The sequence below is a fragment of the Procambarus clarkii genome, chromosome 38, assembly GCF_040958095.1.
Source record: "Procambarus clarkii isolate CNS0578487 chromosome 38, FALCON_Pclarkii_2.0, whole genome shotgun sequence".
NCBI lineage: Eukaryota > Metazoa > Arthropoda > Malacostraca > Decapoda > Cambaridae > Procambarus > Procambarus clarkii.
This window is the reverse complement of record NC_091187.1, coordinates 21,561,698-21,633,786: the sequence shown is the minus strand read 5'-3', so window position 1 is coordinate 21,633,786 and position 72,089 is coordinate 21,561,698. Positions and strand designations below refer to the sequence as shown.

The following is a 72,089-nucleotide window of genomic DNA, read 5'->3' as shown; positions in this document are numbered from 1 at the left end:
TGTCTCCTGTTTGCATGTGTGTCTCCTGTTGCATGTGTGTCTCCTGTTTGCATGTGTGTCTCCTGTTTGCGTGTGTGTCTCCTGTTTGCATGTGTGTCTCCTGTTGCATGTGTGTCTCCTGTTTGCATGTGTGTCTCCTGTTTGCATGTGTGTCTCCTGTTTGCATGTGTGTCTCCTGTTGCATGTGTGTCTCCTGTTTGCATGTGTGTCTCCTGTTTGCGTGTGTGTCTCCTGTTTGCATGTGTGTCTCCTGTTGCATGTGTGTCTCCTGTTTGCATGTGTGTCTCCTGTTTGCATGTGTGTCTCCTGTTGCATGTGTGTCTCCTGTTTGCATGTGTGTCTCCTGTTGCATGTGTGTCTCCTGTTTGCATGTGTGTCTCCTGTTTGCATGTGTGTCTCCTGTTGCATGTGTGTCTCCTGTTTGCATGTGTGTCTCCTGTTGCATGTGTGTCTCCTGTTGCATGTGTGTCTCCTGTTTGCATGTGTGTTTCCTTGTTGCATGTGTATCTCCTGTTTGCATGTGTGTCTCCTGTTTGCATGTGTGTCTCCTGTTTGCGTGTGTGTCTCCTGTTTGCATGTGTGTCTCCTGTTTGCATGTGTGTCTCCTGTTTGCATGTGTGTCTCCTGTTGCATGTGTGTCTCCTGTTTGCATGTGTGTCTCCTGTTTGCGTGTGTGTCTCCTGTTTGCATGTGTGTCTCCTGTTGCATGTGTGTCTCCTGTTTGCATGTGTGTCTCCTGTTTGCATGTGTGTCTCCTGTTGCATGTGTGTCTCCTGTTTGCATGTGTGTCTCCTGTTTGCATGTGTGTCTCCTGTTGCATGTGTGTCTCCTGTTTGCATGTGTGTCTCCTGTTGCATGTGTGTCTCCTGTTCGCATGTGTGTCTCCTGTTTGCATGTGTGTTTCCTGTTGCATGTGTGTCTTGTCGTTCCGTTGTTCTTTGTTTTGAACATGATTTTGTTGTTCATTTCACGCCTTCTTGTTAAAATCTTGTATTCCGCGATCATGTCTCAAATGGATTTCTTAGTGTCATATTCCAGTTGAGGGATCTCGGTCGGCGCTGCATACTCGAAAGTGAGTCTGACATTGGTTATCTACTGTATATAGGTCTTCCTCACCTTTGTCCCTAGCCTCGTAACTTTGCATTTGGCCGAGTTAAAATCAAACAGGCCTTTTTTTTTCAAGCCTGATCAAGCAAGGAAAACGTGATTGAAATTAAGCATCTTGTGACCGTTCTTGAACCCCATTGTTGATATATGGGCTAAACTGTAAGACTGTAACTTGCTAGAGGTTCAGTTCCTGAGGTCATTACAGGCCTCTAGTGGACTCTGTAACCTGTCCCTTGAGGGGCCTCTACCACCACCAGCCTCTCAAGGGGAAAATGGTGTGAGGGGACATGATCTTGCCCTGAATAATTCCCCTCACGCCAGTGTGGAAAATTAGCCTCACATCAGCCAGGTCCCCTCTGGTGCAAGGGAAGGGAACTATGAGGGGGGGGGGGGAAAGCGCCAAGCCATTACGACTATATAGCACTGGGAAGGGGTCAGGATAAGGATTTGGGATGGGACGGAGGTAAAGGAATGGTGCCGAATCACTTATGTACGGTCGGGGATTGAATACCGACCTGCATGAAGCCAGACCGTTCAGCCCAAGTGGTTGGGTGACTCGGGTTCAAGCCAGTGTGAAAATGCAGCTTTCTGCCGTAGACGAAGCTATCCTAGAAGTTTATATAGATATGTATATATATACATATTATATATATGTATTATATATATATGTATATATATACATGAAACTAGACCACTCGTTTACGGTATGTAAACCCTCATACTCCTCATAAGCGGTCTGTAAACCTATTATTTAAGGCTGTAAATATCAGTGAGAGTGAAGGAGTTAATATCGTTCATACAAGGCTTATCAGTAACTAAAAATCCCGTTTTCTTTACCTTAATATAATTTCAACATATTGCAGAAGATAAACCATGCAAGATTTACGTTAAACCAACGTCGATTCAATGCTAAGTTTACGTTGATGCTATGCAAACTCAACGTCGTTTGAGGGGGGAGGGGGGGGGGGGCAGGGGGAATATTGATCTGCTTCAAGCCTTCCTCTTTCAGCCTATTTCCCCTATCCACCATAATACCTTTCGGACACAAGAGGGAGAAATTGTAAATTTATGAAGAATAGGTCTTAGGGATGGTGATAGATAAGTAATCTATGGATGGTATAGACAACGAGGATGTATATCAATGTTTATAGACAAAAGAAAGAGGCGGGATGCTTGAGATGAAGAGAGATGACTGCAGCAGCATCCAGTGGCACTCTGGACCTTCCACTCACAGTAGACGGTGGCACTCTGGACCACCCACTCACAGTAGACAGTGGCACTCTGGACCTCTCACTCACAGTAGACGGTGGCACTCTGGACCACCCACTCACAGTAGACAGTGTCACTCTGGACCACCCACTCACAGTAGACGGTGGCACTCTGGCACCAGAACAAGGAGTGCACGAAAGAGAAAGACCTTGAAAACATAGACTATGACATGCCATTAGGAGCCAGCGACCACTGTGGTTAAATTTTTGACTGTATAGTAAGCATTAAGACCATAGAAAGATGTAACACAGGGTAGAATATAAGGTCAACATACAGGAGAGAAGAATACCAAAAGGTCAGAGCATTCCTGAGCCGGATAGAATGGGGAAGACCTCGGAGGAGAATCCACACAGGATATGATGGATTACGTAACCGACAAACTCTAAGAAGCTGAGGCAAGATTTATACCACCACTTAAGGGTTTTAAGGGAAGCAAGAGGAGCATAACCCCCCATGGTTCAACACGCCTTGTCTGGAAGCAATGAGCAGGGAAGATGTAGACAGAACACTGAACACAAGATGTAGAGAGAACAGTGAACAGAAGATGTAGAGAGAACACTGAACAGAAGATGTAGAGAGAACACTGAACAGAAGATGTAGAGAGAACACTGAACACAAGATGTAGAGAGAACACTGAACACAAGATGTAGAGAGAACACTGAACACAAGATGTAGAGAGAACACTGAACACAAGATGTAGAGAGAACACTGAACACAAGCTGTAGAGAGAACACTGAACACAAGATGTAGAGAGAACACTGAACACAAGATGTAGAGAGAACACTGAACAGAAGATACCACAACACGTACAAGGAGCACATATATGAGTACACATAACTCATGAGTGTGGGAGAGAAGTGGTACCAGGATGACACGACATAGAAGGCTGTGTCCCAGCCTCAACTGGTCCATAGTCATGCCGGGAGGACGATGACTGTGTATGATGACACAGTATCCCTCTAGTGCACCTGCTGTGTCTCACGCCCTCCTCTACAGTACTGTCTGGGCCTCAGGATACAATGTTCTATAGTCATGCCTGGAGGACGATGACTCTGTGATCACGTTATCACACTTGACCAGACCACACACTAGAAGGTGAAGGGACGACGACGTTTCGGTCCGTCCTGGACCATTCTCAATCGACTTGAGAATGGTTCAGGACTGACCGAAACGCCGTCGTCCCTTCACCTTCTAGTGTGTGGTCTGGTCAACATAATTTAGCTACGTTATTGTGACTCATCACCGGCACTTTATCACACTTGACAAAAGCGAGGGAGGACACACAGAAAACGATAACGAGGTATGTGAGGGGGACTTAACAAAGGCTTTCAGGAAGTATTCAAGCTGTACCCTGATTTGCCAGTAGAGCTTCGAGCCCAAACTGACCGGACGCTTCTACAGGAAAGCCTCACTGGAGTAACAGTGACACCAGGAGTAAAGAAGCAACTACAGTAACTGGATGTGACCAAAGCCGCTGGATCAGACAAAATATCCCCCTGGGTACTGAAAGAGGCAGCTGAAGCATTGTGCAGCCCACTTGCCATAATATATAACTCCTCCCTAGAAACGGGAGAACTTCCTGACAACTGGAAAATGACCAATGTGGTACCAATATACAAGATAGAAAACTACCGACCCGTATCACTGACATGTATCCTCCTTGTCAGTGACACATACTGCATTGGATAAGGGAGTACCTAAGCAGCAGAAGACAGGAAGTCACGGTGAGGGGTGAGGTCTCGGAGTGGCGAGGCGTCATTAGTGGAGTCCCGCAGGGGTCAGTCCTTGGACCTATACTGTTTCTGATATGTGTAAATGATCTCCCAGAAGATATAGACACATTCTTCTCATTGTTTGCCGATACAAAAATTATGAGAAGGATTGAGACGGAGGAAGAGTGTATGAGGCTACAAGATGACTTAGATAAAAAGAATGAGTGGTTCAAGAAATGGCTACTAAACTTCAACCCGAGTAAATGTGAGGTCATGAAACTAGGTGGGGGAAACAGAAGGCCAGACACAGGATACCGAATGGGAGATGATACCCAGCATGATAACATAACCCCCAGCATGATAACATAACCCCCCAGCATGATAACATAACCCCCAGCATGATAACATAACCCCCCCAGCATGATAACATAACCCCCCAAGCAGGATAACATAACCCCCAGCATGATAACATAACCCCCAGCATGATAACACAACCCCCAGCATGATAACATAACCCCCAGCATGATAACACAACCCCCCCAGCATGATAACATAACCCCCAGCATGATAACACAACATAACTCCCAGCATGATAACATAACCCCCAGCATGATAACATAATCCCCATCATGATAACACCACATAACCCCCCAGCATGATAACATAATCCCCCAGCATGATAACATTACCCCCCCATCATGATAACACCACATAACCCCCAGCATGAAAACATAAACCCCTGCATGATAACACCACATAACCCCCAGCATGATAACATAACCCCCAGCATGATAACATAACCCCCCGCTTGATAACATAATCCCCCAGCATGATAACACCACATAACCCCCCAGCATGATAACATAACCACCCTGCATGATAACATAACCCGCAGCATGATAACATAACCCCCAACATGGTAACACAACCCCCCAGCATGATAACACCACATAACCCCCAGCATGATAACATAACCCCACAGCATGATAACATAACCCCACAGCATGATAACATAACCCCACAGCATGATAACATAACCCCACAGCATGATAACATAACCCCCCCAGCATGATAACATAACCCGCAGCATGATAACATAACCCCCAGCATGATAACATCACGGCACCATATTAACCCATTTCGCTCTCGTAAAAATCCCATTTCGTAAACCATTCTCCTCGGGGCTGAAAAATCTTTCTCGCTCGCCCAAAATGCGGTCTTATTGAACCCTCGAATTTATGAGGAAGGAGGTCAATGGCTGTGTCATTATCACCTCATATTCACCAAACCGGTTTGAAAGTGATGAGGAGAAGGGAGGAATAGTGAGTAAGGTGGTTGGTGGTGGTAGTCATTCAATCACTGGCACTCATTGGTTTATTCAGCTACTGGTACTCATGGATTTATTTAATCACTAGGACTCATGGATTTATTTAATCACTAGGACTCATGGATTTATTTAAGCACTAGGACTCATGGATTTATTTAAGCACTAGGACTCATGGATTTATTTAATCACTAGGACTCATGGATTTATTTAAGCACTAGGACTCATGGATTTATTTAAGCACTAGGACTCATGGATTTATTTAAGCACTAGGACTCATGGATTTATTAATCACTAGGACTCATGGATTTAATCAATCACTAGGACCCATGGATTTATTCAACCACTAGCACTCATGGATGTGGTTGGTTATCGTGGCTATAAATGCTGCTATCGTGAGATTACAACTTATAAAGATGGAGAAAACCAGGTCTGAACATGTTCTGAACGTTCCTGATACATCTTAGGATCAGGGAATTGGGAGGAGACAGTGCTAAGCCACCAGGACCCTACAGCACACTGTAGGGATATGAGACAGACTAATTGCCTGGTTAATTAGCAGGAGAAAGCGCTAATTAAGTCAGGGGTGACTGAACATCTTAAGGGATATGAGGACAGGATATGGGAACTTGGATAGGAGGCCGGAGTGAAAGATCGATGCCCAACCGCTGAGGTTATCGGGGGATTGAGCACCGAGCCTGCATGAAGTGAAGCCGTCGTGAAAATTGAAGGAATTTGTCTTTGATGTTGTGGAGAGGACTGCGTAACGTGCGCTGTGCGTCGTCGTACGTCGTAATGCGTCGTGGTACGTCACAATGCGTCATGGTACGTCGTAATGCTTCATGGTCATCACAATGTGTCATGGTACGTCACAATGCGTCATGATACGCCATAATGCGTCATGGTACGTCACAGTGCGTCACGGTACGTCAAAATGCGTCACGATACGTCATAATGCATCATGATACGTCACAATGCGTCATAACACGTCACAATGCGTCACGGTGCCATCCTGTAATGCCACGGAGGCACGTGACGTGGCACCAGTGCCTCGGGCCTGCTATAATCCCGCCGACACAGGCACGGTCAGGGCCTCGTGGCACTCTGCAAGCGTTCACGCTCGTACGAAACCTCTACATCTTCCCTCCATCATGGCGGCTTTGTTTACATCTAGTAAACAGCTTACGAGCTGGGAAAACTTCTCACAACCCAAAAGTTGTTATGGTTGTAAACAGCCTCGTGGTGCTTAGGGCAGTTCATAGGCATCAAATTCCATTACGGGGCTATTCATGCCCGTGCCACCTCTTGGCTGGCTTAATCTTCAATCAATCAATCATCAATTTCAAATGTTTTATTCATAAAAGTTAGCACATTCATAGTTGGGTTTATTTACACACATTTACAGTCAATTGTTTACGTAAGAAAAATATTTATGTGAATTATTTAGCACAATGTATATAATGTGTCATTATTAAATGTGTACTGAAGACTTGGGTAGAGAGTGAGGTGAGAGGTGAGGAACAGGTGAGAGAATGAGGTGAGAGGTGAGGAACAGGTAAGAGAATGAGGTGAGAGGTGAGGAACAGGTAAGAGAATGAGGTGAGAGGTGAGGAACAGGTAAGAGAATGAGATGAGGGGTGAGGAACAGGTAAGAGAATGAGATGAGGGGTGAGGAACAGGTAAGATACAGTCAAGAACAAGGTAAGAACAAGTTAAGAACAGGATGAATGTAGAAGATGAGAGGAGGAACAAGAGAGGAATTCCTCCACAAGACAGTCTTCAAAAAACCTCAGTTGCTTCTTGAGACGTTTGCATGTAAGAAGGGAAGACTGACAGACACTTAAAGGATATTAAGCAGAGTAAGACGTTGATCTGTTTGATCAATATATACAGACGACGGGTCACAATAACATAGCTGGAGATGACCAAACAACACATTAGAAGAGTGAGAACAAATTCTTGTTTTAGTAGAAATAAAATTCTTTCTGAAAATACTGAAATGTTGTTTCTGATTGGTTAGATTCCATCTGTTTCTATCTTACCTGATTGGTGAGATCAGGGTAGAACAGCAGAAGGTTCTCTTGCTGTTCTTCAGCACCTCTGACACGGAAATAACAATATATGTTCAAAGATTCTGAACAAAATACTCAACCCTCCAGAATAAGGGTGAAGGGGGAATGGAATTATCAGGGGAAATAACCAAGCCATTACGACTATATAGCACTGGGAAGGGGTCAGGATAAGGATTTGGGATGGGACGGAGGAGGGAAGGAATGGTGCCCAACCACTTGTGGACGGTCGGGGATTGAACGCCGACCTGTATGACGCGAGACCGTCGCTCTACCGTCTACCGGTTGGGCTGAATGGGGAATGAACAACCTTAAATTCCAAGCGCCAAGAACATCTATTTGGTGATATTCACATAAATATATATAAATACAAAATAGGAAATGGAAGAACTGAAACCGTGATTGGACTGGTTGCAAGTGTTCGTTGTAAGAACCACACCTTCATACAGCCCGGCAATCTTACACATGTTTCTTGCTGTTCGAAATCTTATTCGTGTTTCCCACTGTTCGGAAGATTACTAATGGCTGTCGCTGTTTGAAATTGTCTTTGGTATTTTCCAGTGTTCGGAATCTTCATGTATGTCAGTGTTCGGATTTTTCCTCGTGTCTACCAGTGTTCGAAATCCTGGTCTCATCACGCATGCTCTGGCTGGCCTGTTCGGGCTAGTTTATCCAACTAAGAATAGTCAGTGGAAGACTGTGTGGGACAGTGTGCCTTCAGTGGTCACTCTTAATCTGCCTGTCTGTCTGTACTCCCCCTGTGCGTGTGTGTGCGTGTGCGTGTGCTTGTGTGTGCGCGTGTGCGTGTGCGGGGGGGGGGGCTAGAGAGCCACGACGCCACAGCACCGGAGGACAACATTCACCGTGGCCGGGAATGATCGTGATAGAAGAATGTCTCTCCTTCTCTTGCCACAAACGACAGAATATATTTCCTCGACGACAAAAATTCTTCAGTTCGTCCGCCCCGGTCACAAGGCCCCACAGTCACAGCTGTCAGGTGGCTGTGAGCAAAATGTACTGCATTGTCGTAAATATTTGTCTGTGTGTGTTTGATTAGCTGTGGGTACCATGCTGGAGCTGCATACCCCTGTGTTGGTCTCGCGTAGGTGTGGTATAATGACCTAAATATATCTTGATTTAGGAGTAATTTCATTTAATTAAGGTTTAAAAGCTACGTCCGGAATCTGGTGTGTGTAGGACGCCTTCTTCCTGATGTACGTTACAAAATGGCGTTTTTATATTTAATAGACTTGCAGATGCCGCTGATGTTGTTAAGTTTATGTATGTTGTGGTGTTTGATTTTATATGGTGTCCACCCACATGTTATTTTACGAGCCTGTCCTCCTAAGGTTCCCAACATCAAGAAACTATCACACTAAAGTGGCCTTATCCTAACCTACCAGAGGACCCAAAACAGAAAACGGGAGAGTACGTCATTTCCGCGAGCCGCTGCCATTTTCTAGTAGAACAATCTGTGGCCCTCAGGTAGAGTATACGTCAAAATGCGACGTGCTAATACGAAGACTTCTTGAATAATACGAGGTGATGTCTACCCTTCAGATTGTAATTGTTGATTTAATCATCAGTTTGAGTCCTTGTGGTCTGCGCCCTTGGTTCACAGTCGAGACACGCCAGTTAAGTCCATGTACAGCACTGAAGCGATTGGGCAACATTTCCTTTTCCCTTGAGGCGTGTGTGTTGACTTGGCGGTACATAGATAAGCGAGAGTTGTATAGTATTATTGTTGGTATGACTTCCTGAGGATGGTTAGTACATGACCTGCTGGGGTCAGGTGATTCGACCCCTTTACCCTCTTGTTTGTTCCATGTTCAGGTCACTTTCCTCTCTTGTATCATGTCCAGGTCACTTTCCTCTCTTGTATCATGTCAGATCACTTTCCTTTCTTGTATCATGTCCAGGTCACTTTCCTCTCTTGTATCATGTCAGATCACTTTCCTTTCTTGTATCATGTCCAGGTCACTTTCCTCTCTTGTATCATGTTCAGGTCACTTTCCTCTCTTGTATCATGTCCTGGTCACTTTCCTCTCCTGTACCATGTTCAGGTCACTTTCCTCTCCTGTTTGTACCATGTCCAGCTCACCTTCCTCTCCTGTTTGTACCATGTCCAGCTCACCTTCCTCTCCTGTTTGTACCATGTCCAGCTCACCTTCCTCTCCTGTTTGTACCATGTCCAGCTCACCTTCCTCTCCTGTTTGTACCATGTCCAGCTCACCTTCCTCTCCTGTTTGTACCATGTCCAGCTCACCTTCCTCTCCTGTTTGTACCATGTCCAGCTCACCTTCCTCTCCAGTTTGTACCATGTTCAGGTCACTTTCCTCTCCTGTTTGTACCATGTTCAGGTCACTTTCCTCTACTGTTTGTACCATGTTCAGGTCACTTTCCTCTCCTGTTTGTACCATGTTCAGGTCACTTTCCTCTACTGTTTGTACCATGTTCAGGTCACTTTCCTCTCCTGTTTGTACCATGTTCAGGTCACTTTCCTCTCCTGTTTGTACCATGTTCAGGTCACTTTCCTCTCCTGTTTGTACCATGTTCAGGTCACTTTCCTCTCCTGTTTGTACCATGTTCAGGTCACCTTCCTCTCCTGTTTGTACCATGTTCTGACATGTGGTCATCAGACTGAATATAATTCCGAAATTTATGCAGAGTTTAAAGTGACTATAATTTAGAGTTTAAAAATAATTTAAATTCAGTTAATTTGGCGTTAAAAAGCTTAACGGGCTTGAATGGAAGAAATGTTAACATCTTTGATGATGGAATAGTTTGTTGTCACGAGGAGAAACGTTTGGGCCTTCAAGAAACGTTTGGGCCTTCAAGAAACGTTTGGGCCTTCAAGAAACGTTTGGGCCTTCAAGAAACGTTTGGGCCTTCAAGAAACGTTTGGGCCTTCAAGAAACGTTTGGGCCTTCAAGGAACTGTGTTTCTTGAAGGGTGGTGGTATAGCCTTAATTCCAGGCCTACCCAGGCTGATTCGTCCCGGGTTCGATACCCCGGCCAGGGCGGGGGGTATGTTTGGGCACTTATCCTTGCATCTCATGCACCTGTTCACCTAGCTGCACCTGGGAGAAATACACCTGTTTATGTGTTGTATTTTTTTTTGTATGTGTGTATTAATACCTGTTTGTATGTTTATTTGTATGCATTTGTAGGTGTATTTTTGTGTTTTAAATAGGAAAGGTAATGAGAGATGCTCAACGTCTTCGTTGATCTCCCAGGAGTCCAGGGGCTCAACGTCTTCGTTGATCTTCCAGGAGTCCAGGGGCTCAACGTCTTCGTTGATCTTCCAGGAGTCCAGGGGCTCAACGTCTTCGTTGATCTCCCAGGAGTCCAGGGGCTCAACGTCTTCGTTGATCTTCCAGGAGTCCAGGGGCTCAACGTCTTCGTTGATCTTCCAGGAGTCCAGGGGCTCAACGTCTTCGTTGATCTTCCAGGAGTCCAGGGGCTCAACGTCTTCGTTGATCTTCCAGGAGTCCAGGGGCTCAACGTCTTCGTTGATCTTCCAGGAGTCCAGGGGCTCAACGTCTTCGTTGATCTTCCAGGAGTCCAGGGGCTCAACGTCTTCGTTGATCTTCCAGGAGTCCAGGGGCTCAACGTCTTCGTTGATCTTCCAGGAGTCCAGGGGCTCAACGTCTTCGTTGATCTTCCAGGAGTCCAGGGGCTCAACGTTTTCGTTGATCTTCCAAGAGTCCAGGGGCTTAACGTTTTCGTTGATCTTCCAAGAGTCCAGGGGCTTAACGTCTTCGTTGATCTTCCAAGAGTCCAGGGGCTCAAAGTCTTCGTTGATCTTCCAAGAGTCCAGGGGCTCAAAGTCTTCGTTGATCTTCCAAGAGTCCAGGGGCTCAAAGTCTTCGTTGATCTTCCTGGAGTCCAGGGGCTTAACGTTTTCGTTGATCTTCCAAGAGTCCAGGGGCTCAACGTCTACGTTAATCTTCCAGGAGTCTAGGGGCTTAACGTCTACGTTGATCTTCCAGGAGTCCAGGGGCTTAACGTCTTCGTTGATCTTCCAGGAGTCTAGGGGCTTAACGTCTACGTTGATCTTCCAGGAGTCTAGGGGCTTAACGTCTACGTTGATCTTCCAGGAGTCTAGGGGCTTAACGTCTACGTTGATCTTCCAGGAGTCTAGGGGCTTAACGTCTACGTTGATCTCCCAGGAGTCCGGGGGCTTAACGTCTACGTTGATCTTCCAAGAGTCCAGGGGCTTAACGTCTACGTTGATCTTCCAGGAGTCTAGGGGCTTAACGTCTACGTTGACCTCCCAAGAGTCCAGGTGCTTAACGTCTACGTTGATCTTCCAAAAGTCCAGGGGCTTAACGTCTTCGTTAATCTTCCAGGAGTCTTAATGACTGAGTGTAATGAGAGAGAGGTGGTAACGACCAAACTGGCTCAGGTTAACTGCTGACCTCTGACCTGACCTCTGACCCCAGAACACACACATTATCCCAACGTTTATTTCAACGTTCATTGAACGTCAAAAAACGTTGTGGTTTGGTTGTGCGTTTTTTTTTGTAAACGTTTTTGGACATTGTATGTCCAGAAATGTATGAGTATGTATGAGTATGATGATGTATGAACGTTAAAGATGAATGTGCTCAAGTTACCATGATAGAGAGATCTTTATATTAAAATTAATATATAATAAAAATTAATAAAATTAATAAAATTAACCAAATTTCACAAATAGGTTTAATCTTGTGGATATGTTTCTATGTGTTTTTTTTCACAAAAACTAGTTTTTTCACAATCCATGTTGCAGGGTTGTGATTGTAAATATCAAAACAACTTTCTGCCGACGACTGCAGTCAGTTTTGTGGAGGTGAGAGGCGTTCCTGTGAGGTGAGGTCACATGTGCTCTGTGTTGGCTTAGGGTCATGGGGCCAGATTCACGAAGCAGTTACGCAAGCACTTACGAACGTGTACATCTTTCCTCAATCTTTGACGGCTTTGGTTACATTTATTAAACAGTTTACAAGCATGAAAACTTCCCATTCAACTGTTGTTATTGTTATAAACAGCCTCCTGGTGCTTCGGAGCTCATTAACTGTTTAATAATTGTAAACAAAGCCGCCAAAGATTGACAAAAGATGTACAGGTTCGTAAGTGTTTGCGTAACTGCTTCGTGAATCTGGCCCCTGGAGGTCATTAGTGACTATCAGGCCTAAATATTGCCTTCAAAGAGCTTTTAAACTTTGGCTTAGAATTGTTCTGATAGGCCTAGTGAGGTGTGACAGTTCACGGAATGGGGGGGGGGGGAAGGATATTCTGTGTTTGATAGCTTGGTGGTCTACGTCCTCGACTCGCAACTGATGATCCCGTCTTCGATTTCCATACGGAACAGAGACGATTGTGCATCATTTCCTAGCAGTAAATAGATACCAAGGAGTTAGGTTAGGGTGATAATATTGACTTTGCTTCTGCCTAACTATACAAGAGCCCTATAACCATACCTGGATCTTACCTGAAGAGGATTTCGGGAGTTCTACTCCCTGAGCCCTTTTGGGGCCAGGTTCGATAAAGATAACAAAGTCTCAGAGAACACAGAGAACACACAGAAATCACAATAGCGTGATGCATCAAATGAACAAATCCACAAGGGCAGTGACGAGGATTCGAACCTGCGTCCGAGAGCATCCCAGACGCTGCCTAAATCGACTGAGCTACGACATGGTCAAAAGTAAGGGTCCAGTAAGTTCAGTAGAACTTCAGTTTCAACTCGTTTGACCATGTAGCTCAGTCGATTAAGACAGCGTCTGGGACGCTCTCGGACGCAGGTTCGAATCCTCGTCACGGCCCTTGTGGATTTGTTCAAAGTCTCAGAACTTACAACGAAATTCAGACCTTTCTTCTATTAACTGTGATCTTAGATCTATCATGCTAATTGCCATTAGAGGGGTGATTAGTCACGGATTAATCATCCGGTGTTACAGCTTACGGCTCGAGTCGTTTTCATAATCTCTCTCAGATTGGGGATTCCGGCGAGTTACGTGTTTGGTCTAGAATGATTATATGTGTTGGTTAGGCAGCTTTAAGATGCAGCCATGCTTCGTGCAGGGTTGGCGTTCGAATCCCTGGATAGTCAAAGTGGTTGGGCCCCGTGCCTACACCCATCTGTTTATATCTCAGGTCTTTGTCCTCATATCCCAGCTCCTTGTCCTCATATCCCAGCTCCTTGTCCTCATACCCCAGCTCCTTGTCCTCATATCCCAGCTCCTTGTCCTCATATCCCAGCTCCTTGTCCTCATATCCCAGCTCCTTGTCCTCATACCCCAGCTCCTTGTCCTCATATCCCAGCTCCTTGTCCTTATATCCCAGCTCCTTGTTCTCATATCCCAGCTCCTTGTCCTTATATCCCAGCTCCTTGTCCTCGTATCCCAGCTCCTTGTCCTCATATCCCAGCTCCTTGTCCTTATATCCTCACAGACCATACACTCCAGTGGTCTCAGCCCCAACATGTCTAAAGAGAAATATCTTTGCGGAAGTAAATTACTTTAAATATCTATAAATAACTTTAAATAACTTTAGCCAATAAATAAGCCGCAAAGGGCTTATTAATCCGCTAAAATAAGGTCACTTGACTCCTTGAAATAAGCTGATTTACCTGCTGATTTTTTTTAATTAACTTTTTGTTTTGTTTTAATCTACCTGTTTATATGTTATTAACTAGTTAGCAAAGGTTAATTAACATGCTCAAGAAGGTTAATTACCCAATCTGGTAAAGGTTAATTTTCCCCTACTGATAAAAAATTAATTAACCTGCTGAAATAGGGGGTAACTAACCTGCTGAAATTAGGTAATTAACCTGCCCAAAAGGTTAATTTGGAGTTGTACAGGATGTATGTTAATTATTCTGTCTATTACAGGGCTGTGAGGGGGAGCAGACGTTTGACAAGCCGACGGCCTTCTGTCCTCGCCGAGGCCACGCGAGTCTTAGTGGCCCCTCAGGTAAATTCAGGTATATTGTGATGAATAATTTTCACACACTGTATTTCATCTTTGAGTAAATGTTATCTGTGTCTTTAGACAAATTCTGAGGTGAGTGTCGGGAGTGTGAGGTGAGTATCATGAGTGTGAGGTGAGTGTCGTGAGTGTGAGGTGAGTGTCGTGAGTGTGAGGTGAGTGTCGTGAGTGTGAGGTGAGTATCATGAGTGTGAGGTGAGTGTCGTGAGTGTGAGGTGAGTGTCGTGAGTGTGAGGTGAGTGTCGTGAGTGTGAGGTGAGTATCATGAGTGTGAGGTGAGTGTCGGGAGTGTGAGGTGAGTATCATGAGTGTGAGGTGAGTGTCGTGAGTGTGAGGTGAGTGTCGTGAGTGTGAGGTGAGTGTCGTGAGTGTGAGGTGAGTATCATGAGTGTGAGGTGAGTGTCGTGAGTGTGAGGTGAGTGTCGTGAGTGTGAGGTGAGTGTCGTGAGTGTGAGGTGAGTATCATGAGTGTGAGGTGAGTGTCGGGAGTGTGAGGTGAGTATCATGAGTGTGAGGTGAGTGTGAGGTGAGTGTCGTGAGTGTGAGGTGAGTGTCGTGAGTGTGAGGTGAGTGTCGTGAGTGTGAGGTGAGTGTCGTGAGTGTGAGGTGAGTGTCGTGAGTGTGAGGTGAGTGTCGTGAGTGTGAGGTGAGTGTCGTGAGTGTGAGGTGAGTGTCGTGAGTGTGAGGTGAGTGTCGTGAGTGTGAGGTGAGTGTCGTGAGTGTGAGGTGAGTGTCGTGAGTGTGAGGTGAGTGTCGTGAGTGTCGTGAGTTTGAGGTGAGTGTCGTGAGTGTGAGGTGAGTGTCGTGAGTGTGAGGTGAGTGTCGTGAGTGTGAGGTGAGTATCATGAGTGTGAGGTGAGTGTCGGGAGTGTGAGGTGAGTATCATGAGTGTGAGGTGAGTGTCGTGAGTGTGAGGTGAGTGTCGTGAGTGTGAGGTGAGTGTCGTGAGTGTGAGGTGAGTATCATGAGTGTGAGGTGAGTGTCGTGAGTGTGAGGTGAGTGTCGTGAGTGTGAGGTGAGTGTCGTGAGTGTGAGGTGAGTATCATGAGTGTGAGGTGAGTGTCGGGAGTGTGAGGTGAGTATCATGAGTGTGAGGTGAGTGTCGTGAGTGTGAGGTGAGTGTCGTGAGTGTGAGGTGAGTGTCGTGAGTGTCGTGAGTGTGAGGTGAGTGTCGTGAGTGTGAGGTGAGTGTCGTGAGTGTGAGGTGAGTGTCGTGAGTGTGAGGTGAGTGTCGTGAGTGTGAGGTGAGTGTCGTGAGTGTGAGGTGAGTGTCGTGAGTGTGAGGTGAGTGTCGTGAGTGTGAGGTGAGTGTCGTGAGTGTGAGTTGAGTGTCGTGAGTGTGAGGTGAGTGTCGTGAGTGTCGTGAGTTTGAGGTGAGTGTCGTGAGTGTGAGGTGAGTACCGTGAGTGTGAGGTGAGTACCGTGAGTGTGAGGTGAGTACCGTGAGTGTGAGGTGAGTGTCGTGAGTGTGAGGTGAGTACCGTGAGTGTGAGGTGAGTATCGTGAGTGTGAGGTGAGTACCGTGAGTGTGAGGTGAGTATCGGGAGTGTGAGGTGAGTATCGTGAGTGTGAGGTGAGTACCGTGAGTGTGAGGTGAGTATCGGGAGTGTGAGGTGAGTACAATGAGTGTTATGTGAATATAATTAGTGAGGGGAGTACAATGAGTGAGGTAGCTGAATGAGTATAGTGAGTGAGCTGGATGGTGGAGTACAATGAGTGTGAGGTAGTGAGGGATTATAATGAGTGTAGCTTAAGATTATGGGATTATTGCAGTGAGTACAATGAGAGTGGACTGTGAGGACAATGAGTGAGAAGTATGAGGAGAGTACAATGAGTGAGGGGCCCCAGGGGGGGGGGAGTGCACACCACCAGCTGTGATGAGTATGCTGCCTCCACCCCCCCCCACCCCCCCCCCACCCACACTACTGTGGCTCAGGTATTGATTGTGGCCCCCCCCACCCTCACACCCTCTCCCCCACCACCCTCACACCCTCTCCCCCCCCACCCTCACACCCTCTCCCCCACCACCCTCACACCCTCTCCCCCACCACCCTCACACCCTCTCCCCCACCACCCTCACACCCTCTCCCCCACCACCCTCACACCCTCTCCCCCACCACCCTCACACCCTCTCCCCCACCACCCTCTTCCCCCCACCCTCACACCCTCTCCACCACCACCCTCACAACCTCTCCCCCACCACCCTCACACCCTCTCCCCCCCCCACCCTCACACCCTCTCCCCCCCCACCCTCACACCCTCTCCCTCTACCCTCACACTCTCTCCCCCACCACCCTCACACACTCTCTACCACCACCCTCACACCCTCTCCCCCACCACCCTCTCCCCCCACCCTCACACCCTCTCCCCCACCACCCTCACACCCTCTCCCCCCCCCACCCTCACACCCTCTCCCCCACCACCCTCACACCCTCTCCCCCACCACCCTCACACCCTCTCCCCCACCACCATCACACCCTCTCCCCCACCACCCTCACACCCTCTCCCCCACCACCCTCACACCCTCTCCCCCACCACCATCACACCCTCTCCCCCACCACCATCACACCCTCTCCCCCACCACCCTCACACCCTCTCCCCCACCACCATCACACCCTCTCCCCCACCACCCTCACACCCTCTCCCCCACCACCCTCACACACTCTCCCCCACCACCCTCACACCCTCTCCCCCACCACCCTCACACACTCTCCCCCACCACCCTCACACCCTCTCCCCCACCACCCTCACACCCTCTCCCCCACCACCCTCACACCCTCTCCCCCACCACCATCACACCCTCTCCCCCACCACCCTCACACCCTCTCCCCCACCACCCTCACACCCTCTCCCCCCACCACCATCACACCCTCTCCCCCACCACCATCACACCCTCTCCCCCACCACCCTCACACCCTCTCCCCCACCACCATCACACCCTCTCCCCCACCACCCTCACACCCTCTCCCCCACCACCCTCACACACTCTCCCCCACCACCCTCACACCCTCTCCCCCACCACCCTCACACACTCTCCCCCACCACCCTCACACCCTCTCCCCCACCACCCTCACACCCTCTCCCCCACCACCCTCACACCCTCTCCCCCACCACCATCACACCCTCTCCCCCACCACCCTCACACCCTCTCCCCCACCACCCTCACACCCTCTCCCCCACCACCATCACACCCTCTCCCCCACCACCCTCACACCCTCTCCCCCACCACCCTCACACCCTCTCCCCCACCACCCTCACACCCTCTCCCCCACCACCCTCACACCCTCTCCCCCACCACCCTCACACCCTCTCCACCACCACCCTCACACCCTCCCCCACCACCCTCACACCCTCTCCCCCACCACCCTCACACCCTCTCCCCCACCACCCTCACACCCTCTCCCCCACCACCCTCACACCCTCTCCCCCACCACCACCCTCACACCCTCTCCCCCACCACCACCCTCACACCCTCTCCCCCACCACCACCCTCACACCCTCTCCCCCACCACCCTCACACCCTCTCCACCACCACCCTCACACCCTCTCCCCCACCACCACCCTCACACCCTCTCCCCCACCACCCTCACACCCTCTCCCCCACCACCCTCACACCCTCTCCCCCACCACCCTCACACCCTCTCCCCCACCACCCTCACACCCTCTCCACCACCACCCTCACACCCTCCCCCACCACCCTCACACCCTCTCCCCCACCACCCTCACACCCTCTCCCCCACCACCCTCACACCCTCTCCCCCACCACCCTCACACCCTCTCCCCCACCACCACCCTCACACCCTCTCCCCCACCACCACCCTCACACCCTCTCCCCCACCACCACCCTCACACCCTCTCCCCCACCACCCTCACACCCTCTCCACCACCACCCTCACACCCTCTCCCCCACCACCACCCTCACACCCTCTCCCCCACCACCCTCACACCCTCTCCCCCACCACCCTCACACCCTCTCCCCCACCACCCTCACACCCTCTCCCCCACCACCCTCACACCCTCTCCACCACCACCCTCACACCCTCCCCCACCACCCTCACACCCTCTCCCCCACCACCCTCACACCCTCTCCCCCACCACCCTCACACCCTCTCCCCCACCACCCTCACACCCTCTCCCCCACCACCACCCTCACACCCTCTCCCCCACCACCACCCTCACACCCTCTCCACCACCACCTCTCCTCCACCACCCTCACACCCTCTCCCCCACCACCCTCACACCCTCTCCCCCCCACACCCTCACACTCTCCCCCACACCCTCACACTCTCCCCCACCACCCTCACACCATCCCCCCCTCACCCACAGACACAATAATACAACATAGAGATACAAGATAATACACATAGGCCATATTTCCAAGAGTTGTATTATACAACAGCCTCTTATGATTGTTGTATAATACATCCGGAGAACAATCAACAGTCTGGTTTATTTACGTAATCAACAATGGCGATGCCTGAATGATTTGTTGTTGAAAATGTATATTATTTTGTTCCACTCTCTTGCCAGCACTGAGTATGTGCAGGATTTAGTTGAGAAATAAGTAATATAGTGATTATCTTAAGCGTGAGTTGATGTAATTGTGTATAATTGCGAGGTAAAATGGTTTTGTTGTAATTGATCACTCATCATTGTCAGGCTCAAGGATGCTTAAGAGAGTTTGTGATAGAAAACTGGAATTTTATCATCAAAGAAAATGTATTTTAAGGGGAGACGGCAGGAGAATCTGCGACGTAGAAGAATCAATCGGAAGTTTCATTAAACTTAAAAAAACAACAAATTGTCTGGATTATTATTTGATACATCTTGGTGAGATGAGCCCTGTCGTGTCTGGTTTGTTGTGTTGTTAGTCCTGACCATATATCGGGATGTTTCGGGGATATTGAGGTACACCACCACAATACCTTACTGACCAACCAGCAAGTTTGGTGTTGGACTTAAGACCTGTCAACCTCTGGAGGGTTATTAAGACCACCACAACACCTTACTGACCAACCAGCAAGTTTGGTGTTGGATTTAAGACCTGTCAACCTCTGGAGGGTTATTAAGACCACCACAACACCTTACTGACCAACCAGCAAGTTTGGTGTTGGGCTTAAGGCCTATCAACCTCTGGAGGGTTATTAAGACCACCACAATACCTTACTGACCAACCAGCAAGTTTGGTGTTGGACTTAAGGCCTATCAACCTCTGGAGGGTTATTAAGACCACCACAATACCTTACTGACCAACCAGCAAGTTTGGTGTTGGACTTAAGACCTATCAACCTCTGGAGGGTTATTAAGACCACCACAATACCTTACTGACCAACCAGCAAGTTTGGTATTGGACTTAAGGCCTATCAACCTCTGGAGGGTTATTAAGACCACCACAATACCTTACTGACCAACCAGCAAGTTTGGTGTTGGACTTAAGACCTATCAACCTCTGGAGGGTTATTAAGACCACCACAATACCTTACTGACCAACCAGCAAGTTTGGTGTTGGACTTAAGACCTATCAACCTCTGGAGGGTTATTAAGACCACCACAATACCTTACTGACCAACCAGCAAGTTTGGTGTTGGACTTAAGACCTATCAACCTCTGGAGGGTTATTAAGACCACCACAATACCTTACTGACCAACCAGCAAGTTTGGTGTTGGACTTAAGGCCTATCAACCTCTGGAGGGTTATTAAGACCACCACAATACAACACCTTACTGACCAACCAGCAAGTTTGGTGTTGGACTTAAGACCTATCAACCTCTGGAGGGTTATTAAGACCACCACAATACCTTACTGACCAACCAGCAAGTTTGGTGTTGGACTTAAGACCTATCAACCTCTGGAGGGTTATTAAGACCACCACAATACCTTACTGACCAACCAGCAAGTTTGGTGTTGGACTTAAGACCTATCAACCTCTGGAGGGTTATTAAGACCACCACAATACCTTACTGACCAACCAGCAAGTTTGGTGTTGGACTTAAGACCTATCAACCTCTGGAGGGTTATTAAGACCACCACAATACCTTACTGACCAACCAGCAAGTTTGGTGTTGGACTTAAGACCTATCAACCTCTGGAGGGTTATTAAGACCACCACAATACCTTACTGACCAACCAGCAAGTTTGGTGTTGGACTTAAGGCCTATCAACCTCTGGAGGGTTATTAAGACCACCACAATACAACACCTTACTGACCAACCAGCAAGTTTGGTGTTGGACTTAAGACCTATCAACCTCTGGAGGGTTATTAAGACCACCACAATACCTTACTGACCAACCAGCAAGTTTGGTGTTGGACTTAAGACCTATCAACCTCTGGAGGGTTATTAAGACCACCACAATACCTTACTGACCAACCAGCAAGTTTGGTGTTGGACTTAAGACCTATCAACCTCTGGAGGGTTATTAAGACCACCACAATACCTTACTGACCAACCAGCAAGTTTGGTGTTGGACTTAAGACCTATCAACCTCTGGAGGGTTATTAAGACCACCACAATACCTTACTGACCAACCAGCAAGTTTGGTGTTGGACTTAAGACCTATCAACCTCTGGAGGGTTATTAAGACCACCACAATACCTTACTGACCAACCAGCAAGTTTGGTGTTGGACTTAAGACCTATCAACCTCTGGAGGGTTATTAAGGCCACCACAACACCTTACTGACCAACCAGCAAGTATTAAGACACGTAAGAACATCGTTTAAAACCTAAATCAGGTTTCTGAAGACTGTCTACAAATGTGTAAGAAATTATAGGAAATATTCGTACCCTCTGAACAAGCGCCTAACACGTGAAGTGCACAAAAAATAGATGTGGAAGCCACCTTTAACTTCACCCTAAGGTCAGATTCGACAAAGAATTCGAACATGAGAATATTTAAATTGTAACGGAACAGGTACGAAAAGGCTATATAGTAATCAGGGCCTAAGGAGCTAGACCTCACTTCCCAGTAAACCAACCCGTCCTCGACTCTAAGTCTATTCCATCCAGAGGTCGACCCCACAGAGGCATTCATAAATTTTATCATGCAAACCGACTGAATCCTATGCCTTTACTGATGGCTCTGTGCAGTTAGGCACTGGTAGAACAGGTTGTGCATGTGCAGTGTATAAAGGGAATGAAATGATCATGACTAGTACACAGAGATTGAACAACTGGGCAAGCACGACACAGACCGAGCTATTGGGTATTTATCTAGCCACTGAATACCTTAAGCTCAATGGTGGTGGAGTTATTTTCTGTGACTCTAAAAGTGCTCTGCAGTCCTTAAATAACCCATCACATTGTATGTCGGAAGTAGCTTGTAATATTAAATGGAATGTAATTTTTGCCAATGATAATAACTCTTGTATAAAATTTGTGTGGATCCCATCCCATGTTGGAGTTGGAAAACATGACTTTGTAGATCAATTGGCCAATGAGGCTTGCAGGAAAGAAAACACTGATTATGACTTTGGACTATGTGGTGTTGTGTGTTACTGAGGAAGTCTTGGTTGTAGGGTTGATATAAAGCCATTGCTTGGTTATTGACTTTAATACTTGAACTGATACAAGACTAGCAGCTACCAAGCCTGGCGGGCGTCCTGTACGCTCTCTGTTGTTTATCTCCTCCTGGCGTCTGAGCCGCCGCACATAGAAAACGGATGGTACCGTTTTCTGTGAACATGACAGACTATCTAATGCAGTTATTAGAAACATACAAATTAAAGAAATTAATTCATATTTAGAAGAACTAAGAAATGCCCAGAGACCTGAAAGCTGCAGTATTAAAAGTTATGACAAGTTTTGTAATAATAGGTATTTGTATGGTCAGCACAGTAACCGGACCAGGCAATGTGATGTAGTCATTGCGCGAACTCGCCTTGGCTATAGACACATCTGGCAGGTTAGTGAGGCTGAGCCACTACCAGAATACTCAGATTGTAAACTCTGTGATAAACCTTTAATGCATTCACTAGAACACTATATTGTTGAAGGTGAAACCGTAAAGGACTTTAGACCTCCTGGCCTCTTGTACCACCAACTGTGTAACTATTTTATTGACTCAGGTGTTCTGGACGACATCCTAACAATTTACCCAAAATTTGCTTGTCCATTTTAAAGAATCAAGAACAATTTTTATATATATTACTTCTAAGCTGCATCACTTATGAACCCATCCCTGCCCTTGTGTGGCAGTGCACAGTAGAAAGTTGTTTTCACATATCCATACATTAAAACATTGATTGTAACCATGATATATATGTGCTTCAGCCTACAGTTTAGACCTATTGTCTTGTGTATGACCCTCTGTCCTGCGTGACAGTGAATACCAGCATTATCCTCACTTTAATAAGACTATCAAAATCCTCAGATTAGGCAAAATTGTAATTAATTTTGTCAATAAAGATGTTGATAATAATAATAATCTGTTCATTGAAAACGGAAATTTTCTCAAATATAAATTAATATTATAATAGCATAGTGTGCATATTTAGGCATAAGTTAGGTTATGTGTTTAGGTTCTGTTGGCGATTATTTGTATTTGTAGTACGTGAGTGAAGCATTTACAGCGTTGTGGTTCGAAAAAAAGTCGTCAGTGAAGCACCACGGCAGTCTCCGTGGTGTAGTGGTAAGACACTCGCCTGGCGTTCCGCGAGCGCTATGTCATGGGTTCGTATCCTGGCAGGGGAGGATTTACTGGGCGTAATTCCTTAACTGTAGCCTCTGTTTAACGCAACAGTAAAATGTGTACTTGGATGAAAAAACGATTCTTCGCGGCAGGGGATCGTATTCCAGGGACCATAGGATTAAGGACTTGCCCGAAACGCTACGCGTACTAGTGGCTGTACAAGAATGTAACAACTCTTGTATATATCTCAAAAAAAAAAAAAAAAAAAAAAAAAAAAAAACTTGTTCCGGAAGTGTTCGGACGTCATCAGTTGTGAGTCGTGCGTAAACCGTTTTTCATTCATCAAGATTATATGTCCTATGTTGGCGGGTGCATGGAATGGACTTTAGTTTATGTTCTTTGTTTGGAGGACGGGCTGGCGTAGTCATCGTGAGGTAGTGAGGCTCTCTGGCGGTATCTAGTCGCAGCTTCAAGGTTACACCATAAAGGTTTGCCGAGTCACGATGTAAACAATGTGCTAAGTCCCCGTTTTCTGTGTCAGTGTACCAACAGCACCCGGAGGAGGAGGAGTCACGCTCCTCTCTCTCTCTCTCTCACTCGACGTTTCCTCCTGTTTCCTGCAATATTGATGCCCTCTGGCTCAGGTAGGCTACTTAAGTACATTAGTGCAACAAACCAATAGTGAGGTAACCTATTGTGTTGCTAATTGTTGTAGTCTATTGCATGATTCCTATTTGTCTGAATTTCCCGTTTTTTATGTGCCCCTCCCATTATGATGCATTATTGCAGTACAGTAATGCCAAATAATGGGTAATGTCAAAGAAAACGTACACAAGAGTATGCATTTCTGAAGGGAGTATAAATCCTGTTGAGAATCGATGCAGGTTCACGCCCCCAGCCTGGTCCACACCGGTCTGTTGTCACACATAAGACCAAGTTGATGAAGGTTCAAACTGTATGACACTTTACTAGTACCAGACCGAAGGGGTTTGAGTTACTTGGAAGGGCTCCTTGAATTGAACCTCACGTCGCTGGAAGACAGAAGAATTAGGCGAGACATGATTACCACATTACAAGTTGTCAGGAAATTGGTTAGTTTAGATAGACAACGTTCCCGGTAGTTGGGTGCGTTTCCTAATGCCTCTGTTCACCTAGCAGTAAATAGGTACCTGGGAGTTTATGGGGTTGCATCCTGAGTCCCTTGTGGGGGGGGGGGGGTGACTAGATATAAGAGTCTAACGTGTACTATATATATATATATATATATATATATATATATATATATATATATATATATGCGAACAAGCCTGAATGGTCCCCAGGACTATATGCGAATGAAAACTCACACCCCAGAAGTGACTCGAACCCATACTCCCAGAAGCAACGCAACTGGTAACTACAGGGCGCCTTAATCCGCTTGACCATCACGGCCGTCAAAAGGAAGTGATAGCCGAGGCTATTTGAGCCACTTCCCCGACGGCAACTCGGATGGTAATCTTGGGCATAGCATTTCACCAAATCACCTCATTCTTTGGGGCACACGTGAGGAACACAAATGCGAACAAGCCTGAATGGTCCCCAGGACTATATGCGAATGAAAACTCACACCCCAGAAGTGACTCGAACCCATACTCCCAGAAGCAACGCAACTGGTAACTACAGGGCGCCTTAATCCGCTTGACCATCACGGCCGTCAAAAGGAAGTGATAGCCGAGGCTATTTGAGCCACTTCCCCGACGGCAACTCGGATGGTAAATAGTTATAGTCCTGGGGACCATTCAGGCTTGTTCGCATTTGTGTTCCTCACGTGTGCCCCAAAGAATGAGGTGATTTGGTGAAATGCTATGCCCAAGATTACCATCCGAGTTGCCGTCGGGGAAGTGGCTCAAATAGCCTCGGCTATCACTTCCTTTTGACGGCCGTGATGGTCAAGCGGATTAAGGCGCCCTGTAGTTACCAGTTGCGTTGCTTCTGGGAGTATGGGTTCGAGTCACTTCTGGGGTGTGAGTTTTCATTCGCATATAGTCCTGGGGACCATTCAGGCTTGTTCGCATTTGTGTTCCTCACGTGTGCCCCAAAGAATGAGGTGATTTGGTGAAATGCTATGCCCAAGATTACCATCCGAGTTGCCGTCGGGGAAGTGGCTCAAATAGCCTCGGCTATCACTTCCTTTTGACGGCCGTGATGGTCAAGCGGATTAAGGCGCCCTGTAGTTACCAGTTGCGTTGCTTCTGGGAGTATGGGTTCGAGTCACTTCTGGGGTGTGAGTTTTCATTCATATATATATATATATATTTTAGTATATTTTGGTAGCAGTCTTTCCTGTAGACATATATTATTAAATATGACCGAAAAAGTAAGATTAATAATTCTTACACGAATTTTCTCTATCTTTCTTACGTTTCTTTTCACTGTTGATGGTAATTCAAAGATCAATTCTCCAAAATTCATTTTTATTTCTAGTCTGACGCGATACTTGAGCGCGTTTCGTAAAACTTATTACATTTTCAAAGACTTTAGTTTACAAACACACAACTGAAACTGAATAGAGCTTACACATCTTCGAGGTTTATATCTACATTTGGGTGAGGTGGATGAGGTGAAAAATGAACTTTCAACAATGGGTATGAATACCCATTGAATACCCATAAAAACGAACTTTCAACAATGGGTATGAATACCCATTGAATACCCATAAAAACGAACTTTCAACAATGGGTATGAATACCCATTGTTGAAAGTTCGTTTTTCATTGCCTTCACGAGTTGTCTGCAATCTCTTTGAATGTATGGTCAACGACCATATGCTGTGGTTCTTGGAACACTATCACCACTTCTTCCCTTCTCAATTTGACTTTTGCAAGTGTCGCAGCACAACTAATGTCTTGTTGAAGTTGGAGGTCTATATTCGTACTGCATTTGCTGCTAAGACCTCCGTTGTTGCTGTCCTTTTTTACCTGGAAAAGGCTTATGACACTACCTGGCGATACCACATTCTGTCCCAACTGTTCTGGTGGTCTTCGTGGTAGTCTCCTTCTCTTGCTACAAAGCTTCCTCTCTAGTCGTTCCTTTATAGTGAGGCTTGGTACTGCTCTCTCTGCCTCTATTTTTGCAATACGATGGTGTACCCCAAGGTTGTGTTCTGGGCTGTACTCTTTTTCCTGGTTGCCATCAATAGTCTTCTCTCTTCCCTCTGACATCATCTCAGCTCTGTATGATGACGATTTTACCCTTTGTTGTCGTGGTGATGATTCGCCTTCCCTCCAACGGTGGCTTCAACTTGCCGTTGATGCCGTGTCGTCCTCGGCCATCAATCATGGCTTCAGGTTCTCTACAACTAAAGCTTGAGCTATAACTTTTTACTCAGAAGCAGGTCGTTCTTCGTCCCCCCCCCCCTGTCACTTTATGGTCATCCTCTTGTGTACAGAGATAAGCTTTTGGGGTTATTCTTTGACACTCCTTTGTCTTAGTCGCCCCATATCTCTTACCTCCGTGTTGAATGCTCTACGGCCTTTAACTTAATTCAGGTCTTTTCCTATACTTCTTGGAGCTGATAGGTACACACCGCTCTTTACATTCCTCTCATGCTGTCTAAATTTGATTATGGTTGTCTTGCTTACTCGTCTGCTTCTCCCTCTACCCTTTGCCGTCTTGATGCTCTGCACCATACTGGGTTGCGCCTCAGCTCTGGTGCCTTACGTTCGACTCCTACCTTCAGCCTGTATGTTAAAACCGGCGTCCTGTCTCTACAGGATCGCCGTGGTCACTACCTTGTATGGCCCCTACAACACCCTCACTCTCGCTTATGCTGTTCTTTGACCTTTACCCCTCCTGTCGTCCCTGTTCCCTTTCACCTCGTACTTTTTTCTGTACGGTTGTCTTGCTTGCAAGGTTCTCTTCGGTTCGTGTCACCAATATTTCTCCTCGTGTCATTCTATCCTTGCCCCCGTGGAGGGCCCCCCCCTCCTTCCTAAGTTTTGTACAGCACTGACCCACATGACTAAAGCTTTTACCACTCCTACAGTTCTGAAACGCCTTTTTCTTGCACACTTTTCTTCACACTCCCGCTCCATATCCATCTTCACCGATGGGTCTAAGTCTGCAGACGGTGTTGGCTACTGTTGTTTTTCCTGACCACACCTATATGTGTCGCCTGCCTCCGGAGACTAGCATCTTCACGGCAGAACTTTATGCTATTCTCTATGCTCTTCAACTGCTTTCTCGCAGTCAATCCTCCTTTGTTGTTGTTGATTCTTGCAGTGCTCTCATGGCTCTTAGTCCTTTAATCCAGTCCATCCGGTGGTAGTCGAAATTCAACAATGGCTGTTTCTTATCTTCAGCAGGTTTAAGACAGTGGAGTTTTGCTGGGTTCGCAGCCATTTTGGCGTGTCCTTAAATGAGCATGCGGACACTCCCGCTAAAGAGGCTACCCGCACTAGTCCCATCTCCCGTAAAGGTATTCCTTTTTCCGACTTCTACCCAGTTAATCATTCCTCAATCCTTGCCCGTTGGCAGGGTCGTTGGTCTTCTGTTACTGGTAACAAGCTGCGTGCTCTTAAGGGTTGCGTGTCCCTACGGCCTTCCTCCTACCACCGTAACCGGCGGTGGGAAACAGCTCTGGCAAGGTTATGTATTGGCGATACACGCTTAACTCACGGACACTTGCTTCCTTCGTGTGTCTTGCTTCCTGACCGTCCCTCGCGGTCACTTGTCCTTCGATAGTATCCTTGGTGAATCAGATGCATTTGATATCGTTCGCCTTGTGCGCTTTGTTCTCGTGTTGACATCCTTAGTGATATTTAGCACCTTTTGAATATCCCGCACATTTGATGGTGCTACACAGCCTTCCTGGCTTGGGGCCTTTTTTGATAATTACTTACTCGTTATCCACTTATTTATGAAACTTGATGCGACCAATCCTCTTCATTGTTGTCAGCAACTTCTAATGGTTGAATTTAAGTTATATTGAATTCCAGAACATCTTTACAATAGAGAACCATGAACGACGCCCACCACCACCACCACCACCACGGTCCTCACCCAGGGGGGGAGGAGGAGGACGTGCAGTGTAACCATGCTAAAGGCCTCAACAGCCACGCTAAAGGCCTCAACAACCACGCCGTCTCTGAAATGAAGAAGGACCCTCTACTGCAACAGCTGGAGTGGAGTTTGGTCAACTGGGCTCATCTCTATGAGAAGTGGGTGAGTTAAGGCTTTTGTCACTATATTTATGGCAGGAAAGGTGCAAATAAGTGATGGAATATCGGAAAATACAGAACACCTTTTGCCCTATGTGAGGCAGCTCCTATTTATCACCCACCCAGATTTACTCTTGTGTCTAACCAACGCTTGAAACACTCCGGCGATCTCACTTTTATTACATTGTAATTTATTGCTTAAAATATACAAATCGGAAGGTAGTGAGAAGTGAAGTGAAGTTGACTGAAAGACATGAAATTACGTCATATGAAACCCTTATAAGAACAATTTATTCAATCCTTAAATTAGAAGACACTCAACCCACAATCAGAAAATAGAGGAACTGACGTTTCGGACCATTATCACACCACTTGACAATGGTCCAAAACGGACCGAAACCTTGTCAGTTCCTTTATTTTGTGATATGTGGGTCGAGTGTCAAATATTCCGCCGCGTTATTTTGACTTACTGCGTGAAAATAAAAGATTATCAGGGGACCTCATGCCAGTACTTACAAATATCAATGATCTTCAGTGTTTATTCAGAAACAAATTATATTAATATTATCCAAATAAATTCAATGCAAAACAATTATTTTAAATTGTACTCTGTAAGGAGTGTTGCGCTATGTAACACTCATCTCTATAACGTGTGTTACAGTGCAGGCGATGAGTCACAATAACGTGGCTAAAGTATGAGGACCAGACCACACACTAGAAGGTGAAGGGACGATGACGTTTCGGTCCGTCCTGGACCATTCTCAAGTCGACACAATCGACTTGAGAATGGTCCAGGACGGACCGAAACGTCGTCGTCCCTTCACCTTCTCGTGTGTTACAATGCTGATACTGAAGCCGTCAATAAGTATTAATTTAGCTTCTGGAGAATGATGGTAGCTTTCTCACCCTGTCCTGGCCGTGTCATGTTCGTTATCTAGATAACGAGGCTGCTCTTATCTGGATAAGGAGTTGCCAGCCTTCAACAGTTCTTCCCTCAGCTATCTTGGGGTCAAAGGTCAAAGCAGAGTTTGAGAGGGGAAATAACAGCCACTTTCTATACCTTGGAGGCATAAAGAATTAGAACAAGGGGGGGGGACATTGTTACATAGTGTTATAGGTCGTTACCTTGTAACACTATGTAACAGTGTTACAGGTAAACACACTGTCAGGTGTAACAGTGTCACAGGTGTACAGGTGCGTGACCTTGTCACTGGATGGGTGCAGCTAGGATGCTTGATAGGCAAATGACTACTGAGTGTAGGTCACTATACAGGTGAAGAGCTTAGTTTAGAGATCATTGATGTCCAGTTTCTGTCCTGGACCTTTGTCACCTAAGTGTCCAGGACAGCTAAAAGTTGTCACGTAACTGTCCAGGACAGCTAAACGTTATGTGACAAGGTTTAGCTGTCCTGGACCCTTTTGTGGCAACGTTTAGCTGTCCTGGACCCCTTATGTGGCAAGGTTTAGCTTTCCTGGACCCTTATGTGGCAACGTTTAGCTGTCCTGAACCCTTATGTGGCAACGTTTAGCTGTCCTGGACTTTTATAACATGATTTAAAATCTCGCCTCTGGCGTTAATCTTTCCTGCCTCTACTCTACACAGACGCCGTCTTGTAGAATCGGCTCTTATACACAATGTACCCAACATGAACTTGAGTCCTGGCTTTGTTGCTGTGGACTCTTCCCTTTCACAGTATATATTCAAATGTTCTAATCTTTCTAACAAACGTGACTTAACATAAGCTTTCCCCCTTCCATTTATCTTTCTTTCTCTTTCCTTTTCTTTCTCTCTTCTCCCCTTTTTCTGTTCATTGTCTTCTCCTACGCTCCCTTGCTATCCTCTTCTTATTCCTATTACTATCTCCTTCGGTGGTTTTAATAGGAGCTGCCTCGTATGGGCCAATAGGCTTTCTGCAGTTCTCATTATTACTACTATCCCCAACACCTTACTTTCCTCCTCAGCTCTCTTGCCTATTTATTGCCTGTCTCTACCTCCTCTTCACAATCGACTTGAGAATGGTCCAGGACGGACCGAAACGTCTCGTCCCTTCAACTTCTAGTGTGTGGTCTGGTCAACTCGCCTCTGGCTTTATCCTCAGCTGTGTGGGTTGGGAGTCCTAGCTCTCCCGTGCACTTCACAATTCCCCATCAACTCTTACCATATCTACCTGACTTAACTCTTACAACTACTCCCTGCCAGCCCTGGAGCGGGTCGAAGGGACATCCGTCAGCTGAGCTGGTGGAGCACGTGAAGGAGCTCCTACCCTCGGAGCCTGGAAGAGTGCTGGTACCCCTGTGTGGCAGGTCGCCCGACCTCCGCTGGTGAGTTAGTCTGTCTCGTATCCCTTCTCTTTCCATAAACAGGTTTTCCTGTTTTTCAAACACTATGTTGGCGTTATGCGAGATTTATGTATTTCCTATTGGTTTATTATTTAATGGGATTGGTCAATGCAGACAGCTCTCAACAGAATGGTCCCGGGTTCAATTCCCGTGCAAGGCGAGAATTAGGGGTACGTTTCCTTACACCTGATGCCTTTGCTCACCTAGAAGAGTCATTCATTGGCATAGGCGCCCTAGAGGGACATAGATACACACACAAAATAATTTGTCATTTGTTTTATGTAACTTGTCTAATTGTATTTTGGTAAGCAGAGACCTCTAGATCAGAACGCGGGGTCTAGGCTAGTCCTCCGTGATCGTAGCATGATTATACCGTGGTTCTTAAGCCTGTTATTGTGAAGACGTAGTTTATGTGATTTAACAACTTTATTAGATGTGATTTACCAGTCGTAGTTAATCAGAGTATTTATCTGCAATGTGGGCAAGAGCTACTCGGATCTACAGACCGTAGATCGTAATGATAACTATAGATACTGTATGATATGGCAGATTTAAAAACACAAATTAGAGCAATAATTGTATGATTGTCCCAGCAATAAGTATGATTGTCCCAGCAATAAGTATGATTGTCCCAGCAATAAGTATGATTGTCCCAGCAATAAGTATGATTGTCCCAGCAATAAGTATAATTGTCCCAGATCACGTTGTAAGGTGTCATGGCTGCTATATGTATCATTTATTGAGCACATGAGCTATGTAACCTTCATCTTGAGGCGTAGTATTTCTTACAGATTCCTTAATTATCTTGCTGAAATGTGTATGATTTTCCAGTTCATTTGTTAACATGAGGAAAATGTCAGATAGGAGGAGGCGTCGCTGCTCATCCGGGGTAAATTAGTCAACACACTCAACCCACACATCGGGGAATGAAGTGATGACATTTGGCTTCATTATCAAGTCGTGTCCAGGTCCAGGACGGACCGGAACGTCCCCACATAAGGGACCAGGACGGACCGGAACGTCCCCACATAAGGGTCCAGGACGGACCGGAACGTCGTCACATAAGGGTCCAAGACGGACCGGAACGTCGTCACATAAGGGTCCAGGACGGACCGGAACGTCGTCACATAAGGGTCTAGGACGGACCGGAACGTCGTCACATAAGGGTCCAGGACGGACCGGAACGTCGCCACATAAGGGTCCAGGACGGACCGGAACGTCGCCACATAAGGGTCCAGGACGGACCTGAACGTCGTCACATAAGGGTCCAGGACGGACCGGAACGTCGTCACATAAGGGTCCAGGACGGACCGGAACGTCGTCACATAAGGGTCCAGGACGGACCGGAACGTCGTCACATAAGGGTCCAGGACGGACCGGAACGTCGTCACATAAGGGTCCAGGACGGACCGGAACGTCGTCACATAAGGGTCCAGGACGGACCGGAACGTCGTCACATAAGGGTCCAGGACGGACCGGAACGTCGTCACATAAGGGTCCAGGACGGACTAAAACGTCGTCACATAAGGGTCCAGGACGGATCGGAACGTCCCCACATAAGGGTCCAGGACGGACCGGAACGTCGTCACATAAGGGTCCAGGACGGACCGAAACGTCGTCACATAAGGGTCTAGGACGGACCGGAACGTCGTCACATAAGGGTCCAGGACGGACCGGAACGTCGTCACATAAGGGTCCAGGACGGACCGGAACGTCGTCACATAAGGGTCCAGGACGGACCGGAACGTCGTCACATAAGGGTCCAGGATGGACCGGAACGTCGTCACATGAGGGTCCAGGATGGACCGGAACGTCGTCACATAAGGGTCCAGGATGGACCGGAACGTCGTCACATAAGGGTCCAGGACGGACCGGAACGTCGTCACATAAGGGTCCAGGATGGACCGGAACGTCGTCACATAAGGGTCCAGGACGGACCGGAACGTCGTCACATAAGGGTCCAGGACGGACCGGAACGTCGTCACATGAGGGTCCAGGATGGACCGGAACGTCGTCACATGAGGGTCCAGGATGGACCGGAACGTCGTCACATAAGGGTCCAGGACGGACCGGAACGTCGTCACATGAGGATCTAGGACGGACCAAAACGTCCATTTTATTTTCAGATGTGTGGGTTCGAGGGTGTCAAATTTTTAGCTGCGTTATTGCGACTTACTCTGAGTAACCAGTTCCTCCTTCGTCAGGTTGTACGACAGAGGCAACACCGTGGTGGGCTTGGAGGGAGTGGAGAAGCCAGTCAAGCAGTTCTTCGACCTGTACCCCGATCTCCAGCACGCCACCGAGGACCTTGCCTTCGGGAAGCTCTACAAGGTATGGGTGGTAGAGGGAAGGGATCTATCAGGGGGCGAAAGCACCAAGCCATTACCACTATATAGCACGGGGAAGGGACCAGGATAAAGATTTGGGATGGGACGGAGAGGAAAAGGAATGGTTCCCAACCACTTGTGGACTGTCGGGGATTGAACCTTCATGAAGCGAGACCGTCGCTCTACCGTCCACCCCAAGTGGTTGTGCATGAGTGGTAGAGATGGTTCTGGATCGGAAGAGCTTAGTGGAACGGCCAAAAAGATCGGACCTCTATGTACCGGGTTCCTCTTAATAACGGACCAAATCCTCATAATGGATCTCTACCTCCGAAAACCGAATTTTTTGGAGAAAATTCATAACTTTGGAGAAAGACGTGATCTCTTACTACAGTAATGATATTTTTTGCAGCAACTATTTTGTCAAACGTACACAGCATGTACTGTTGGACTTGTACAGAGTCACCTTTTGTATCGCTGAATATCATACAAAATGGCAAACGACATACTAAAAAAAATAAAAAGGTACTTTTTTGTTTTTAACCAAACGTGTTTAATGCGTAAAGTAATTTCCAGCTTATTGTACGCTATCTTAGGCCTAATATAGTACATATATGAGCTACACTAGGCCTTGGAATATTTAGCTTTGGGTTTTGGCATTGGTCGTGTCCTCTACAAAATAATACAGATCATGGACATTGATGCCGGAACAACCGTGGACATCTTCAAGAGGAAACTAGATTGTTTTCTTCAAGGAGTGCCGGACCAACCGGGCTGTGGTGGATATGTGGGCCTGCGGGCCGCTCCAAGCAACAGCCTTGTGGACCAAACTCTCACAAGTCAAGTCTGGCCTCGGGCCGGGCTTGGGCAGTAGAAGAACTCCCAGAACCCCATCAACCAGGTATGAAGCATGTTGTCTACGACAGTCCATTTTTGTACGTTTGACCATATGGTACCTGTTATAGGCCTAGGCAGGGTTAATAATACCCTTACGAGACTATTGCTCTGTATATAAGGAAGCTGTCGTTCACTTTTGTAAATGTTTAATATAACCAGGGTAAATCCTCCCTCTAATCCATCACCACCAGACACTCACCAATCCATCGTCATCGCTCTCACTAATCCATCACCCAGAGACACTGTGCTCAGCAGCAGACAGGATAATCACCCAGATTGTCTGTGGTCGTCAGCAGACAGGACTCTGCCACTCTTCCCTCCTCCCACAGAGCAGTGACGGCCGCCTGCAGGTGTATGTGTGCGATGTGACCAAGGTGCCGCCAGGAGCCCTGGGCAAGTTTGACGCTGTCTTCGACTGGGGCGCCTACACCGCCATCCGGCCGGGCGACAGGCTCCGGTAGGTCACCTGGGGGGCCTACACGGCCATCCGGCCGGGCGACAGGCTCCGGTAGGTCACCTGAGGATAAGGGGGGGGGGGCGCAGTTAGGGAACAACCTCCTATGGCCTAATTTCCGATGTCCTAGGAAGGTAAGACATTGGGGATCGAACGTCGACCCTACAAGAAAGACCACCACAAAGCCACAATTAATACATTTTCGCGTTAAATTAAAACAGCTGGTAAACAAAAAATGGGGAAAATAAAAAAAATGGAATGTAAGCCTTAAGCAGCCAGACACGTTAATTCAATTCCTGAAGCTTTTATTTAAGCTGTATCAGCTCCTGAAGCTTTTATTTAAGCTGTATCAGCTCCTGAAGCTTTTATTTAAGCTGTATCAGCTCCTGAAGCTTTTATTTAAGCTGTATCAGCTCCTGAAGCTTTTATTTAAGCTGTATCAGCTCCTGAGGCTGATATTTAAGCTGTATCAGCTCCTGAAGCTAGTATTTAAGCTGTATCAGCTCCTGAGGCTGATATTTAAGCTGTATCAGCTCCTGAAGCTAGTATTTAAGCTGTATCAGCTCCTGAAGCTGATATTTAAGCTGTATCAGCTCCTGAAGCTGATATTTAAGCTGTATCAGCTCCTGAAGCTGATATTTAAGCTGTATCAGCTCCTGAGGCTGATATTTAACCTGTCAAACAAAAAATTGAAAAAAAAAAAACTGGACGTCAGGTTAGGTCATCTGACACACGTCAAATCTGAGCAAGAAGCCGCTGTGACTGTTAATTAGTTCCCACTATCATCTATGGTTTAGTTAATTAATGTGGTATAGTTTAGTAGTAGGCATCCATCAGTCTCGGGAGACTATGGAGTTGTGCTCTGGTTGTCGGTCTGGAGTGGCCTCTCTAGGGCACACAGCCAGGATAGCTTGATACGGGGAAGAAGCTGTTACCCATGCAGCAGGTTCCAATGGAAAGGCAAATGCCAATGTAGTCGGTACTACACCAAAGTCTAGTACCGACTTCTTATATATATATATTATACAACTACGTCTAAAAATACCATTCGACTTAGTTTAGATAGACCTTTCCATAATTATTGTCCCTGAGAGCATTCAATGAACAGTTTCTTTAAATAAGAGTCAGCGGTTAGTCTAGTGACATCCTTGTGTTGGCAGGTACCTGGAGGTGGTGTTGGGAGGCCACTGTGTACCTCTAGTGACGTCCTTGTGTTGGCAGGTACCTGGAGGTGGTGTTGGGAGGCCACTGTGTACCTCTAGTGACGTCCTTGTGTTGGCAGGTACCTGGAGGTGGTGTTGGGAGGCCACTGTGTACCTCTAGTGACGTCCTTGTGTTGGCAGGTACCTGGAGGTGGTGTTGGGAGGCCACTGTGTACCTCTAGTGACGTCCTTGTGTTGGCAGGTACCTGGAGGTGGTGTTGGGAGGTCACTGTGTACCTCTAGTGACGTCCTTGTGTTGGCAGGTACCTGGAGGTGGTGTTGGGAGGTCACTGTGTACCTCTAGTGACGTCCTTGTGTTGGCAGGTACCTGGAGGTGGTGAAGGAGGCGATGAAGGAGGACTGCAGGTACTTCCTGGAGGTGTGCCATGATGGACCTCCACCCACCCCTGGGCTCCCTCACTCCATCTCCTTCAGAACCGTCAAGCTCGAGTTCGGTAAGAGTAAAGTAGATGAAATAACTTCAATAAAGTCAGAATGAACGTAGAACTGCTTGGACTAAGAAGGTGAGATGTTGTAAAGATGGGGAAGAAGGCCAAAGTGTAGTAAAGATGAGGGAAAGGGGGAGTTCTCGGATTTTATAAACGATAAGAGATGCGAGGAGAAGAGAACAGAATAAGTACAAAATAAGAATGGAATGATTTAACTATATTAAAACAGGAAATAAAAATAAATGCATGAAAGAGAAAAACAAAAAGGCCCTCAAAGAGGAAATGTCAAAAGGAGTAAATGAAGGCGTGGAAGGAACGCAAGGCGAGTATGATAAAACAAACCAATAGTAGTTAATGCCTGACGATCCCCGTATATAATAGTATACCCGGTAGATGGTGAAAAGTAGATGTAGATGGTTGAAGCCCTTAACATCGTGCATCTGTAAATCTTCCTTCGTGTGATAAATTGTTCTTGAATGTCACTCAATATGGCGATGACTTTCATTTAACGTCTACATAGCCTTCCCAGTTTGGTGCCTTCTTTTGATAATTAATTACTTACATCATTTAACGTATTTAGAAAGGACTAAATAATATATATTTAGCTTCATACATAGAGCTGGGTTAACTGAAATGTTAGTACCCCTTCCCTTTCTAGCCCGTTATCGTGAGGGGTCTTGGTGGGCGGCTGCTGGAGTGTGATGCTCCATGGGTCAGTCCTCTGACCTTTTGGGGCCTTATGCTCCTGCTGCTGTCTTCACTAATTATGCTGGAAGTCTTTTCCTTTTTCTTATGTTTCATTTTCTCCCCCCCCCCTCATTTCCTTTCTACTTATCATTGCCATCCGACCTTTTGCCAGTCTTGATTATTATTTCGGACATCTTCTGTTTTGATGCCCAGGTGTTTGGGGAGGCACACTCTCTCACCCGTAGAACTGTGGTACCCAATGTCACGAGCGAGAGGACGCTTTTATTGTCAATCCTTCTTTCGTCGCTAAACCCGATCTCGATGGACTAACGGTTCCACGGATTGTGGGGCGTATACTCACAACTCATCCTTTGGGGGCCCAGCCTGTCTCTTGTTGGGTGTCCTATTCTCTAATTGTGGGTTTATGGTGGGTGTGGGGGCTCATTCGTGAATGAAAGTATTACCGCCTCGTTTCTGTCGCTGAATAATCATCCTCTTATAACTTCTCAGGCTCGTGGGGTGGGCAACTAAACCCCCCCCCCCCCAAGTCGGACTGTGTTGGAAGACTGGGCTCTGTAGCCCCCGCTACATTGGGCCCAGACCAGACTACTTCCTCCCGCTTCCATCCCTCCTCTGTGGTAGGGTCGAGTCCCAAGCCCCCAGTGGTGAACTCCTCGTCTCCTGACATGGCTCGGTCTGACATGGCTCGGTCTCTCATTGTGACTACTGCACCTTTTCCCCCTCCCTGTCCGGTCCATTGTTGTCATGAGGGGGCTTGGTGGGCGGCGCTCGGTTAAACGCCAGTGTTGGCACTATTCTCCTCCCACACCATGATGCAACCAGTGTTAGGAATCCAAAGGACTGCCACGAAGATATCGAGCATATCCTTGAAGCCCAGGGCCATTCTGTCCTCCAGGTGGACACGTTTATTCGTACCCGTCGTGATCATCGTCGTCAGCCCCTACGGGTTGTGAAAATTACCTTTTATGGTCGGACCCTTCTGCCCTGTCATTTCTGCTGGTGGCAGGTGCTCCGTTCAGGAGTACATTCCCTCTCCTCGGCTCTGTAATAAGTGCTGGAGGTTTGGGCATGGTGCCCTCTGATGCTCCAGTACTCTGTCCCTTGTGTGGGGACGAAGGTCACTCTAAGTTGGAGGGCTCTTCTCCCCAGGCTTGCTGCCTCTATTGCGGTGAGGCCCACCCTACCTTCTCCCCCCGCGTGTATACATTACAAATTGAGGCAGCCATCCTCAACTTGAAGAACCGGGAACGTTTGTCTTTTACTGAGGCGAGGCGCCAAGTCCGCCGTCTCCCCCCTTTCACTGGCGTCTCTTATGCTCGAGTGTTGCGCTCTTCCTCTCCTCGTCCTTCCCACCTTCCTCAGTCTCGCAACCATTTCCAGGCCTTAGACCCAGATACGCCCACTACCTCCTCCCCAGTTCTTTTACGTTCTGTCCATAAGGGTCCCCCTTCTGGCTCTCTGTGTGGGGTTCCCCTTCTTTCTACCCAATCTACCCATGTCTCCTGTGTCTTCTTTCTCATCTCCCTCCGATCCTCCTTCCCATCCTTCTCCTCCATCTCTTAGCTCTCCATGCCGCCTGTCTGTGCGGGCTGGTGTCCATCACTCTCCTAGCGATCATCGTGTTGTTTGCTTTCGTTGTTCTTCTCCTGTTGAGACGCTTGAGCCTGTTGCCCAGTATGTTGTTGCTGGAACACCTGTCTCTTTGAGTCAGGAGCGTAAGCCTGGCTCGTCTCCTTCCTCCTCCCCGGCGGGAAAGAAGGCTTCGCTTTTTTCCTTGGGGCCCCCCCCCCCACCTCTGATTCTATCTTCATGAGAGTAGGCAACATAGAGGACACGGCAAACCTCCAATCAGATGTAGATCAGGTCTTTCTATGGGCTACAGAAAATAATATGGTGTTTAATGAAGATAAGTTCCAGCTCATGCGCTATGGAAAAAATGAAAATATAAAAACGGAAACCACGTACAAAACTCAGGCAAATCATAACATAGAACGTAAAGGCAATGTAAAGGATCTGGGTGTACTCATGTCGGAAGACCTTACCTTTAAAGAACACAATAAAGTAGCCGTCACAACTGCAAGAAAAATGACAGGTTGGATAACAAGAACTTTTCACACTAGAGATGCTATACCGATGATGACACTTCAAAACGCTTGTGCTCTCTAGAGTGGAGTACTGCTGCACAATGACAGCCCCTTTCAAAGCTGGAGAAATTGCTGACCTGGAGAGCGTGCAGAGATCCTTTACTGCTAGAATCCACTCAGTAAAACACCTAAACTATTGGGACCGACTAAAGAGCCTAAATATGTACACCCTTGAGCGCAGGCGGGAGAGATACATAATAATTTACACGTGGAAAATATTAGAGGGGCTGGTCCCAAACCTGCACACAGAAATAACATCACATGAGACCAGAAGACATGGCAGGATGTGCAGAATACCCCCGTTGAAAAGCGGAGGTGCAACAGGTACTCTGAGAAAGAACTCTATCAACATCAGAGGCCCGAGACTGTTCAACACGCTTCCGCTACACATAAGGGGCATAACTGGCAATCCCCTCACAGTGTTCAAGAGAGAACTGGATAAGCACCTCCAAAGGATACCTGATCAACCAGGCTGTGACTCATACGTCAGGCTGCGAGCAGCCGCGTCCAACAGCCTGGTTGATCAGTCCAGCAACCAGGAGGCCTGGTCGACGACCGGGCCGCAGGGACGCTAAGCCCCAGAAGCACCTCAAGGTAACCTCAAGGTAAGGTGCCCTGGCCCTCTGCAGTTCTACGGCAGCAGGCTCCGATGGCATTCATTATGAGATGCTTCGCCATCTCCCTCTGTGCACGTCTCAGTATTTATTGAGCCTGTATAATCGGATCTGGGAGTCGTCGTCAGTCCCTGAAGACTGGCTCGATGCCGTTGTCCTCCCTGTTCGAAAACCAGGGTCTCTGGAAACTTCCCCTAAGGACTTTCGCCCTATTGCCCTCACGAGTTGTGTCTGCAAACTCTTTGAACGTATGGTTAACGTTCGTCTGATGTGGTTCTTAGAACACTATCACCACCTCTCCCCTTCTCAATTTGGTTTCCTCAAGTGCTGCAGCACAACAGGTGTCCTGGGGAACTTAGAGGTCTATATTCATACTGCTTTTGCTGCGAAGACCTCCGTTATTGTCGTCCATTTTGACCTGGAAAAGGCTTAAGACACCACTTAGCGATATCATATTCTGTCCCAACTTCATTCTTTTGGCCTTCGTGGTAATCTCCCTCACTTTCTCCAAAGCTTCCTCTCTCGTCGTTCCTTTCGGGTGAGGCTTGGTACCGCTCTCTCTGCCTCTTTCCAGCAATATGAAGGTGTGTCCCAAGGTAGTGTTCTGAGCACTACTCTTTTTCTAATTGCCCTCTAAGGTCTTCTTTCCTCACTTCCTTCTGGCGTCTTTTCTCTCTATGTCGACGATCTTACCCTTTGCAGGGTAAGTCAGTTGAGTTTGCAGGGTTTCCAGCCATATTGGTGTCTCTGTAAATGAGTGTGCGGATGCTGCTGCTAGGGAAGCTGTATGCTCTAGCCCCATCTCTCGTAAAAGTATTCCTTATTCCGATTTTTACCCAGTTATTCATTCCTCCATCCTTATCTGTTGGCTGGCTTGTTAGTCTTCTGTTACTAGTAACAAACTGCATACTCTTAAGAGTTGTGTGTCCTTATGGCCGTCCTCCTACTACTGTAACCGGCGATGGGAAACGGCTCTGGCGAGGTTGCATATTGGCCATACTCGCTTAACTCATGGTCACTTAATGGAGTGCCGCCCTGCTCCTTATTGTCCAAATTGCATTGTCCCTATTACGGTCGTGTATATCCCTGTTGAATGTCCTGACTTCCGGGACGAGCATGCGTCTTGTTTTCCGACCGTTCCCCGCGGTCGCTTGTCCCTCAATAGAATTCTTGGTGACTCGGATACTTTTGATATCGTTCGCCTTATGCGTTTCTGTTCTTGTATTGTCATCCTTGGTGATATTTAGCGCCCTCTGATTATTCCGCACATTTGATGGTGCTACACAGCCTTCCCTGTTTGGTGGCTTCTTTTGATAATTACTTACTTTCTTGTAATCACATTACACTTAGCCTTGAATGACTGTAAACAGTGCTAGTTTCCTTTACTCATCTGTTAGTTGCTGTATTTATTGCTGTAATTTTGTACCAAGTAATAGCTACATTTTCTTGTACACATAGTTGGTTTAATATGTCCGTGTTGATATGACCAACTTATATTTACAAAAATAATAATAAACTAATAATATTTATAAAAAATATAATTACATTGGTTTCTTAGTAAGTTCAGTATTTAAGAATGTTATTAAGCCCCCAATTACAATTTCCTTTACCATTTGGGAACTTTAATACATCTAATCACCATTAATAAATTACATTTCAAAGGATTTTTACAAATTATTAAATCACAGTACTAATTGCATACCCCAAATCCCAACCCACAGGATCATCCAGGGACATGCTGGTCTTGAAGACTCTGGACATCAGCGAGGCATGGGGGGTGGATTCCCTGTTTGATAGCCATATCCTTATGGTTCCTAAGGACTCGAAGTAGCTAGAATCATCCTTCAGGACTCAAAACTCCATATTCGTCAAGGAATTATTTAAATTTCATTATAATGTATGTGTACATATACCATTCCTGTATTGCTATAGCTTAAATATACATATTGATTTGCATTTTTAGTATTGGTTTGGTGTTGGGCTTAAGACCTGTCAACCTCTGGAGGGTTATTAAGACCACCACAATACCTTACTGACCAACCAGCAAGTTTGGTGTTGGACTTAAGACCTATCAACCTTTGGAGGGCTATTAAGACCACCACAATGCCTTACTGATCAACCAGCAAGTTTGGTGTTGGGTTCATCCAGTTGATGAAGCAGGTCTGGTACAGAGTTGATGAAACAGATCACAAAGGAGATCCTGGGATATCGATTATCTTATTGATAACAGGAAGGATATGTTCTGGAATGTCATTCATACTGGTAATACAAGAGGAAGATCTGATATCCTACACTCGTGTCTTTAGATATCCTACACTCGTGTCTTTGGATATCCTACATCCTGACGTGAATAACGGCATATTGCACAGCTGTTGATATCCTACACTGCAGGGAACATCACCAATCTATGGATATCTACATTCTCTTGACAATTCAGTTATGTGTAGCCTCAGTGGGAATCATGTGTCCTGACGATACACTGGCTAATTATTCCTTTGTACCCATCTCCGCGGGTATACTACATCCTGATAAGGTAGGATAGCTCGCATGCTTACATATCCTATATGCTTCTGATAATGCAGGCAGATCTCTCTCTCTAGCAGATATTCAACATCCTTGTACAGGCAGATATATATCTCCCTCTCCCTCTCTCTCTCTCTCTCTCTGTCTGTCTCTGTCTCTCTCTCTCTCTCTCTCTCTCTCTCTCTCTCTCTCTCTCTCTCTCTCTCTCTCTCTCTCTCTCTCTCTCTCTCTCTCTCTCTCTCTCTCTCTCTCTCTCTCTCTCTCTCTCTCTCTCTCTCTCTCTCTCTCTCTCTCTCTCTCTCTCTCTCTCTCTCTCTCTCTCTCTCTCTCTCTCTCCCCCCCTCTCCCTCTCCCTCTCCCTCCCTCCCTCCCTCCCTCCCTCCCTCCCTCCCTCCCTCCCTCCCCCTCCAGTAGATATAGATAGAAAGAGTTAAGCAAAGAAACGTAATATGCTGTGGTAAATCCATTGGTCGCATTTTCAAAACGATTCTATGGTTTTGATTTTGAGTTTTGCGGAAAATGATGAATTCGCTGAGGTGATGATTCCCTGGTCGCTCAAGCCTAGATCACCAAGGTCCTGGAGGCCGGCTGGCTGGCTCTGTGACCTGCCTTATAGATTTAAATTTTAGATTTAGATTTTTATTCAGGTAAAGGTACATCCATTGAGTTACATGCATAATGATGGATTTAATGATAGAGATAGTACATACAATACCTAAAGCCACTAGTACGCATAGAGGCATTAAATTGACTTTTAATGCATTTTTTTTATACTAAATTGTTCATTGATTCATTAATTTTCCCTCGGGCTGTCTGAGGGGTTCACTAATATATTCCCTCGTAATTTGCATGCACGATAACTCTCTTTTTTTTCCTGGATATATAATACTCATTTTTGTAACGGAGAGTTGTGGAACCATATGCGGTTCTATAGTCATATGGTTCTAGCATTATATGCTATTCCATAGTCTGATAGTTCTAGCACAATAACAGGTTCTATAGTCCAATGTTTGTAGCACGATAAAGAATTCCATAGTCTGGCGGTTCTAGCACCATAACAGATTATATTGTCTGATGGTTCTTACAATATAAGCTATTCTATAGTCAAATAGTTCTACTACTATAAATAATTCCATAGTCTGATGGTTCTCTCACCATAAAAGATTACATCAACTGATGGTTTTATAACTATCAGTGATTCCATACTCTGAAGGTTCTAACACTGTATGCGATTCCATAATCTTATTCTAACCATCTGTGATTACAGAGTCTGATGGTTCTAGAATAATAAGTGAGGAAGTTAATTAAGTGTTTCGTCTAGCTGAAGATTTACACAAGTCTCCCAAATATTATTCGTTTTCTCTAAAATCTAACATATTAAAGAAAACGACTCATTCAGGGATGACTAAATATCGATGAGGGTATCGTTAACTAAACTAATTCTGATAGTGCTAAAATCATCAGGCTATAGAGTCTGTAACGGTGCTAGAACCATTAGACCGTGAAATTGCTTATGGTGCTAGAACTATCAGACTAATAATTATTATTATTGTTACTGTGATGCTTCTAGCACCATAAGTGATTCCATAATCACTTGAGTACCTCAGAAGAGAACACAGAGAAGCAGCTATGAGGTCCACTACCCCACACAGGATGGGTATGGGGTCCACTACTACTAACAGGAAAGGTATGGGGTCCATTACCACCCACAGGATGGGTATGGGGTCCACTACTACTCACAGGAAAGGTATGGGGTCCACTACCACACACAGGATGGGTATGGGGTCCACTACTACTAACAGGAAAGGTATGGGGTCCACTACCACCCACAGGTTGCGTATGAGGTCCACTACCACCCACAGGTTGGGTATGAGGTCCACTACCACCCACAGGTTGGGTATGGGGTCCACTACTACTCACAGGAAAGGTATGGGGTCCACTACCACACACAGGATGGGTATGGGGTCCACTACTACTCACAGGAAAGGTATGGGGTCCACTACCACCCACAGGGTGAGTATGAGATCCACTACTACTCACAGAATGGGTATGAGGTCCACTACCACCCACAGGTTGCGTATGAGGTCCACTACCACCCACAGGATGGGTATGAGGTCCACTACCACCCACAGGGTGAGTATGGAGTCCACTACTACTCACAGAATGAGTATGGGGTCCACTACTACTCACAGAATGGGTATGGGGTCCACTACAACCCACAGGATGGGTATGGGGTCCACTACTTCTCACAGAAATGGTATGGGGTCCACTACCACCCACAGGGTGAGTATGGGGTCCACTACCACCCACAGGGTGAGTATGGAGTCCACTACCACCCACAGGGTGAGTATGGAGTCCACTACTACTCACAGAATGAGCATGGGGTCTACTACCACCCACAGGATGGGTATGGGGTCCACTATACCACCCACAGGATGGGTATGGGGTCCATTATACCACCCACAGGGTGGGGTATGGGGTCCAGTACTTTTCATGTCTTTATATGTACCATACATATATCTTTATAAGCACCATCATATGTCTTCATAAGTACTATACATGTCATTATAAGTACCATACATATGCCATTACAATTATCATACATATGTCTTTATAAGAACCATACTGATGACTTTATAAGTACCATACATTTGCTATTATAAGTACCATATATTTCCTATTATAAGTACCACACATATGCCATATAAGCAACATACATATGCCCATATAAGTACCATTGGAAATAATCTCTAAGCAAAGGAATAATAAAGAAATTACTTTTTTTTTCATTACCCATTTTTTATTCAGCTGTTTATAATTATTATTACATGTTTTTCAACTCATTTTCCCTAATAATTTGTTGAGAAAACACGATGATATGTTTGATATTTGAGATGGCTGTATCTCGGTAAATATGGGTGTTTGGGCCTTGATATTGAAAATTAGCAAAGAAAGCCTTTACAGAAAGAAATGTAAATTGCTGTGGTAAACACAATGGTACCATTTTCAAAACGATTCTATGGCTGGTTTTGATTTTGAGTTTTGAGAAAAATGACGATTTCGCCCGGGCTGCGATTCTTTCCTGGCAAAGGGCTGTGTGGCAGAAAATGTACACATGCCAATATATGTACCTTTTACATGGCCTTATAAGTACCATACATATGGCTCGTGTAATTACCATATATATGCCCATATAAGGATAATCCATGTGCCGTTATAAGTACCATACGTATGCATTTATAAGTATCATACATATGCATTTATAAGTGTCATACATATGCCTTTATAAGTACCATACATATGCCGTTATAAATATCATACATATGCCTTTATAAGTACCATACTTATGCCCATATAAGTACCATACTCCTGCCCATATAAGTACCATACACATGCCAATATATGTACCTTTTACATGGCCTTATACGTACTATTCATATGCTCGTGTAATTGCCATATATATGCCCATATAAGTATATTCCATGTTCCGTTATAAGTACCATACATATGCATTTATAAGTATCATACATATGCCTTTATAAGTACCATACATATGCCGCTATACATATCAAACATATATCTTTAAAAGTATCATACATGTCTTGAAATGTACCTTACATGTTCTTATAAGTGCCATACATATGTCAATTTAAGTACCATACATATACCCATATAAGTACCATACATATACCCATATAAGTACCATACGTATATGTTTAAAAGTACCGTACTTACATCTTTATAAGTACCATACATATGCCATTATATGTACCGTACATACACCATATACGTACCATACATATGCTATTATAAGTACCATACATTTACCGTTATAAGTACCATACATATGCCTATAAGTACCACACTTATGCCATTATAAGTAACATTCATATGCCCATATAAGTACCATTCGAAATAATCTCTAAGTAAATGAATAATATAGAAATTACTTTATTTTTCATTACCCATTTTTTATTCAGCTGTTTATAATTATTATTACATGTTTTTGAACTAATTTTCCCTAATAATTTGTTGAGAAAACACGATGATATGTTTGATATTTGAGATGGCTGTATCTCGGTAAATATGGGTGTTTGGGCCTTGATATTGAAAATTAGCAAAGAAAGCCTTTACAGAAAGAAACGTAAATTGCTGTGGTAAACACAATGGTACCATTTTCAAAACGATTCTATGGCTGGTTTTGATTTTGAGTTTTGAGAAAAATGACGATTTCGCCCGGGCTGCGATTCTTTCCTGGCAAAGGGCTGTGTGGCAGAAAATGTAAGCTGCTCGCCAAAGTGACGTACTGTCCCGTTTTCTGAGTTTGGTCCTCTGGTAGGTTAGGATAGGACACTTACAATTTACCGTTTTCTTGACGTTGGGAAACATTAGGAGGACCATATAAGTACTATACGTATGCCCATATAAGTACCATACACATGCCCATATAAGTACCATACACATGCCAATATATGTACCTTTTACATGGCCTTATAAGTACCATACATATGGCTCGTGTAATTACCATATATATGCCCATATAAGGATAATCCATGTGCCGTTATAAGTACCATACGTATGCATTTATAAGTATCATACATATGCATTTATAAGTGTCATACATATGCCTTTATAAGTACCATACATATGCTGTTATAAATATCATACATATGCCTTTATAAGTACCATACTTATGCCCATATAAGTACCATACTCCTGCCCATATAAGTACCATACACATGCCAATATATGTACCTTTTACATGGCCTTATAAGTACCATTCATATGCTCGTGTAATTACCATATATTTGCCCATATAAGTATATTCCATGTGCAGTTATAAGTACCATACATATGCATTTATAAGTATCATACATATGCCTTTATAAGTACCATACATATGCCGCTATACATATCAAACATATGTCTTTAAAAGTATCATACATGTCTTGAAATGTACCTTACATGTTCTTATAAGTGCCATACATATGTCAATTTAAGTACCATACATATACCCATATAAGTACCATACATATACCCATATAAGTACCATACGTATATGTTTAAAAGTACCGTACTTACATCTTTATAAGTACCATACATATGCCATTATATGTACCGTACATACACCATATACGTACCATACATATGCTATTATAAGTACCATACATTTACCGTTATAAGTACCATACATATGCCTATAAGTACCACACTTATGCCATTATAAGTAACATTCATATGCCCCTATAAGTACCATTCGAAATAATCTCTAAGTAAATGAATAAAATAGAAATTGCTTTATTTTTCATTACCCATTTTTTATTCAGCTGTTTATAATTATTATTACATGTTTTTCAACTGATTTTCCCTAATAATTTGTTGAGAAAACACGATGATATGTTTGATATTTGAGATGGCTGTATCTCGGTAAATATGGGTGTTTGGGCCTTGATATTGAAAATTAGCAAAGAAAGCCTTTACAGAAAGAAATGTAAATTGCTGTGGTAAACACAATGGTACCATTTTTAAAACGATTCTATGGCTGGTTTTGATTTTGAGTTTTGAGAAAAATGACGATTTCGCCCGGGCTGCGATTCTTTCCTGGCAAAGGGCTGTGTGGCAGAAAATGTAAGCTGCTCGCCAAAGTGACGTACTGTCCCGTTTTCTGAGTTTGGTCCTCTGGTAGGTTAGGATAGGACACTTACAATTTACCGTTTTCTTGACGTTGGGAAACATTAGGAGGACCATATAAGTACCATACGTATGCCCATATAAGTACCATACACATGCCCATATAAGTACCATACACATGCCAATATATGTACCTTTTACATGGCTTTATAAGTACCATACATATGGCTCGTGTAATTACCATATATATGCCCATATAAGGATAATCCATGTGCCGTTATAAGTACCATACGTATGCATTTATAAGTATCATACATATGCATTTATAAGTGTCATACATATGCCTTTATAAGTACCATACATATGCTGTTATAAATATCATACATATGCCTTTATAAGTACCATACTTATGCCCATATAAGTACCATACTCCTGCCCATATAAGTACCATACACATGCCAATATATGTACCTTTTACATGGCCTTATAAGTACCATTCATATGCTCGTGTAATTACCATATATTTGCCCATATAAGTATATTCCATGTGCAGTTATAAGTACCATACATATGCATTTATAAGTATCATACATATGCCTTTATAAGTACCATACATATGCCGCTATACATATCAAACATATGTCTTTAAAAGTATCATACATGTCTTGAAATGTACCTTACATGTTCTTATAAGTGCCATACATATGTCAATTTAAGTACCATACATATACCCATATAAGTACCATACATATACCCATATAAGTACCATACGTATATGTTTAAAAGTACCGTACTTACATCTTTATAAGTACCATACATATGCCATTATATGTACCGTACATACACCATATACGTACCATACATATGCTATTATAAGTACCATACATTTACCGTTATAAGTACCATACATATGCCTATAAGTACCACACTTATGCCATTATAAGTAACATTCATATGCCCCTATAAGTACCATTCGAAATAATCTCTAAGTAAATGAATAAAATAGAAATTGCTTTATTTTTCATTACCCATTTTTTATTCAGCTGTTTATAACTATTATTACATGTTTTTCAACTCATTTTCCCTAATAATTTGTTGAGAAAACACGATGATATGTTTGATATTTGAGATGGCTGTATCTCGGTAAATATGGGTGTTTGGGCCTTGATATTGAAAATTAGCAAAGAAAGCCTTTACAGAAAGAAATGTAAATTGCTGTGGTAAACACAATGGTACCATTTTCAAAACGATTCTATGGCTGGTTTTGATTTTGAGTTTTGAGAAAAATGACGATTTCGCCCGGGCTGCGATTCTTTCCTGGCAAAGGGCTGTGTGGCAGAAAATGTAAGCTGCTCGCCAAAGTGACGTACTGTCCCGTTTTCTGAGTTTGGTCCTCTGGTAGGTTAGGATAGGGCACTTACAATTTACCGTTTTCTTGACGTTGGGAAACATTAGGAGGACCAGATAAGTACCATACGTATGCCCATATAAGTACCATACACATGCCCATATAAGTACCATACACATGCCAATATATGTACCTTTTACATGGCTTTATAAGTACCATACATATGGCTCGTGTAATTACCATATATATGCCCATATAAGGATAATCCATGTGCCGTTATAAGTACCATACGTATGCATTTATAAGTACCATACGTATGCATTTATAAGTATCATACATATGCATTTATAAGTGTCATACATATGCCTTTATAAGTACCATACATATGCCGTTATAAATATCATACATATGCCTTTATAAGTACCATACTTATGCCCATATAAGTACCATACTCCTGCCCATATAAGTACCATACACATGCCAATATATGTACCTTTTACATGGCCTTATAAGTACCATTCATATGCTCGTGTAATTACCATATATATGCCCATATAAGTATATTCCATGTGCCGATATAAGTACCATACATATGCATTTATAAATATCATACAAATGCCTTTATAAGTACCATACATATGCCGCTATACATATCAAACATACGTCTTTAAAAGTATCATACATGTCTTGAAATGTACCTTACATGTTCTTATAAGTGCCATACATATGTCAATTTAAGTACCATACATATACCCATATAAGTACCATACATATACCCATATAAGTACCATACATATACCCATATAAGTACCATACGTATATGTTTAAAAGTACCGTACTTACATCTTTATAAGTACCATACATATGCCATTATATGTACCGTACATACACCATATACGTACCATACATATGCTATTATAAGTACCATACATTTACCGTTATAAGTACCATACATATGCCTATAAGTACCACACTTATGCCATTATAAGTAACATTCACATGCCCCTATAAGTACCATTCGAAATAATCTCTAAGCAAAGGAATAATATAGAAATTGCTTTATTTTTCATTACCCATTTTTTATTCAGCTGTTTATAATTATTATTACATGTTTTTGAACTCATTTTCCCTAATAATTTGTTGAGAAAACACGATGATATGTTTGATATTTGAGATGGCTGTATCTCGGTAAATATGGGTGTTTGGGCCTTGATATTGAAAATTAGCAAAGAAAGCCTTTACAGAAAGAAACGTAAATTGCTGTGGTAAACACAATGGAACCATTTTCAAAACGATTCTATGGCTGGTTTTGATTTTGAGTTTTGAGAAAAATGACGATTTCGCCCGGGCTGCGATTCTTTCCTGGCAAAGGGCTGTGTGGCAGAAAATGTAAGCTGCTCGCCAAAGTGACGTACTGTCCCGTTTTCTGAGTTTGGTCCTCTGGTAGGTTAGGATAGGACACTTACAATTTACCGTTTTCTTGACGTTGGGAAACATTAGGAGGACCATATAAGTACCATACGTATGCCCATATAAGTACCATACACATGGCCATATAAGTACCATACACATGCCAATATATGTACCTTTTACATGGCTTTATAAGTACCATACATATGGCTCGTGTAATTACCATATATATGCCCATATAAGGATAATCCATGTGCCGTTATAAGTACCATACGTATGCATTTATAAGTATCATACATATGCATTTATAAGTGTCATACATATGCCTTTATAAGTACCATACATATGCTGTTATAAATATCATACATATGCCTTTATAAGTACCATACTTATGCCCATATAAGTACCATACTCCTGCCCATATAAGTACCATACACATGCCAATATATGTACCTTTTACATGGCCTTATAAGTACCATTCATATGCTCGTGTAATTACCATATATTTGCCCATATAAGTATATTCCATGTGCAGTTATAAGTACCATACATATGCATTTATAAGTATCATACATATGCCTTTATAAGTACCATACATATGCCGCTATACATATCAAACATATGTCTTTAAAAGTATCATACATGTCTTGAAATGTACCTTACATGTTCTTATAAGTGCCATACATATGTCAATTTAAGTACCATACATATACCCATATAAGTACCATACATATACCCATATAAGTACCATACGTATATGTTTAAAAGTACCGTACTTACATCTTTATAAGTACCATACATATGCCATTATATGTACCGTACATACACCATATACGTACCATACATATGCTATTATAAGTACCATACATTTACCGTTATAAGTACCATACATATGCCTATAAGTACCACACTTATGCCATTATAAGTAACATTCATATGCCCCTATAAGTACCATTCGAAATAATCTCTAAGTAAATGAATAAAATAGAAATTGCTTTATTTTTCATTACCCATTTTTTATTCAGCTGTTTATAACTATTATTACATGTTTTTCAACTCATTTTCCCTAATAATTTGTTGAGAAAACACGATGATATGTTTGATATTTGAGATGGCTGTATCTCGGTAAATATGGGTGTTTGGGCCTTGATATTGAAAATTAGCAAAGAAAGCCTTTACAGAAAGAAATGTAAATTGCTGTGGTAAACACAATGGTACCATTTTCAAAACGATTCTATGGCTGGTTTTGATTTTGAGTTTTGAGAAAAATGACGATTTCGCCCGGGCTGCGATTCTTTCCTGGCAAAGGGCTGTGTGGCAGAAAATGTAAGCTGCTCGCCAAAGTGACGTACTGTCCCGTTTTCTGAGTTTGGTCCTCTGGTAGGTTAGGATAGGGCACTTACAATTTACCGTTTTCTTGACGTTGGGAAACATTAGGAGGACCAGATAAGTACCATACGTATGCCCATATAAGTACCATACACATGCCCATATAAGTACCATACACATGCCAATATATGTACCTTTTACATGGCTTTATAAGTACCATACATATGGCTCGTGTAATTACCATATATATGCCCATATAAGGATAATCCATGTGCCGTTATAAGTACCATACGTATGCATTTATAAGTACCATACGTATGCATTTATAAGTATCATACATATGCATTTATAAGTGTCATACATATGCCTTTATAAGTACCATACATATGCCGTTATAAATATCATACATATGCCTTTATAAGTACCATACTTATGCCCATATAAGTACCATACTCCTGCCCATATAAGTACCATACACATGCCAATATATGTACCTTTTACATGGCCTTATAAGTACCATTCATATGCTCGTGTAATTACCATATATATGCCCATATAAGTATATTCCATGTGCCGATATAAGTACCATACATATGCATTTATAAATATCATACAAATGCCTTTATAAGTACCATACATATGCCGCTATACATATCAAACATACGTCTTTAAAAGTATCATACATGTCTTGAAATGTACCTTACATGTTCTTATAAGTGCCATACATATGTCAATTTAAGTACCATACATATACCCATATAAGTACCATACATATACCCATATAAGTACCATACATATACCCATATAAGTACCATACGTATATGTTTAAAAGTACCGTACTTACATCTTTATAAGTACCATACATATGCCATTATATGTACCGTACATACACCATATACGTACCATACATATGCTATTATAAGTACCATACATTTACCGTTATAAGTACCATACATATGCCTATAAGTACCACACTTATGCCATTATAAGTAACATTCACATGCCCCTATAAGTACCATTCGAAATAATCTCTAAGCAAAGGAATAATATAGAAATTGCTTTATTTTTCATTACCCATTTTTTATTCAGCTGTTTATAATTATTATTACATGTTTTTGAACTCATTTTCCCTAATAATTTGTTGAGAAAACACGATGATATGTTTGATATTTGAGATGGCTGTATCTCGGTAAATATGGGTGTTTGGGCCTTGATATTGAAAATTAGCAAAGAAAGCCTTTACAGAAAGAAACGTAAATTGCTGTGGTAAACACAATGGAACCATTTTCAAAACGATTCTATGGCTGGTTTTGATTTTGAGTTTTGAGAAAAATGACGATTTCGCCCGGGCTGCGATTCTTTCCTGGCAAAGGGCTGTGTGGCAGAAAATGTAAGCTGCTCGCCAAAGTGACGTACTGTCCCGTTTTCTGAGTTTGGTCCTCTGGTAGGTTAGGATAGGGCACTTACAATTTACCGTTTTCTTGACGTTGGGAAACATTAGGAGGACCAGATAAGTACCATACGTATGCCCATATAAGTACCATACACATGCCCATATAAGTACCATACACATGCCAATATATGTACCTTTTACATGGCTTTATAAGTACCATACATATGGCTCGTGTAATTACCATATATATGCCCATATAAGGATAATCCATGTGCCGTTATAAGTACCATACGTATGCATTTATAAGTACCATACGTATGCATTTATAAGTATCATACATATGCATTTATAAGTGTCATACATATGCCTTTATAAGTACCATACATATGCCGTTATAAATATCATACATATGCCTTTATAAGTACCATACTTATGCCCATATAAGTACCATACTCCTGCCCATATAAGTACCATACACATGCCAATATATGTACCTTTTACATGGCCTTATAAGTACCATTCATATGCTCGTGTAATTACCATATATATGCCCATATAAGTATATTCCATGTGCCGTTATAAGTACCATACATATGCATTTATCAGTATCATACATATGCCTTTATAAGTACCATACATATGCCGCTATACATATCAAACATACGTCTTTAAAAGTATCATACATGTCTTGAAATGTACCTTACATGTTCTTATAAGTGCCATACATATGTCAATTTAAGTACCATACATATACCCATATAAGTACCATACATATACCCATATAAGTACCATACGTATATGTTTAAAAGTACCGTACTTACATCTTTATAAGTACCATACATATGCCATTATATGTACCGTACATACACCATATACGTACCATACATATGCTATTATAAGTACCATACATTTACCGTTATAAGTACCATACATATGCCTATAAGTATCACACTTATGCCATTATAAGTAACATTCACATGCCCCTATAAGTACCATTCGAAATAATCTCTAAGCAAAGGAATAATATAGAAATTGCTTTATTTTTCATTACCCATTTTTTATTCAGCTGTTTATAATTATTATTACATGTTTTTGAACTCATTTTCCCTAATAATTTGTTGAGAAAACACGATGATATGTTTGATATTTGAGATGGCTGTATCTCGGTAAATATGGGTGTTTGGGCCTTGATATTGAAAATTAGCAAAGAAAGCCTTTACAGAAAGAAACGTAAATTGCTGTGGTAAACACAATGGTACCATTTTCAAAACGATTCTATGGCTGGTTTTGATTTTGAGTTTTGAGAAAAATGACGATTTCGCCCGGGCTGCGATTCTTTCCTGGCAAAGGGCTGTGTGGCAGAAAATGTAAGCTGCTCGCCAAAGTGACGTACTGTCCCGTTTTCTGAGTTTGGTCCTCTGGTAGGTTAGGATAGGACACTTACAATTTACCGTTTTCTTGACGTTGAGAAACATTAGGAGGACCATATAAGTACCATACGTATGCCCATATAAGTACCATACACATGCCAATATATGTACCTTTTACATGGCCTTATAAGTACCATACATATGGCTCGTGTAATTACCATATATATGCCCATATAAGGATAATCCATGTGCCGTTATAAGTACCATACGTATGCATTTATAAGTATCATACATATGCATTTATAAGTGTCATACATATGCCTTTATAAGTACCATACATATGCTGTTATAAATATCATACATATGCCTTTATAAGTACCATACTTATGCCCATATAAGTACCATACTCCTGCCCATATAAGTACCATACACATGCCAATATATGTACCTTTTACATGGCCTTATAAGTACCATTCATATGCTCGTGTAATTACCATATATTTGCCCATATAAGTATATTCCATGTGCAGTTATAAGTACCATACATATGCATTTATAAGTATCATACATATGCCTTTATAAGTACCATACATATGCCGCTATACATATCAAACATATGTCTTTAAAAGTATCATACATGTCTTGAAATGTACCTTACATGTTCTTATAAGTGCCATACATATGTCAATTTAAGTACCATACATATACCCATATAAGTACCATACATATACCCATATAAGTACCATACGTATATGTTTAAAAGTACCGTACTTACATCTTTATAAGTACCATACATATGCCATTATATGTACCGTACATACACCATATACGTACCATACATATGCTATTATAAGTACCATACATTTACCGTTATAAGTACCATACATATGCCTATAAGTACCACACTTATGCCATTATAAGTAACATTCATATGCCCCTATAAGTACCATTCGAAATAATCTCTAAGTAAATGAATAAAATAGAAATTGCTTTATTTTTCATTACCCATTTTTTATTCAGCTGTTTATAACTATTATTACATGTTTTTCAACTCATTTTCCCTAATAATTTGTTGAGAAAACACGATGATATGTTTGATATTTGAGATGGCTGTATCTCGGTAAATATGGGTGTTTGGGCCTTGATATTGAAAATTAGCAAAGAAAGCCTTTACAGAAAGAAATGTAAATTGCTGTGGTAAACACAATGGTACCATTTTCAAAACGATTCTATGGCTGGTTTTGATTTTGAGTTTTGAGAAAAATGACGATTTCGCCCGGGCTGCGATTCTTTCCTGGCAAAGGGCTGTGTGGCAGAAAATGTAAGCTGCTCGCCAAAGTGACGTACTGTCCCGTTTTCTGAGTTTGGTCCTCTGGTAGGTTAGGATAGGGCACTTACAATTTACCGTTTTCTTGACGTTGGGAAACATTAGGAGGACCAGATAAGTACCATACGTATGCCCATATAAGTACCATACACATGCCCATATAAGTACCATACACATGCCAATATATGTACCTTTTACATGGCTTTATAAGTACCATACATATGGCTCGTGTAATTACCATATATATGCCCATATAAGGATAATCCATGTGCCGTTATAAGTACCATACGTATGCATTTATAAGTACCATACGTATGCATTTATAAGTATCATACATATGCATTTATAAGTGTCATACATATGCCTTTATAAGTACCATACATATGCCGTTATAAATATCATACATATGCCTTTATAAGTACCATACTTATGCCCATATAAGTACCATACTCCTGCCCATATAAGTACCATACACATGCCAATATATGTACCTTTTACATGGCCTTATAAGTACCATTCATATGCTCGTGTAATTACCATATATATGCCCATATAAGTATATTCCATGTGCCGATATAAGTACCATACATATGCATTTATAAATATCATACAAATGCCTTTATAAGTACCATACATATGCCGCTATACATATCAAACATACGTCTTTAAAAGTATCATACATGTCTTGAAATGTACCTTACATGTTCTTATAAGTGCCATACATATGTCAATTTAAGTACCATACATATACCCATATAAGTACCATACATATACCCATATAAGTACCATACGTATATGTTTAAAAGTACCGTACTTACATCTTTATAAGTACCATACATATGCCATTATATGTACCGTACATACACCATATACGTACCATACATATGCTATTATAAGTACCATACATTTACCGTTATAAGTACCATACATATGCCTATAAGTACCACACTTATGCCATTATAAGTAACATTCACATGCCCCTATAAGTACCATTCGAAATAATCTCTAAGCAAAGGAATAATATAGAAATTGCTTTATTTTTCATTACCCATTTTTTATTCAGCTGTTTATAATTATTATTACATGTTTTTGAACTCATTTTCCCTAATAATTTGTTGAGAAAACACGATGATATGTTTGATATTTGAGATGGCTGTATCTCGGTAAATATGGGTGTTTGGGCCTTGATATTGAAAATTAGCAAAGAAAGCCTTTACAGAAAGAAACGTAAATTGCTGTGGTAAACACAATGGAACCATTTTCAAAACGATTCTATGGCTGGTTTTGATTTTGAGTTTTGAGAAAAATGACGATTTCGCCCGGGCTGCGATTCTTTCCTGGCAAAGGGCTGTGTGGCAGAAAATGTAAGCTGCTCGCCAAAGTGACGTACTGTCCCGTTTTCTGAGTTTGGTCCTCTGGTAGGTTAGGATAGGGCACTTACAATTTACCGTTTTCTTGACGTTGGGAAACATTAGGAGGACCAGATAAGTACCATACGTATGCCCATATAAGTACCATACACATGCCCATATAAGTACCATACACATGCCAATATATGTACCTTTTACATGGCTTTATAAGTACCATACATATGGCTCGTGTAATTACCATATATATGCCCATATAAGGATAATCCATGTGCCGTTATAAGTACCATACGTATGCATTTATAAGTACCATACGTATGCATTTATAAGTATCATACATATGCATTTATAAGTGTCATACATATGCCTTTATAAGTACCATACATATGCCGTTATAAATATCATACATATGCCTTTATAAGTACCATACTTATGCCCATATAAGTACCATACTCCTGCCCATATAAGTACCATACACATGCCAATATATGTACCTTTTACATGGCCTTATAAGTACCATTCATATGCTCGTGTAATTACCATATATATGCCCATATAAGTATATTCCATGTGCCGTTATAAGTACCATACATATGCATTTATCAGTATCATACATATGCCTTTATAAGTACCATACATATGCCGCTATACATATCAAACATACGTCTTTAAAAGTATCATACATGTCTTGAAATGTACCTTACATGTTCTTATAAGTGCCATACATATGTCAATTTAAGTACCATACATATACCCATATAAGTACCATACATATACCCATATAAGTACCATACGTATATGTTTAAAAGTACCGTACTTACATCTTTATAAGTACCATACATATGCCATTATATGTACCGTACATACACCATATACGTACCATACATATGCTATTATAAGTACCATACATTTACCGTTATAAGTACCATACATATGCCTATAAGTATCACACTTATGCCATTATAAGTAACATTCACATGCCCCTATAAGTACCATTCGAAATAATCTCTAAGCAAAGGAATAATATAGAAATTGCTTTATTTTTCATTACCCATTTTTTATTCAGCTGTTTATAATTATTATTACATGTTTTTTGAACTCATTTTCCCTAATAATTTGTTGAGAAAACACGATGATATGTTTTGATATTTGAGATGGCTGTATCTCGGTAAATATGGGTGTTTGGGCCCTTGATATTGAAAATTAGCAAAGAAAGCCTTTACAGAAAGAAACGTAAATTGCTGTGGTAAACACAATGGTACCATTTTCAAAACGATTCTATGGCTGGTTTTGATTTTTGAGTTTAGAGAAAAATGACGATTTCGCCCGGGCTGCGATTCTTTCCTGGCAAAGGGCTGTGTGGCAGAAAATGTAAGCTGCTCGCCAAAGTGACGTACTGTCCCGTTTTCTGAGTTTGGTCCTCTGGTAGGTTAGGATAGGACACTTACAATTTACCGTTTTCTTGACGTTGAGAAACATTAGGAGGACCATATAAGTACCATACGTATGCCCATATAAGTACCATACACATGCCAATATATGTACCTTTTACATGGCCTTATAAGTACCATACATATGGCTCGTGTAATTACCATATATATGCCCATATAAGGATAATCCATGTGCCGTTATAAGTACCATACGTATGCATTTATAAGTATCATACATATGCATTTATAAGTGTCATACATATGCCTTTATAAGTACCATACATATGCTGTTATAAATATCATACATATGCCTTTATAAGTACCATACTTATGCCCATATAAGTACCATACTCCTGCCCATATAAGTACCATACACATGCCAATATATGTACCTTTTACATGGCCTTATAAGTACCATTCATATGCTCGTGTAATTACCATATATTTGCCCATTTAAGTATATCCATGTGCAGTTATAAGTACCATACATATGCATTTATAAGTATCATACATATGCCTTTATAAGTACCATACATATGCCGCTATACATATCAAACATATGTCTTTAAAAGTATCATACATGTCTTGAAATGTACCTTACATGTTCTTATAAGTGCCATACATATGTCAATTTAAGTACCATACATATACCCATATAAGTACCATACATATACCCATATAAGTACCATACGTATATGTTTAAAAGTACCGTACTTACATCTTTATAAGTACCATACATATGCCATATATGTACCGTACATACACCATATACGTACCATACATATGCTATTATAAGTACCATACATTTACCGTTATAAGTACCATACATATGCCTATAAGTACCACACTTATGCCATTATAAGTAACATTCATATGCCCCTATAAGTACCATTCGAAATAATCTCTAAGTAAATGAATAAATAGAAATTGCTTTATTTTTCATTACCCATTTTTTATTCAGCTGTTTATAATTATTATTACATGTTTTTCAACTGATTTTCCCTAATAATTTGTTGAGAAAACACGATGATATGTTTGATATTTGAGATGGCTGTATCTCGGTAAATATGGGTGTTTGGGCCTTGATATTGAAAATTAGCAAAGAAAGCCTTTACAGAAAGAAATGTAAATTGCTGTGGTAAACACAATGGAACCATTTTTTAAAACGATTCTATGGCTGGTTTTGATTTTGAGTTTTGAGAAAAATGACGATTTCGCCCGGGCTGCGATTCTTTCCTGGCAAAGGGCTGTGTGGCAGAAAATGTAAGCTGCTCGCCAAAGTGACGTACTGTCCCGTTTTCTGAGTTTGGTCCTCTGGTAGGTTAGGATAGGACACTTACAATTTACCGTTTTCTTGACGTTGGGAAACATTAGGAGGACCATATAAGTACCATACGTATGCCCATATAAGCTACCATACACATGCCCATATAAGTACCATACACATGCCAATATATGTACCTTTTACATGGCTTTATAAGTACCATACATATGGCTCGTGTAATTACCATATATATGCCCATATAAGGATAATCCATGTGCCGTTATAAGTACCATACGTATGCATTTATAAGTATCATACATATGCATTTATAAGTGTCATACATATTCCTTTATAAGTACCATACATATGTTGTTATAAATATCATACATATGCCTTTATAAGTACCATACTTATGCCCATATAAGTACCATACTCCTGCCCATATAAGTACCATACACATGCCAATATATGTACCTTTTACATGGCCTTATAAGTACCATTCATATGCTCGTGTAATTACCATATATTTGCCCATATAAGTATATTCCATGTGCAGTTATAAGTACCATACATATGCATTTATAAGTATCATACATATGCCTTTATAAGTACCATACATATGCCGCTATACATATCAAACATATGTCTTTAAAAGTATCATACATGTCTTGAAATGTACCTTACATGTTCTTATAAGTGCCATACATATGTCAATTTAAGTACCATACATATACCCATATAAGTACCATACATATACCCATATAAGTACCATACGTATATGTTTAAAAGTACCGTACTTACATCTTTATAAGTACCATACATATGCCATTATATGTACCGTACATACACCATATACGTACCATACATATGCTATTATAAGTACCATACATTTACCGTTATAAGTACCATACATATGCCTATAAGTACCACACTTATGCCATTATAAGTAACATTCATATGCCCCTATAAGTACCATTCGAAATAATCTCTAAGTAAATGAATAAATAGAAATTGCTTTATTTTTCATTACCCATTTTTTATTCAGCTGTTTATAACTATTATTACATGTTTTTCAACTCATTTTCCCTAATAATTGTTGAGAAAACACGATGATATGTTTGATATTTGAGATGGCTGTATCTCGGTAAATATGGGTGTTTGGGCCTTGATATTGAAAATTAGCAAAGAAAGCCTTTACAGAAAGAAATGTAAATTGCTGTGGTAAACACAATGGTACCATTTTCAAAACGATTCTATGGCTGGTTTTGATTTTGAGTTTTGAGAAAAATGACGATTTCGCCCGGGCTGCGATTCTTTCCTGGCAAAGGGCTGTGTGGCAGAAAATGTAAGCTGCTCGCCAAAGTGACGTACTGTCCCGTTTTCTGAGTTTGGTCCTCTGGTAGGTTAGGATAGGACACTTACAATTTACCGTTTTCTTGACGTTGGGAAACATAGGAGGACCATATAAGTACCATACGTATGCCCATATAAGTACCATACACATGCCCATATAAGTACCATACACATGCCAATATATGTACCTTTTACATGGCTTTATAAGTACCATACATTATGGCTCGTGTAATTACCATATATATGCCCATATAAGGATAATCCATGTGCCGTTATAAGTACCATACGTATGCATTTATAAGTATCATACATATGCATTTATAAGTGTCATACATATGCCTTTATAAGTACCATACATATGCTGTTATAAATATCATACATATGCCTTTATAAGTACCTACTTATGCCCATATAAGTACCATACTCCTGCCCATATAAGTACCATACACATGCCAATATATGTACCTTTTACATGGCCTTATAAGTACCATTCATATGCTCGTGTAATTACCATATATTTGCCCATATAAGTATATTCCATGTGCAGTTATAAGTACCATACATATGCATTTATAAGTATCATACATATGCCTTTATAAGTACCATACATATGCCGCTATACATATCAAACATATGTCTTAAAGTATCATACATGTCTTGAAATGTACCTTACATGTTCTTATAAGTGCCATACATATGTCAATTTAAGTACCATACATATACCCATATAAGTACCATACATATACCCATATAAGTACCATACGTATATGTTTAAAAGTACCGTACTTACATCTTTATAAGTACCATACATATGGCCATTTATATGTACCGTACATACACCATATACGTACCATACATATGCTATTATAAGTACCATACATTTTACCGTTATAAGTACCATACATATGCCTATAAGTACCACACTTATGCCATTATAAGTAACATTCATATGCCCCTATAAGTACCATTCGAAATAATCTCTAAGTAAATGAATAAAATAGAAATTGCTTTATTTTTCATTACCCATTTTTTATTCAGCTGTTTATAACTATTATTACATGTTTTTCAACTCATTTTCCCTAATAATTTGTTGAGAAAACACGATGATATATCTAATATTTGAGATGGCTGTATCTCGGTAAATATGGGTGTTTGGGCCTTGATATTGAAAATTAGCAAAGAAAGCCTTTACAGAAAGAAATGTAAATTGCTGTGGTAAACACAATGGTACCATTTTCAAAACGATTCTATGGCTGGTTTGATTTTGAGTTTTGAGAAAAATGACGATTTCGCCCGGGCTGCGATTCTTTCCTGGCAAAGGGCCTGTGTGGCAGAAAATGTAAGCTGCTCGCCAAAGGTGACGTACGGTCCCGTTTCTGAGTTTGGTCCTCTGGTAGGTTAGGATAGGGCACTTACAATTTACCGTTTCTGACGTTGGGAAACATTAGGAGGACCAGATAAGTACCATACGTATGCCCATATAAGTACCATACACATGCCCATATAAGTTCCATACACATGCCAATATATGTACCTTTTACATGGCTTTATAAGTACCATACATATGGCTCGTGTAAGTACCATATATATGCCCATATAAGGATAATCCATGTGCCGTTATAAGTACCATACGTATGCATTTATAAGTACCATACGTATGCATTTTTAAGTATCATACATATGCATTTATAAGTGTCATACATATGCCTTTATAAGTACCATACATATGCCGTTATAAATATCATACATATGCCTTTATAAGTACCATACTTATGCCCATATAAGTACCATACTCCTGCCCATATAAGTACCATACACATGCCAATATATGTACCTTTTACATGGCCTTATAAGTACCATTCATATGCTCGTGTAATTACCATATATATGCCCATATAAGTATATTCCATGTGCCGTTATAAGTACCATACATATGCATTTATAAAGTATCATACAATGCCTTTATAAGTACCATACATATGCCGCTATACATATCAAACATACGTCTTTAAAAGTATCATACATGTCTTGAAATGTACCTTACATGTTCTTATAAGTGCCATACATATGTCAATTTAAGTACCATACATATACCCATATAAGTACCATACATATACCCATATAAGTACCATACGTATATGTTTAAAAGTACCGTACTTACATCTTTATAAGTACCATACATATGCCATTATATGTACCGTACATACACCATATACGTACCATACATATGCTATTATAAGTACCATACATTTACCGTTATAAGTACCATACATATGCCTATAAGTACCACACTTATGCCATTATAAGTAACATTCACATGCCCCTATAAGTACCATTCGAAATAATCTCTAAGCAAAGGAATAATATAGAAATTGCTTTATTTTTCATTACCCATTTTTTATTCAGCTGTTTATAATTATTATTACATGTTTTTGAACTCATTTTCCCTAATAATTTGTTGAGAAAACACGATGATATGTTTGATATTTGAGATGGCTGTATCTCGGTAAATATGGGTGTTTGGGCCTTGATATTGAAAATTAGCAAAGAAAGCCTTTACAGAAAGAAACGTAAATTGCTGTGGTAAACACAATGGAACCATTTTCAAAACGATTCTATGGCTGGTTTTGATTTTGAGTTTTGAGAAAAATGACGATTTCGCCCGGGCTGCGATTCTTTCCTGGCAAAGGGCTGTGTGGCAGAAAATGTAAGCTGCTCGCCAAAGTGACGTACTGTCCCGTTTTCTGAGTTTGGTCCTCTGGTAGGTTAGGATAGGGCACTTACAATTTACCGTTTTCTTGACGTTGGGAAACATTAGGAGGACCAGATAAGTACCATACGTATGCCCATATAAGTACCATACACATGCCCATATAAGTACCATACACATGCCAATATATGTACCTTTTACATGGCTTTATAAGTACCATACATATGGCTCGTGTAATTACCATATATATGCCCATATAAGGATAATCCATGTGCCGTTATAAGTACCATACGTATGCATTTATAAGTACCATACGTATGCATTTATAAGTATCATACATATGCATTTATAAGTGTCATACATATGCCTTTATAAGTACCATACATATGCCGTTATAAATATCATACATATGCCTTTATAAGTACCATACTTATGCCCATATAAGTACCATACTCCTGCCCATATAAGTACCATACACATGCCAATATATGTACCTTTTACATGGCCTTATAAGTACCATTCATATGCTCGTGTAATTACCATATATATGCCCATATAAGTATATTCCATGTGCCGTTATAAGTACCATACATATGCATTTATAAGTATCATACATATGCCTTTATAAGTACCATACATATGCCGCTATACATATCAAACATACGTCTTTAAAAGTATCATACATGTCTTGAAATGTACCTTACATGTTCTTATAAGTGCCATACATATGTCAATTTAAGTACCATACATATACCCATATAAGTACCATACATATACCCATATAAGTACCATACGTATATGTTTAAAAGTACCGTACTTACATCTTTATAAGTACCATACATATGCCATTATATGTACCGTACATACACCATATACGTACCATACATATGCTATTATAAGTACCATACATTTACCGTTATAAGTACCATACATATGCCTATAAGTATCACACTTATGCCATTATAAGTAACATTCACATGCCCCTATAAGTACCATTCGAAATAATCTCTAAGCAAAGGAATAATATAGAAATTGCTTTATTTTTCATTACCCATTTTTTATTCAGCTGTTTATAATTATTATTACATGTTTTTGAACTCATTTTCCCTAATAATTTGTTGAGAAAACACGATGATATGTTTGATATTTGAGATGGCTGTATCTCGGTAAATATGGGTGTTTGGGCCTTGATATTGAAAATTAGCAAAGAAAGCCTTTACAGAAAGAAACGTAAATTGCTGTGGTAAACACAATGGAACCATTTTCAAAACGATTCTATGGCTGGTTTTGATTTTGAGTTTTGAGAAAAATGACGATTTCGCCCGGGCTGCGATTCTTTCCTGGCAAAGGGCTGTGTGGCAGAAAATGTAAGCTGCTCGCCAAAGTGACGTACTGTCCCGTTTTCTGAGTTTGGTCCTCTGGTAGGTTAGGATAGCACTTACAATTTACCGTTTTCTTGACGTTGGGAAACATTAGGAGGACCATATAAGTACTATACGTAATGCCCATATAAGTACCATACACATGCCAATATATGTACCTTTTACATGGCCTTATAAGTACCATACATATGGCTCGTGTAATTACCATATATATGCCCATATAAGGATAATCCATGTGCCGTTATAAGTACCATACGTATGCATTTATAAGTATCATACATATGCATTTATAAGTGTCATACATATGCCTTTATAAGTACCATACATATGCTGTTATAAATATCATACATATGCCTTTATAAGTACCATACTTATGCCCATATAAGTACCATACTCCTGCCCATATAAGTACCATACACATGCCAATATATGTACCTTTTACATGGCCTTATAAGTACCATTCATATGCTCGTGTAATTACCATATATTTGCCCATATAAGTATATTCCATGTGCAGTTATAAGTACCATACATATGCATTTATAAGTATCATACATATGCCTTTATAAGTACCATACATATGCCGCTATACATATCAAACATGTCTTTAAAAGTATCATACATGTCTTGAAATGTACCTTACATGTTCTTATAAGTGCCATACATATGTCAATTTAAGTACCATACATATACCCATATAAGTACCATACATATACCCATATAAGTACCATACGTATATGTTTAAAAGTACCGTACTTACATCTTTATAAGTACCATACATATGCCATTATATGTACCGTACATACACCATATACGTACCATACATATGCTATTATAAGTACCATACATTTACCGTTATAAGTACCATACATATGCCTATAAGTACCACACTTATGCCATTATAAGTAACATTCATATGCCCCTATAAGTACCATTCGAAATAATCTCTAAGTAAATGAATAAAATAGAAATTGCTTTATTTTTCATTACCCATTTTTTATTCAGCTGTTTATAATTATTATTACATGTTTTTCAACTGATTTTCCCTAATAATTTGTTGAGAAAACACGATGATATGTTTGATATTTGAGATGGCTGTATCTCGGTAAATATGGGTGTTTGGGCCTTGATATTGAAAATTAGCAAAGAAAGCCTTTACAGAAAGAAATGTAAATTGCTGTGGTAAACACAATGGTACCATTTTTAAAACGATTCTATGGCTGGTTTTGATTTTGAGTTTTGAGAAAAATGACGATTTCGCCCGGGCTGCGATTCTTTCCTGGCAAAGGGCTGTGTGGCAGAAAATGTAAGCTGCTCGCCAAAGTGACGTACTGTCCCGTTTTCTGAGTTTGGTCCTCTGGTAGGTTAGGATAGGACACTTACAATTTACCGTTTTCTTGACGTTGGGAAACATTAGGAGGACCATATAAGTACCATACGTATGCCCATATAAGTACCATACACATGCCCATATAAGTACCATACACATGCCAATATATGTACCTTTTACATGGCTTTATAAGTACCATACATATGGCTCGTGTAATTACCATATATATGCCCATATAAGGATAATCCATGTGCCGTTATAAGTACCATACGTATGCATTTATAAGTATCATACATATGCATTTATAAGTGTCATACATATGCCTTTATAAGTACCATACATATGCTGTTATAAATATCATACATATGCCTTTATAAGTACCATACTTATGCCCATATAAGTACCATACTCCTGCCCATATAAGTACCATACACATGCCAATATATGTACCTTTTACATGGCCTTATAAGTACCATTCATATGCTCGTGTAATTACCATATATTTGCCCATATAAGTATATTCCATGTGCAGTTATAAGTACCATACATATGCATTTATAAGTATCATACATATGCCTTTATAAGTACCATACATATGCCGCTATACATATCAAACATATGTCTTTAAAAGTATCATACATGTCTTGAAATGTACCTTACATGTTTTATAAGTGCCATACATATGTCAATTTAAGTACCATACATATACCCATATAAGTACCATACATATACCCATATAAGTACCATACGTATATGTTTAAAAGTACCGTACTTACATCTTTATAAGTACCATACATATGCCATTTATGTACCGTACATACACCATATACGTACCATACATATGCTATTATAAGTACCATACATTTACCGTTATAAGTACCATACATATGCCTATAAGTACCACACTTATGCCATTATAAGTAACATTCATATGCCCCTATAAGTACCATTCGAAATAATCTCTAAGTAAATGAATAAAATAGAAATTGCTTTATTTTTCATTACCCATTTTTTATTCAGCTGTTTATAACTATTATTACATGTTTTTCAACTCATTTTCCCTAATAATTTGTTGAGAAAACACGATGATATGTTTGATATTTGAGATGGCTGTATCTCGGTAAATATGGGTGTTTGGGCCTTGATATTGAAAATTAGCAAAGAAAGCCTTTACAGAAAGAAATGTAAATTGCTGTGGTAAACACAATGGTACCATTTTCAAAACGATTCTATGGCTGGTTTTGATTTTGAGTTTTGAGAAAAATGACGATTTCGCCCGGGCTGCGATTCTTTCCTGGCAAAGGGCTGTGTGGCAGAAAATGTAAGCTGCTCGCCAAAGTGACGTACTGTCCCGTTTTCTGAGTTTGGTCCTCTGGTAGGTTAGGATAGGGCACTTACAATTTACCGTTTTCTTGACGTTGGGAAACATTAGGAGGACCAGATAAGTACCATACGTATGCCCATATAAGTACCATACACATGCCCATATAAGTACCATACACATGCCAATATATGTACCTTTTACATGGCTTTATAAGTACCATACATATGGCTCGTGTAATTACCATATATATGCCCATATAAGGATAATCCATGTGCCGTTATAAGTACCATACGTATGCATTTATAAGTACCATACGTATGCATTTATAAGTATCATACATATGCATTTATAAGTGTCATACATATGCCTTTATAAGTACCATACATATGCCGTTATAAATATCATACATATGCCTTTATAAGTACCATACTTATGCCCATATAAGTACCATACTCCTGCCCATATAAGTACCATACACATGCCAATATATGTACCTTTTACATGGCCTTATAAGTACCATTCATATGCTCGTGTAATTACCATATATATGCCCATATAAGTATATTCCATGTGCCGTTATAAGTACCATACATATGCATTTATAATATCATACAATGCCTTTATAAGTACCATACATATGCCGCTATACATATCAAACATACGTCTTTAAAAGTATCATACATGTCTTGAAATGTACCTTACATGTTCTTATAAGTGCCATACATATGTCAATTTAAGTACCATACATATACCCATATAAGTACCATACATATACCCATATAAGTACCATACGTATATGTTTAAAAGTACCGTACTTACATCTTTATAAGTACCATACATATGCCATTATATGTACCGTACATACACCATATACGTACCATACATATGCTATTATAAGTACCATACATTTACCGTTATAAGTACCATACATATGCCTATAAGTACCACACTTATGCCATTATAAGTAACATTCACATGCCCCTATAAGTACCATTCGAAATAATCTCTAAGCAAATGAATAATATAGAAATTGCTTTATTTTTCATTACCCATTTTTTATTCAGCTGTTTATAATTATTATTACATGTTTTTGAACTCATTTTCCCTAATAATTTGTTGAGAAAACACGATGATATGTTTGATATTTGAGATGGCTGTATCTCGGTAAATATGGGTGTTTGGGCCTTGATATTGAAAATTAGCAAAGAAAGCCTTTACAGAAAGAAACGTAAATTGCTGTGGTAAACACAATGGTACCATTTTCAAAACGATTCTATGGCTGGTTTTGATTTTGAGTTTTGAGAAAAATGACGATTTCGCCCGGGCTGCGATTCTTTCCTGGCAAAGGGCTGTGTGGCAGAAAATGTAAGCTGCTCGCCAAAGTGACGTACTGTCCCGTTTTCTGAGTTTGGTCCTCTGGTAGGTTAGGATAGGACACTTACAATTTACCGTTTTCTTGACGTTGGGAAACATTAGGAGGACCATATAAGTACTATACGTAGCCCATATAAGTACCATACACATGCCAATATATGTACCTTTTACATGGCCTTATAAGTACCATACATATGGCTCGTGTAATTACCATATATATGCCCATATAAGGATAATCCATGTGCCGTTATAAGTACCATACGTATGCATTTATAAGTATCATACATATGCATTTATAAGTGTCATACATATGCCTTTATAAGTACCATACATATGCCGTTATAAATATCATACATATGCCTTTATAAGTACCATACTTATGCCCATATAAGTACCATACTCCTGCCCATATAAGTACCATACACATGCCAATATATGTACCTTTTACATGGCCTTATAAGTACATTCATATGCTCGTGTAATTACCAATATATGCCCATATAAGTATATTCCATGTGCCGTTATAAGTATATTCCATGTGCCGTTATAAGTACCATACATATGCATTTATAAGTATCATACATATGCCTTTATAAGTACCATACATATGCCGCTATACATATCAAACATATGTCTTTAAAAGTATCATACATGTCTTGAAATGTACCTTACATGTTTTTATAAGTGCCATACATATGTCAATTTAAGTACCATACATATACCCATATAAGTACCATACATATACCCATATAAGTACCATACGTATATGTTTAAAAGTACCGTACTTACATCTTTATAAGTACCATACATATGCCATTATATGTACCGTACATACACCATATACGTACCATACATATGCTATTATAAGTACCATACATTTACCGTTATAAGTACCATACATATGCCTATAAGTACCACACTTATGCCATTATAAGTAACATTCATATGCCCTATAAGTACCATTCGAAATAATCTCTAAGTAATGAATAATATAGAAATTGCTTTATTTTTCATTACCCATTTTTTATTCAGCTGTTTATAATTATTATTACATGTTTTTGAACTCATTTTCCCTAATAATTTGTTGAGAAACACGATGATATGTTTGATATTTGAGATGGCTGTATCTCGGTAAATATGGGTGTTTGGGCCTTGATATTGAAAATTAGCAAAGAAAGCCTTTACAGAAAGAAACGTAAATTGCTGTGGTAAACACAATGGAACCATTTTCAAAACGATTCTATGGCTGGTTTTGATTTTGAGTTTTGAGAAAAATGACGATTTCGCCCGGGCTGCGATTCTTTCCTGGCAAAGGGCTGTGTGGCAGAAAATGTAAGCTGCTCGCCAAAGTGACGTACTGTCCCGTTTTCTGAGTTTGGTCCTCTGGTAGGTTAGGATAGGGCACTTACAATTTACCGTTTTCTTGACGTTGGGAAACATTAGGAGGACCAGATAAGTACCATACGTATGCCCATATAAGTACCATACACATGCCCATATAAGTACCATACACATGCCAATATATGTACCTTTTACATGGCTTTATAAGTACCATACATATGGCTCGTGTAATTACCATATATATGCCCATATAAGGATAATCCATGTGCCGTTATAAGTACCATACGTATGCATTTATAAGTACCATACGTATGCATTTATAAGTATCATACATATGCATTTATAAGTGTCATACATATGCCTTTATAAGTACCATACATATGCCGTTATAAATATCATACATATGCCTTTATAAGTACCATACTTATGCCCATATAAGTACCATACTCCTGCCCATATAAGTACCATACACATGCCAATATATGTACCTTTTACATGGCCTTATAAGTACCATTCATATGCTCGTGTAATTACCATATATATGCCCATATAAGTATATTCCATGTGCCGTTATAAGTACCATACATATGCATTTATCAGTATCATACATATGCCTTTATAAGTACCATACATATGCCGCTATACATATCAAACATACGTCTTTAAAAGTATCATACATGTCTTGAAATGTACCTTACATGTTCTTATAAGTGCCATACATATGTCAATTTAAGTACCATACATATACCCATATAAGTACCATCATATACCCATATAAGTACCATACGTATATGTTTAAAAGTACCGTACTTACATCTTTATAAGTACCATACATATGCCATTATATGTACCGTACATACACCATATACGTACCATACATATGCTATTATAAGTACCATACATTTACCGTTATAAGTACCATACATATGCCTATAAGTATCACACTTATGCCATTATAAGTAACATTCACATGCCCCTATAAGTACCATTCGAAATAATCTCTAAGCAAAGGAATAATATAGAAATTGCTTTATTTTTCATTACCCATTTTTTATTCAGCTGTTTATAATTATTATTACATGTTTTTGAACTCATTTTCCCTAATAATTTGTTGAGAAAACACGATGATAGTTTGATATTTGAGATGGCTGTATCTCGGTAAATATGGTGTGTTTGGGCCTTGATATTGAAAATTAGCAAAGAAAGCCTTTACAGAAAGAAACGTAAATTGCTGTGGTAAACACAATGGAACCATTTTCAAAACGATTCTATGGCTGGTTTTGATTTTGAGTTTTGAGAAAAATGACGATTTCGCCCGGGCTGCGATTCTTTCCTGGCAAAGGGCTGTGTGGCAGAAAATGTAAGCTGCTCGCCAAAGTGACGTACTGTCCCGTTTTCTGAGTTTGGTCCTCTGGTAGGTTAGGATAGGACACTTACAATTTACCGTTTTCTTGAAGTTGGGAAACATTA

The 72,089-nt window shown here is 41.7% G+C and overlaps 1 protein-coding gene across 3 annotated transcripts; it reads left to right on the top strand.

The window, feature by feature from the left end:
- Nucleotides 1-14,380: 14,380 nt before the first annotated feature.
- On the top strand, nt 14,381-41,369 carry LOC123771898 (thiopurine S-methyltransferase). Of its 3 annotated transcripts, none has more exons than XM_069337868.1 (7): nt 14,381-14,441; nt 28,060-28,285; nt 30,482-30,603; nt 32,826-32,952; nt 34,172-34,299; nt 35,823-35,953; nt 41,135-41,369. In XM_069337868.1, exons 2-7 carry the CDS (start codon nt 28,082-28,084, stop codon nt 41,242-41,244), a joined length of 822 nt encoding a protein of 273 aa, XP_069193969.1. In that variant the 5' UTR covers nt 14,381-14,441; nt 28,060-28,081; the 3' UTR covers nt 41,245-41,369. The 3 variants fall into 3 exon arrangements, with proteins under 3 accessions (XP_069193969.1, XP_045620629.2, XP_045620630.2); XM_045764673.2 differs by lacking the exon at nt 14,381-14,441 and adding an exon at nt 23,571-23,728; XM_045764674.2 differs by lacking the exon at nt 14,381-14,441 and adding an exon at nt 23,592-23,728 and having other exon boundaries at nt 28,044-28,285.
- The last annotated feature ends 30,720 nt before the right edge of the window (nt 41,370-72,089 follow it).

Bases quoted from the DNA above. Each gene is read 5' to 3' on its own strand.
- LOC123771898 (XM_069337868.1), top strand. From the start codon at position 28,082: ATGAACGACGCCCACCACCACCACCACCACCACGGTCCTCACCCAGGG. The intron at 30,604-32,825 runs GTGAGTTAGTCT...CTCCTTCGTCAG, and splicing joins AGGTCGCCCGACCTCCGCTG to GTTGTACGACAGAGGCAACA. The intron at 32,953-34,171 runs GTATGGGTGGTA...CTCCTCCCACAG, and splicing joins CCTTCGGGAAGCTCTACAAG to AGCAGTGACGGCCGCCTGCA.